The sequence below is a fragment of the Gossypium hirsutum genome, chromosome D06, assembly GCF_007990345.1.
Source record: "Gossypium hirsutum isolate 1008001.06 chromosome D06, Gossypium_hirsutum_v2.1, whole genome shotgun sequence".
Lineage (NCBI taxonomy): Eukaryota > Viridiplantae > Streptophyta > Magnoliopsida > Malvales > Malvaceae > Gossypium > Gossypium hirsutum.
In genome coordinates this window covers 29838054-29910142 of record NC_053442.1, presented here as the reverse complement: position 1 = coordinate 29910142, position 72089 = coordinate 29838054, and the positions used below count along the sequence as shown (strand labels likewise).

The 72089-nt window shown below is 33.3% G+C and overlaps 3 protein-coding genes and 2 long non-coding RNA genes across 10 annotated transcripts; 2 read left to right on the top strand and 3 right to left on the bottom strand.

Moving 5' to 3' along the window:
- The first annotated feature begins 2422 nt into the window (after positions 1-2422).
- LOC107889839 (uncharacterized) lies at positions 2423-8395 on the top strand. 2 transcript variants are annotated; one of them, XM_041095467.1, is made up of 3 exons: positions 2423-2823; positions 5187-5279; positions 5753-8395. In XM_041095467.1, exon 3 carries the CDS (start codon positions 5923-5925, stop codon positions 7837-7839), a length of 1917 nt encoding a protein of 638 aa, XP_040951401.1. In that variant the 5' UTR covers positions 2423-2823; positions 5187-5279; positions 5753-5922; the 3' UTR covers positions 7840-8395. The 2 variants fall into 2 exon arrangements, with proteins under 2 accessions (XP_040951401.1, XP_040951400.1); XM_041095466.1 differs by lacking the exon at positions 5187-5279.
- Positions 8396-16559: 8164 nt separating this feature from the next.
- Positions 16560-36806, bottom strand: LOC107889849 (4-alpha-glucanotransferase DPE2). Of its 4 annotated transcripts, none has more exons than XM_016814416.2 (23): positions 36548-36806; positions 36047-36388; positions 34110-34227; positions 33977-34032; positions 33751-33878; positions 33515-33641; positions 33224-33420; positions 32791-32869; positions 32640-32678; positions 27664-27783; positions 27448-27549; positions 27204-27287; positions 26833-27075; positions 26559-26684; positions 26378-26452; positions 25851-25919; positions 19487-19606; positions 18624-18721; positions 18338-18497; positions 18135-18233; positions 17368-17565; positions 17134-17227; positions 16560-16991 (listed from the first exon to the last, which is right to left on the bottom strand). In XM_016814416.2, the coding sequence occupies exons 2-23, from the start codon at positions 36362-36364 to the stop codon at positions 16834-16836; spliced, it is 2808 nt and encodes a 935-aa protein (XP_016669905.2). In that variant the 5' UTR covers positions 36365-36388; positions 36548-36806; the 3' UTR covers positions 16560-16833. The 4 variants fall into 4 exon arrangements, with proteins under 4 accessions (XP_016669905.2, XP_016669889.2, XP_016669897.2 ...); XM_016814400.2 differs by having other exon boundaries at positions 36047-36406; positions 36548-36778; XM_016814408.2 differs by having other exon boundaries at positions 36047-36706.
- Positions 36807-36925: 119 nt separating this feature from the next.
- LOC107889871 (uncharacterized) lies at positions 36926-38752 on the top strand. Its single transcript, XR_001681847.2, has 2 exons — positions 36926-37465; positions 38436-38752. It is a non-coding gene; the product is annotated as an uncharacterized lncRNA (long non-coding RNA).
- Positions 38753-41375: 2623 nt separating this feature from the next.
- On the bottom strand, positions 41376-45774 carry LOC107889876 (uncharacterized). Of its 2 annotated transcripts, XR_005914593.1 has the most exons (4): positions 45502-45774; positions 43162-44282; positions 42119-42194; positions 41376-41424 (listed from the first exon to the last, which is right to left on the bottom strand). It is a non-coding gene; the product is annotated as an uncharacterized lncRNA (long non-coding RNA). The 2 variants fall into 2 exon arrangements; XR_005914592.1 differs by lacking the exon at positions 45502-45774 and having other exon boundaries at positions 43162-45495.
- A 663-nt stretch (positions 45775-46437) lies between these two features.
- On the bottom strand, positions 46438-53427 carry LOC107889882 (lysine-specific demethylase JMJ30). The gene is made up of 6 exons (XM_016814430.2): positions 52693-53427; positions 50685-50894; positions 48920-49054; positions 48688-48831; positions 47495-47587; positions 46438-46783 (listed from the first exon to the last, which is right to left on the bottom strand). Exons 1-6 carry the CDS (start codon positions 53176-53178, stop codon positions 46592-46594), a joined length of 1260 nt encoding a protein of 419 aa, XP_016669919.2. The 5' UTR covers positions 53179-53427; the 3' UTR covers positions 46438-46591.
- Positions 53428-72089: the final 18662 nt, after the last annotated feature.

Here is a 72089-nt window from a genome sequence, read left to right as displayed (position 1 = left end):
TGAAGACAGGTTAGGGGTGTTACAGTTCTAACGTGATAGGTATCTCACTCATGATTTCTAGAGTTAGACAGGTTCGTTTAATAAATTACAAAGCAAACAAACCAAAGAATGTCAAGCATAGTTATCCATCAAAACAAATACACTAATATACATTTATGCTAAAAGAAAAATATAAGTGGTAAGAATTTTCAAAACCCAGTTCAATTTTCATCCATGCCGTGTATCACCTAGGTCACATAGGACATTTCGGCTTGTAACGGTCTGCAGCCTAGGTTGGTTCAAATTTCAAGAATAGGCTCGACAAAATGGGTTAAGCACAAAAATAACTTGACACATTATGTTGTTCCCAATACTCCACCAATGTCCCAGTTAAGCTCACCACCTTATATCCACTTCTCTCACCTTCCTTTTCTCTCTATTTCTTAAGACACAGTATAATATTAACGAGTACAATCATTTTAGTCTTTTGTGCTAAAAATGAGTATTTTCTTCTTCTTCTTTCTTCTTCTTTTTTTTACTTTGCTTTTATTTATTCAAGATTTTCTTGCTTGCCTTTTAGCCTTTACGAAGCTTTTCTTCCAATCGATTTTTTTCACTAAAGCACAAGCTTGCAAGAATCTTATACTCACTATACTACATTGTTCCTTATTTTTCACTCTCAATATTTTTTCTTTATTTTGAAAATTCTGCAATGTATCTACCTAACCCTTAATATCGATGGTCTAACGTTTAAGTTTGGGTCGTGACCAAGAAAAAAGATAAAAATAATATGAAATAAGTTCATGGTTTCAATTATGGTTCTTCAAGAAAATGGAGTTAGGCTCAAAATAAGGTATTAGGGGATTCATGTATCGGGTCAACCTTTTTTTAGTTCTAATGTGTCTACTAAATAATGCCTTAGGTCATCCCTAGATATTTCAATACATGGATTCAATTAACCAAGTTTATCAATTTTACAACCTATATGTTCAATAAGGACTAGTTATCAATGCAATTTGAGAAGTCCTTTCACTCTTGTGAAAGTTGATAAAAACCTTCAGTAGGAAAAGTTGAGTGGTAAAAGAATTCACTGAGTGAGTGCAACTTTAAGTCTGCAATAATGAAAAATTAGAGGGTGTACTATGAAAGAGAATCATTCTCTAAGCAAGGCCTCATAGATGTATGTAGATATTTATGACATTCCTGTTGGTAGCATTCTTTACTTGTTGCTCTTTATTAAACACATTATTCCAGCAACGCTAGTAACATCTTGTTATATTGGTTGTCAATAGACACATTTACACTGTATAACAATATTACTATAGAGCTCAAATTTTAACATAAGAAGCTAGAATATTTTAAATATAACCAAGATTTGGCATTGTGGCTAGAAGTTAACCTCGATGATGACATGCATATCAAATTTTTTTGTGTCGAGTCCAATGCCCACTTAGAAAGCAATACATTGACAGTCATTCAGGTACATTGTAACATACACTTGCAGGGCAATTTTTTAAAACTGTAATAGCAGAAAAACTGGCAAGTATGGGATTAAAGCTTTATCCATATGAGGATATTGTCAAAGATTATATGCAGCAACAAATAGATTTCCGAGAGAAAAAAAAATCTAGACCAGAGCTTTGCCTTCAAATCATTAAGTAGTTGGGGTTGTGCCTTGAGCAATGTAGAGAAGAAGTCACTATAATGGTTTAGGTGGGAAAAAATGTTAATGTAATAGGTCCAGTCAGCAATTCGTTAATGGTTTAACGTTTGAGTGATCATTTTGAACAATTTCTCTAACAACAATAACTAAATTGACAAAAAAAATTAGAGTGACCAAAATATGAATGACGTTATTTTAAAGTGATTTGCAATGTAGTTTGCCCTTTTATTATTAGTATATTAATTTTGGTTATAATTATAATTATCATTGGTCATGCAATAACTTTTTGTGAATTATTATATTTATGATTTGTAAATTTATTTCAATATCATAGATTTACCTATCAATATATAAATTGTAATAAAAAGTAGAATCCTAATAATTAATCATTATTTTATAGAAATTGAGACTAAAAAAATTTAAATGAATTAAAACTATTAAAAACATTTTCTATAACAAGGATAATTTAGTAAAAATATACTTCTAAAAATCTTAGCAAATGAATCAAATGATATAATATAACATACAACTCGTAATCGTATTACAAATCATAATACTATATTCTTTGCCCTCAAAGGGATATCTCGTTTTGATTTTAAATTTCCAAAATTCCTACATGTGATTATGCTTAATCAAGAGGTGTTTTAAATAAAAGACTAGTGTATCCTCCCTTGTTCCACTCTCATTTTTGAAAGACTATGAAAACTTCAAGAGCTTATTTCGATCACTCTTCATCGAATGAATATAGTAAAGGTTAGGACACAAGGTTACGGCTGAACACAATCTTTTTTCCTGCCAAAAATATTTTTGTCTACTCAAATAGGTGAGAGCATATTTCAAACTTTCATGATGCGAGTTATTCAAATTTTAATTTTATTTAATTATTTCAACTAATTGTCTGCCTAAAAACTTTTAATAAAATTAGAAAACTAATTAGAATGAAATAAAAACGAAAGTTTCTTTTCTTTAATGTATTAGAACGGATGTTTGGCATATTTTTATTGTTGAAATAATAATGAATTGAGTGAACAACAACACACGCACACAAAACAAAAAAGGGGAGGGGGGAACAAAATGGAGAAAGGAACAGAAATAGAAATCCTATTCGACTGAGGAGTTGAAAATAGAGAGACACAGAGAGAGAGAGAGAGAGAGAGATCTGAATTCTGAAGGAATGGAAGGTATATTCTTTCTTCTTTTCTCTTTCTTCCTCCAAATTTAAACCCTAAATTCTCTCTTTGCTGTCTCCATTCCTCGCTTTTGACTCTGTTTACTTCCACCCCCACGTTTTTTACTCTCTCTTTTTTTTTCTCTTTCATTAATTGTTTGTTTATTTATGTATATATGTTTTTAATTATCTGCTCCTTTCCCTTAACATATACTGCTTTCTTGTTAGCTTAAATATATTGAAATTTGCATTCTTTTAAAACAGAACTTTTTAAAATTTTGGTTAAAACCTTTTTAAGCGTGGAAAGGAAATTTGGGGAAAGATAAGTAACTAAGTATAACAAAAATTGAGGTGTATTCTTTGACCTCCAGTTCTTAATTTTTTGTATCTAAGTTGATTATCGATCCATTTGATATAGTTTAGCCTTTTTAAGACAAATACACTAGTTGTCCATGGTCTGTCTGGAACTGCTCTGTGGCATTAGCACCATCAGCCAAGAAGGTGATATCGATAGCTGTAACTTCTGTTTTGCTGCATTTGTCTGTGCCTTGCAATGGACTTTTTAATACAATGGCTTCTCTTACTGTATAGAGTTTCCTTAATCCAACAATAGCAGCCTTATTTTGTGCAAGGTTGTTTCTGTGTGCAATTAGATGCCACATAGGGGTTTCTCGTGTGTAGCTTTTCTTAAGGTAACATGGTAATGTGATTTTAACTCATTATGTCACTATATTAGCGTTTCAATGCTTTAGTTTCGCTTTGAAAAATGACCTAGAGGAATATATTTGGCATACAAGACTACACATGATGCATCTATTGGCCTAAAACTGTCTCACAAATACAGTGCAGAAGGCTATATAATCTCAGTTTCACATTTTGTTTCTGTTTTGTGGAAGATTTTTACTGTTCATGTTCCTTTTGTTCCTTCTCTTGAACACCATTGTTTTGGTTTCTGTGAATGTTTGAAGCCATTACATTGGTTAAACTTAGAATTTTTGCAGTATAAAGAGATCGGAGCTAAAATTTAAAACATGATGTAAGAAAAAAAGTGAAGTTACAATCCTGAGTGATGGTGGAAATTTTAGTCATAGATCAATGATAATAGAATCCTTCTTGTGGGATTTTTTCTTTCTTGAATATAGTTGTACCTGGTTCATTTGTGCATTAAGTTACAACCATAAGAATGGCTTTTGCTTTGTGTACTTCTATATGCTTTTACTTAAAGTGGTCAGCTTGAGAGGATATGATTTAGTGCAAGTATTCCAAATTCAAAGCACTCAAAATGTTATCAGAATTCTCAATCAAAAAGTCTAAATCAATAACCAAAATTTTAAAAATCCAATAAAATATCAGTATCTCAAACACATCATATTCCAAGCCTATGCATTATTAAGATAATAATAGGTATTTATAACTAAACCCTGGTAGAGATGCAAATTATAACACTTAACCCTTCATACTTGGTAAGTAAAGAAAATTAATATAAACCAACTTACTAGTCTAGATAACTTAATTCCTCAACTAGCATGTTTCCATCATTAGGAAATCTTGTGGTATTTTCTACATATGAGTTGCATAATCATTGTTTGGTAACCATTTCTTCTGAAGTTGTGCTTTTGCATTGCCATTTTCTTGCCATACAATATAACTTTCTTTCAAGATTCTGTCAATTAATATAATTGAAATGGATTTTTGTTGGTGATGTCGCTAGGTTTATTGTAAACCTATGGCTTAGGCCTTTACAAGAACTTTGTGAAGCATCTTGCTCTTCTTCCCTGATAAATGAGAGAATAAACTAATATGTATATGAATAAATAGAATAGTGAAAGCAGATAATGACTTTCATAAGCTCCCATAATGCACATTTATTACATTAATACCTTGTTTTTATTATTCTACAACATCCTGACTGTCTATCTTGGATTAAACTCTATATCAGTAGATTAACGTGACATGTTTCAAGTGAAGCAAAAATTACTGGAACTGTAATAAAGCATCTTTACAAAATATTAACAGGCAGAAAGTGGAACATTCATTGCCTTTGTCTTTCTTTTTCTTTTTCATTCTTTTCTTATTTATTTATTTTATTTTCCATATAAATTCATCTAACTTAGCAGTTGAGCCATTGTCTTGGAGGAGTACTCCTTTTGATGGTTATTAGAGGAAATGATCTTTTAATTCTGGACTTATATTATTATTTATGATATGGACTTTCTATGATATATTTGGGCTTAATTTTTATGTGAAGCTCAGTTAAATGGATATCTTTTCAGACATTTGGTTAGCTTTCAATGATTGAGATAATGAGTTTTAAGAAATGAATTTTGTGTTTTGACAATTTAAATTTCAAATAATTTCTGAAGTCTTTCTTTTAAGATTCTGCGGGGAGTGGTGCTACTTGCTCCAAAACTTTTGTTACAACTTTTTATTCCACCTGAAGCGCCAAATGTTTGTTGGACAACATCAAAGGTGACAGAAACATCTACCAAAGTGGATTAACTATTAATAATGCATGTTAAAAGTTGAAACAACAGATTTTTGCCACATCAAGTGGGGCAAATGGCTGGGATAAATTGTTGGGAGGCATGGTAAATCTTATTTTCCTCATTAGGGCTACATCAAATGGATAACCTGTAACATGGTATTTTTTTTAAAAAATTTATTAAGGACTTTCTGGTCTGGTATTGGTTGATTTCTAGAGTTTGTATCATATCATCATCTTTAGCTCAGCATGAAGTGATTTGGTTTCTCTGTGTGTATTCTGTTTATGGAGTTAGTAACTTTTTAACTAAGGGTTAAATGCAAAAGATTCTGAACCGTTAACTACACTGTATTATATCTGTAATATAAGTCTTATTCTCTTTGGTTTAAACTATTTTGGTGCCTGGTAATGTAATTTTCTTAATTGTCAGCTTATCTCAAATGCACATGATATTTGACAGGTGGGTCCCCAGACCAAGAATCAGTTGGGTCTGGTACAAAAAGGTCCAGTGTGTCCTCTGGCAGTAAATCTCGTAATCACAAGGAATTTTTATACAGACTTGTAGATTGTGAAACTTTTACTGCAAATCTTGAAGACTGGTTTCAATCATTATATGAGAAGTCAGCACAGATGAAGCCTGTCTTTGATGTACCTTTTGAGTTAATAGATCTTCAAAAATTTGACTATGCTTTGGAAGGAGTTTCGTTCCAACAGCTTATTCGGATGCCAAATGCTGTTTATGCTTCAACATCTGATTCTGCAGAAGCAACTGCATATCTTGCTGTTGAAGATTTTTTACATGCAACTGTGAAGGGCTTGTGGGAGGCATTTTGGAGTCAAGATGAGCCAATGCCTTTCTCTGTTGCCTGTCTTTACAAAGAAAATTTAAAATTTTACCAGGCAGAGAATGCGATAGCTAGTGGGAGACTTGGAAGTCTCTGTGCTTCTGGTGTATTGCTTAAGAACCCAAGACATCCTCATGGAAAGTGGGACAATCTTCTTGAACTGGCTCTTTTGAGGCCTGGTATTCAAAGCCTTGTTGGGGAAAGCGAACAACAGCCTTCTCTGCATGTCCTAGGTGAGGCTCTTTTCTATGCCTTGCGCATGCTCATATCAAGGAGCTTAAGCAGACAGAATCTTCCTCTCAGTTCAAATTCTGCCTTTGTTCTTCTTGTTGATTCTCAATATGGTGGCGTTGTTAAAGTTGAAGGAGATGTAAATAAAATGGATTTTGATGTGAATAATGTCTATAAGTGTGCTGCTGAGTGGATACAAAGGCATGCCAGAATTGCTGTATCTCCAGTTGATAGGATCTGGAACAAGCTTGGGAATGCCAACTGGGGAGATATTGGTGCTTTGCAAGTAACTTTTGCAACATTTTACTGTATTATGCAGTTTGCTGGTCTGCCTAAGCACTCCATTGAAGATTTAGCTGCCGACCATGGTTGTCGCCTCCAAACAAGGAGACTGGAGAGGCAGTTGGGGGATACCAGAGTGAATGGAAGTGGTTTATTTAGGTTCCAGCAGCATGGTGTCTCTCCCGAAATTGTTGAAGTTCAGGATGAATCTGTCAAGCTTGAGTCTGAGTCGCTGAAGCTGGAAGTAGGATCTGTATTATGGTTGGAGGATTCAAACTGGGAAAGAGGTTATCATATTAACCAAATCAGGAGTAATGGTGAGCTTCCTTATTACATTGCTTCACCAGTTGAAGACCCAGGAAAGTCTCTCTTTCTCTACGTGGGTTCTCATCCTTCTCAGCTGGAACCAGCATGGGAAGATATGAATTTGTGGTATCTAGTTCAGAGACAAACCAAGGTATTGACTATTATGAAACAGAAAGGCCTATCTGGCAAATATCTACCTCAATTGAGTGCATCTGGAAGGATTATTCATCCTGGTCAGTGCCGGAGACCCAGTTCAGGTGGAAACTGTGATCACCCTTGGTGTGGCACCCCGATTCTTGTGACCAGCCCAGTTGGTGAAACTGTTGCTGATATGGTTAGTGAAGGTCATTTTGGTGTGGATGAGGCTATCAGGTGTTGTCATGACTGTTTATCTGCCCTTTCTACTGCCTCATCAGAAGGCATTAGGCATGGAGACATTCGACCAGAAAATGTGATCTGTGTAAGATCTGGTGAAAGTCGTCCCTATTTTGTCCTTATTGGTTGGGGACATGCTATTTTAGAAGATAGGGACCGCCCTGCAATGAACCTTCATTTTTCATCTACTTATGCTTTACAGGAGGGAAAGTTGTGCTCAGCATCAGATGCTGAGAGCCTGGTTTACATGCTTTATTTTGCATGTGGAGGTGCTTTCCCTGATCTTGATTCTGTTGAAGGGGAACTACAGTGGAGAGAGACGTCATGGTCTAGGAGGTTGATTCAGCAGAAATTGGGTGATGTCTCTACTGTATTGAAAGCATTTGCCGATTATGTTGACAGCTTGTGCGGAACGCCTTATCCTATGGATTATGATATATGGTTAAGAAGGTTTAAGAGGAGTATTAGTGAGGAGGATCACGGAAAGGAAATTGCTGCATCTGTCTAGAATCATGTTTTAAAAGCCATTCTGGCCTGGATTAGCCAACTCTTGCAATCTTGCTGATTATTGCTTGCTAAGTATGATGATTTTTCTGGAAATCTCTGATTCTTGAAGGCCATTGTTGAACTCATGCGATGCTTGGACATTTATCTTCTGGGACTGGACTATTCAAAATTTTGGCAATGGCTGCAGTTCTCCCTTGACCAGGAGTTAATATATTCAGTTCTGTATGGAAGTTCTTGGTTTCTGAAAAATGAGGCCTTCTGATGAGCCGTTATCCAAAATATCTTGTGTGCTCATGTACCAGGGTTTGGAGCATTTATCTGGATTTTGTTTGGAGAGGGTTACAGACATGCTGTAGAGGAAATGGAGTATTATTTCTTGGCTTTTTGTTTTTACTTATTTTTATTTCCCTTTGTAAAGATACAAGCAATGTGGAGCCATCTCTTTTGGCCTTGTCATGGGTCTAATGTTGGAAAGTATTAAGGGGCATCTGTAAATGAACCGTGAGGTAGTTGCTACTTCGATTGTCGTAAGTATTTCTGTGTAACTCAATTTTTTACACTCCTTGGCCTATTCATCCATATTTATTACAAAATTTATGACTACTGGGGTCTTGAGCGATGCAAATCACCTCTTTTTCCTTCATATTTCGCTTCTCAAGATCACCTTTCTTTTTGAATTTACATATAATTTATGAACAGGAGGGAAAAACAAACCTTGCTTAAAGAGAGCAGAAGATTTAGATTTTTAGTCTGAGCTACCGACTGCTGCTTTATTAGGGTTAGTCCTAGTCCATTGAGCTCAACCCTAAATAATAAAAGTTCCCATAAATTTAATAGATTATAATAAAATATACATCATTTGGTATCTCAGTTTGCCCAAATTTTAATTTATCAAATATAATTTGCTGGATATGATTTAATTTGAGTTTTAGAATTGATTTGTTGAAAGTTATTTGTTAATATTATTAATTAATTATAAATTTTCATCAAATCATTTCTAAAATTTGAATTAAGCACTAAAAAGTTAGCATCCTTACTTTTAAGTACTTTATCAAATATTAAATTATGTATTAAACCTATTTTTCTAACATTTAACAAAATATACAATATATCTAAAGACTCGTGTAAAATTTTTGTTAAAGCTTTGATAAATATATATATATTAAAGCTAATAATGAATTATTTTTGGAAATAACGAACTTCCTTAAAATAAGCGTAATATATTTTATTATAATAAAAAATTTGAAACAAGATACCTTTACTTTTTAACAAAATATATTACCGTAAGATATTTTGTAAAGTTAATAACATTTTTTTTATGAAATAACAACTTATGCTACATTTTAACTAGACCGGTAGTAATCCGATTATTAATAAATTTTTATTTTGTCATGATCATAAAATTGCTATCAATTGTTTGACTTTTTCTTTTTTAGTCATCAAATTATTCAAAATTTTCTTTTTGGTCATCCGCTATTAAATTATTAATGGAAAGATAATTTAGTAGTTTTTAAAACTTGCATAATAACTTTAATCATTAACATTTATACATTGTGTTAATTTAGTCTTGAATCAAAAAAATTAACCCTCAACATTTACATATCGTGTAATTTGGTGTGTGTATTTTTGTAGTTTTATTTTTATTTTTTACATTGAGGGTTAATCGTAAAAGAATGAGAAAAGATGAAAACTATTATCTTGAATCTTTGAGTGTTTTTATTTTTGGTATATTTTCGATCAATTTTAGTTTATATATTTTTTTAACTTTTTTGGTGGAATAGTCACACAAAAAAAAAGCAAAATTGAAGAAAAAAAAGAGATCAAATTACACAATGTGTAAATGTTGAAAATTAAATTTTTAGAATCAAAACTAAATTGACACAATTTATAAATGTTAGGGTTAAAGTTGCTATTATGTCAAATTTTAAAAACTACCATGTCACCTTTTCATTAGTCATTTAACGGCTAGTGACCAAAAAAAGAAAAAGGAAATTGAATAGTTGAGAAACTATTTTATAACTTTTCATAATTGGGTGACCAAAAAAGAAACTTATAAATAATTAGGTGACTACAAATGTAATTTATCCTATTTTATAAAGTTAATAATAAAATACCTTACAAAATAACAAAATATCTTACAACTCATCTAAGATATTTGGTAAAAGCTAATAACAAAATACCATGAACTTACAAAATTCTTAGAACATACCTAAGGCATTTTGTTACCGAATTCTGTGTTTTATAACAAATATCTTACATTTGTTCTAAGAACTTTTGTTAATTCTAAGGTATTTTGTTATTATCTTTACAAAATATCTTACATAATAACAAAATATCTTTGTAAATACCAATTTTATTTATCAAAATTTTGTTTAAAAACAAAAAACAAAATTCCTTACCTTTTAACAAAATATTTTACTACTTGTGTAAGATATTTGGTAAAGCGAATAACAAACCTAAGATTTTTTGTTATAACAATATTTTATTTTATTTTTGTGATTAAAGACCTTACCTTTTAACAAAATATTTTACAACCCATGTGAGATATTTGCAACTAATAATAAAATACCTTATAAAATAACAAAATTTCTTAGAACAAACATAAGATATTTTGTTATAACCGCATTTTGTTTTTCATAACAAAATACTTTCCTCATTACCAAATATTTTATAAGAATGTGTAAGATATTTTGCTAATCTAATTACAAAATATTTTACTCAATTACAAAATTTCTTACCACCAACTTAATATATTATACTATACCAAATTTTAGTGGTTTTTTAAACCAAATATCTTGCCTCTATCAAATATTTTATAATCTTACTCAACTATAAAATTTATTACCACCAAATGTATTATACAGTGGCATATCTAGGGGCTGACAGGGGCTCGCCCTAAAATGGAAAATTGTCCATTTAGGTTATTTAGAAATTTTAAAATTTTAAATTAATAAAGATAAAATTACACTTTGGTTGTCCTTAAAAATAATAAAAAATTTGATTTAATCCTTTAAAAATTATAAAGATATAAACTATTAAAATTTAAAATTTAATTTCGGCCTTCTAAAAATATTTTCTAACTTCGCGCTGGTATTATATTATGTTATACTAAAATTTAGTGGTTTGTTAATAAAATATTTTACCTCATGGATGTAAGATATTTTGTTAAGTTAATAACAAAATATAGACACCGGATATTGTCCGGGACAGTTAAGAAAAAAAATTTTCTATTTCTTAATCAAAATCAATTGCTAGCCAAAAAAAAAATATAAAAATCAGTTTGGTGTTAATAATTTTTAACTTCTGAATTGTTGTTTTCGATCTAGTAACTTGATATGATATCACAAATTTAAATTTTAGGATTTCTTTAGAGTTTAACTTGGAAGAAATACAAGGGAAATAATTTTTCCCCTAGTGTGATTAACTCTTTTTTTTTTTAGATAAAGGAAAACTATGGATCCTTTATTTTCCTTCAAAATGTTAATATTTAAATTACCCCAAATCAAAAGGAAAGTAAACAAATTTTAGATATGTAAAATACCATTTTTACCCTCTTTACTTTTTACATAATTATATTATAAACAAAATTTATACTTATAAATAATCAATAATTATTTACTTTTTTTAATTTTCACCGACTAACCAAACAAAAACATTTTATTTTATTTTATTTTTCTTTCCGTTATTAATTTTAACAATCCAAATAAAATAATACTTAACTTTTTATTCTTTTACAATTATTAGTCCAAAGGTAATTATGAATTAATGTTGAGTTGTTTTAATAATGGAGGATTTTGATTTGTTAAGTAAACAAACTCATAATATTCATCCCACCCAACAAATTATTTAATGCATTAAACCAAAAATCCATAGGGAATTTGTTAAACAAAAAGGGCAATAGCGATCATAATAAAGATCATAAACAAACTAATAATGGGGTCCTACGCACATGTCTTTTCAAACTCAAAACTAGTCTTTATGAAAAAAGAATTATGGTAAAGGACCTTTGCGCTACCTTGGACTTCCGTATGAAACAAACAAACCCAAATTGCTCTGTAGTTATTCAATGCATTCTATAAATTATCAAGTGTATTTAAATAAATAACATTGACAATTACAATCAAACCTTTTTAAACCATCAATAGTTAATGATAGCATTTTGATTTGATGATCTTGAGTTTGACCAACTAACTTATGAAAGAAAAATGTTTTATCACATGAGTGTACAATCAAACTACCACAACTAATCTATCAACGATAGTGTAAGTGTCACGGGCCAAAGTGCAAAGCCCGTGACCATGGCACAAGATACGCCCCATGGAGGTCTATCGATTAGATGGGGCCCACGAGAACTGGCCCGATTCAAAGAACTGTTGGAGAAGCCTATCAGATTGAAGCCTGGTTGGCCCGATAATGAAGATATGACAACTTAGGCTAAATTGGTAACTAATCTTAGAAGATTGAGGGAATCATATATTGTAAAGATTAGATTTGATTTGATGTGGCATATCTTGTAAATCCTTAAAATCAGGGGATATTATTAATCTCGTCCGTCGATGTAAATGTGTCTTAACCGTCGGTTTTGGGAGAGCTCAATTATAAATAGAGAGCCTCCCCCTCATTTGTACTCATCCATTGTAAGTTAAATTCTTAAGAGTAATATAATTCTTTCAGCATTTACCCAAACACTTTGTGTGCATTCTTTCTTTGGCTTTCTGTTGTTCATTTGTAGCTTCTTTTGGCAAAATCGCTTCCGCTATACAAATCGGTGCCTTGGAGGAGTTCTAAAAGAATTCTCACTTTGGGCGTAAAGGCTGACTTAGGCGAGTTTGAAGCGAACAGATTGCCTAAGGTCACACGAATTGCGAGACGAAAGGTCTAGTCTCGTAACAAGTGGTATCAGAGCTGTTGGTTCGAACCAAGTGGTATTCGAACTGTTGGTTTGAACCAAGTGATATCTAATATATTGGTTCGAAGGCACCATTGGGATGTCGAAAGAAGTTGTTGATCAGAATGAGCCAATAGAGACCCGTGGGAGGGCCAGAAAAGTAAGTCGCTCGAGGGACATGCTGACAGCTTTGGAAAATCGAGTGGTTAATCTTGAGAAATCTGTAGAGAACATGAAAGAGACGCTTGAATTGGTCGAGGGACATACGGATGGGTTTAACTCAATGGAAGAGCAACTCAAAGATGTTGTGTTGGATTCTCTTGGTGCCAATGCAGAAAAGATGAATGAATTAGTCGATTCCACTGCGAAAAAACTGAAGGAGAAGGATGAGAATCTCAAGGATATGATGTTAGCCATGAAGAAAGAAATGGAAGAGCTCAAGAGGGAGCTCATGATTTACAAAGTTGCTTTGAGTAATGGGATGTTGTCTTCAAGGCCGAAGCAACAAGCAATGGATGTTCCCAAATCGAAGAAGTTCAAGGGTGCAAGGTTCGCAAGGGATGTGGATAACTTCTTGTGGGAAATAGAGCAATACTTTCGAGCGACGGGCATCGACGATGATGCCATTAAGGTAAACATTGCTTCAATCTATTTTACTAATGTGACTCTCTTGTAGTGGCGTCATAGGTCCACGAATGAGAAATGTGGTGGTAACGTAATTGGGACTTTGAAAGAGTTCAAAAGAGAGTTGAAGAAGCAGTTTTACCCACAGTATGTCGAGAAGGAGGTTCGGGCTAAGTTGCGTCGTCTCATGCAACAAGATACTGTTCGGGAGTATGTTTGGGCATTTAGTGAGTTGATGCTTCAAATCTCCGACTTGGGCGAGAAAGAAACGTTCTATTAGTTTGAGGATGGGTTAAAGCCGTGGGCAAAGCATGAGTTACGAAGGCAAAAAATCACCGAACTTACTGTAGCCATGGTCGAAGTAGAGTCCTTTGTTAAGATTGGTCTAACGAAAGACAAGTTCGAGTCGTCTAAGCCTAATGGAAAGGGCAATGGTGAAAGAAACCATGAGAAAGATGAAGAGGGACATAGCGATGATGGCAACAGTACCGATAGCACAAGTGGTAATAGGAAACCACGAGATGCGAAGCAGAGATTCAACAACCCAAGGGACAAGGGGAAGAGGATAAAATGCTTCCTTTGTCAAGAACCACACATGGCACGAAAATGCCTAAATAAATCGATGATTTCGACAATCAAAAAGAAAGATGAGTCAAAAAAAGAGGCGAAGCCTATTGAGGGAAAAACATCGAGGGTCAATTCGATGGTGCTCATTCTTAAGAAAAGGAATGGCGAAGAAGGGTTGATGTTTGTGGACATCAATATTGTGGGTCAAAAGCAGAGTGCTCTTATTGATACGAGAGCATCGGACTTGTTCATATAGAAAAAGGCTGGGAAGAAGCTTGGTCTGTCGATTAAGAAATCGAATAAGAAGATCAAAACAGTAAATTTCGAGGAGGCCCTAACTGTGGGAGTAGTTCACAATGTGGAGCTACAAATCAGCGAATGGAAGGTAAGGAAGACTTTGAGGTAATCCAATTAGATGATTACGATTATGTATTTGGCTTAAACTTCCTTGACAGGATTCAGACAGTTCTGTTTCCATGGGCCGATCAAATTCATATTGTCACAAGTTCGTTAACAAGAATTGTTATGCCAGTGCATCGGGATATGAAGGTTGGGGCCAAGGTGTTGTCGTCAATCCAACTAGTCGAAAATGTTTTGTATGGAAGAAATATTAACTTGTTAGAACGGAATGCTACGAAAGCCCCTTCGGAAGTGTTAATGGTGTAAAAGATCGATATGAAGCCTACAAATTCGACTGTGGAGCCGACACCTTTGGGAAAGGTGGGTTGTACATCGGGATTTGAGGGAAAAAGATCGATGCAAAAACAACCGGGATGAGTAAATGCTGCGAGTAAGGTACATTGCAAACACTCTAATAGTGTTTTGAATTCTGGCTTGTTGGCTTGGCAAAGTCGTAGGGACCCTTTCAAAGTTCTTAAGCAATGAAGTCGAAGGACTGTGGGCGGTACGAAGCCAAGATGTGAGAATCCAGGGGATTCTAATGAGAACAAGTCAAAATTAGGGCAAGTTAGAGCGAAGACTTCTTGCTAACGGGATGTACCAACGAGTGCAACGGTTCAAGTTAAGAGGGGACGAAAGTCGAGGCCAAAGTTTCGAAGGAAGGGACAACCCAATCGAAAGACAAGTCGGGAAGAAGCCAAGACAACGAGAAAGTTCTAAGGTGAATCAAGTTAGTGTTATTCAGAAATCGCAACAAGGGCGTTGCGAGAATAGGTTGGGGAGAATGTCACGGGCCAAAGTGCAAATCCCGTGACCATGGCACAAGATAACCCCATGGAGGTCTATCGATTAGATCGGGAACATTTAGCCCACGAAAACTGGTCCGATTCAATGAACTATTAGATAAGCCTATCAGATTGAAGCTTGGTTGGCCCGATAATGAAGATATGGAAACTTAGGCTAAATTGGTAACTAATCTTAGAAGATTGAGGGAATCATATCTTGTAAAGATTAGATTAAATTTGATGTGACATATCTTGTAAATCTCTAAAATCAAGGGATATTGTTAATCTCGTCCGTCGATGTAAATGTATCTTGACCGTCGATTTTTGGGAGAGCTCAATTATAAATAGAGAGCCTCCATCTCATTTGTACTCATCCATTTGTAAGTTGAATTCTTAAGAGTAATAAAATTCTTTGAGCATTTACCCAAACACTTTGTGTGCATTCTTTCTTTGGCTTTTTGTTGTTCATTTGTAGCTTCTTTTGGCACAACCGCTTCCGCTATACAAATTGGCGCCTTGGAGGAATTCTAAAAGAATCCTCACTTTTGGGCGTAAAGGCTGACTTAGGCGAGTTTGAAGTGAACGGATCGCCTAAGGCCGCACAGATTGCGAGACGAAAGGTCTAGCCCCGTGACATAAGTACAAACAATATCAATATTTTGTTATGCATAAAACATGCCAATGTTGTCAAGGACACCAAATGTTACAACCTCTTAGGCGTAAGGCACAAAAAAAAATTGATCATGATCACTCAAGTAAGTTAAGGTGCAATCATATAAATATAAATATATATTTAAAGTATACAAAAAAACATATGTAATTAATACATATAATTAATAAGTATTAATTAATTAGTAAAAGAAAGATATATTTTAATTTAATTTTATTATTGTTTCTAAAAAGCACTTTTGAGACAAAAACATAAATAAACTTTTTTTTAGAGTAAAGTGTTTGTCTCAACAAAAAATTTAGCCCAAAATTTTTTTTTCGAGAAGCTGAAAATTTAAACTTCTCTCCCAAAATTTTTTTTTTTCAAAAGTACTTTCGAAAAACTTTAGTTACGATAGGCGCCAAACCCAAGTAAAGGAAGGATGTTACACTAGGAGACTTCACGAAAGGTGCAGGAACTACAATTCTTACATATAATACGTATCTATAAGCAGCTCATTGAGGGCTTCTAGGGTGATTGAAAGGGCTTGAGCTGCTTTTGCCTTACCTTCTATTATATTCGTAAAGGGCGAAGGAGGAGCGCGTGAAGGAGCTCTTTTCAGTGTAGCAATTCACGATCTTTGAACCAAGATCCAGGTTCCCAATGCTTTTTTTTAGCCATACTCGTGTCCTTGTGTTAATAAAAACTATCATATCATTGTGTACGTGTTGTATTGAACATTTCAGTGTTCATGCTTCATAGGTCAAAGGTGAATCACCATCATTGTTTTTCATGGCTGAACTTTGCAATTTATTAAGAGGCAAGTCCTTTATTAGTACTGAATAATAATAATAATAATAATAATAATAATGTGTTTCTGACCTATCCATAATTGTAAAGCGAGCAATGGAAATACTAGGCTCTCTTCGTTTACAAGGATTACCTCCCTTGCTTGTTATTTAGTAAACTGGAATTCCAAAGTAAAGAGATTACACACGAACAACCTTCGCTTTGTAAAGGATTACCAACATGTCCTTTCTGTGAAACTCGACAACAAATTATATCTGGACCACTCACATGGTGCTACTGCTTCCCCAGAGCTAAGGCTGCTGTTTCTCGACTCAACTGCCTTTCAGCTTCTCCAATGTGAGGATATGATCGTCCACTCCCTTGTATAAGATCTTTAATGGTCGTTTTTAACTCTTTATCCTTTATCAAGGACTCCATTGTAACATGAACACCTGAGTTAGAAGCAGGATAAAGTATTTAAGTGTACCACTTTCAAGTAAAGCATCATTATCAATATCAAAACAGGGATGCTACTTGAATGAAATAATACAGACAAATATCAGACCAATTTAGGGGAGGGCAAGAGTTACATACGGTATCTCCAATAGTGCTTTGGATTTGTTGGGTCATTTATCGTTTCCTCTGTAGCAGGGCGAGTCATGTACTCTTCCTTAAGAGCTAACAAATCCTGATCATCAAACCCACTGTTTCAAACACTTGTGTAATAGATATTGTAAGGCTTACATGAAAAAGGGCACCAGCCAACAGCAGTTCCAAGACAAAATCATTGTGTTTAAGTTGATATTGCTACCAAGTTGTATCACGAACCTGAAGGGGGAAAATTGCCCACATTGATGGAGACTCTATATGTTGCCTTATGATCAAATGTGCCAAATCTGGGACACATTGACTGGGTGGTAGATCATCTGACCCAATCACAGACTTGAAAAACTGGTGTCGTCTCTCTTCATCTTCTTCCCACCAGGCACGCAGGGTGGAGCAGTCATGACATGATGGAGCACACACCTGAAACATATTGTTATAGCCAACTCCTCAATTAAGTTATTTCTTTTTATGGGAGCAACTCTAGTTAACAGTTCAGTGAAAGCTATGGATCAGGAAAACTGAGGAACAAAAACTCCATTTAATTGCCAAAGACATTACATGATTTTGGGGAAAAAAACATTACCCATCCTTCCCACGGAAAAGAAGAAAATTTTGTAACTTCTGATGCGCATTGTTTAGCCAGTAATACTAAAACAACATGCATCTCAGAGTAACAAGGACATTTATATGCTCAATGACAAGCCACACATTCAATATACAGACAATGCCCTAGTGTCCAATGTCAAGTATTTTAAGGTAAAGGCACACTGACTTTCTAATCAATGGCCAGAAACGACTTTTCAGATTAGGACAAGAAGTTTTCATTTCCACAGAAGAATCTCTGACAATGTACTAAAGACTAATTAAAATATACCAAAATTATATAAATAAATTGTCCTAGTATCTTCACCTACTACATGATGAAGCAAAAATGAAGCTGATTGACAAATGATATGTGCAATTGAAATCAATGTGATATTGGCTCTTACTGTCATGTAGCTGTACTGAGAAGGAATACCAAATTCAAGATCTGGTTCACTGGGCATACGTTGAATCCGCAAGCCAATTAGGCCAAGTTCTTGCATAACCTGCATATTTAGATGAAAGGAACAATTATGGATCATACAATATATGCTAATTGTAAGAAGAGAGGGAAGGTCAATCAGGTTTGGGAAGCTTCAAATAAACATACAGGATGAACACAAGCCGGAATAAGACCTAGATCCTCCCCACAAGCTAGCATATCTGATGAGTTTAACAGCGCAGGGAGCGTCTTCAAAGCATTTTGCTGCCACAACTTGTCTTGCCGGTGGAAATAGTAATCATAGTACAATCTTTTCAGGACATTTTTGCTACATTATGCAACAAACATTTAGAGATCCATCAATTGTTGTGTTTCAAAATCAAAAAGAAGGCTATGAACTGAATATTATGATTTTGAATTTGACATAGAATAAGAGTTAAAATTATCACACTACCTGTGATCATCCAGATCTCTAAAACTGGAAGTATCTTCCAGATTAAAACGGGGATAGAAACTTTTGTCATGTTCTGGATCTCTGATAAGAACTATGTTCTGCATAATGTGTTTGGGCAATGAAGTCTAATATTAGGGCTATGACATATTGAACGATCAAAAAAAAAAAGGAAAAGCACTCAAGTTTCCACATGCTTTTTATAAGATGACTATGAATGACTCTTTCTGACATATTAGCTTTTTACTTTAACATGCAATTTGCACGTGAACCATGATGTTTCATCTTAATTATTTAAATAAATGATAAAACTTGAAGAATCGAGATTAAAATTAGGATACAAAGTTTTTGCATGCTTTGGATCTCTTGATAACAACCACATTCAGCATTAAGAATTGATAGGACTATGAAGTCAAAGATCAGGACTGTAAAATATTGAACATTAAAAAAAATTGAAAAGAAAAAAGCTATATCAATGAATCCAACATGCTAGCTCCTACTTGGCATGCAATTTGCACATCGGCCATGATGTATTATCTTTATTATTCAAAGAAATAATATAATATACAAGTTATTCTAGTCAAATAAGCATTTTATCGACTTCAAATTTCAATAATTGTTTTCGACTAAAATTTTGTAACTAATTATTCTATAAATCTTTCTCCAAGTTAATTCCTTTTAACCAAGTAGTTTTACTAAGTTTCAGTATTTATCAGTTTGTTCAAGGTTGTTTGTTAATAAAGATTATAGAGATTACTTGTATTAATAACAAAATGACATGACTGGAATTTGATTAAAAGTTAAAGGGCAATAGTTTCACATCCTTTAAGCCACATTTATTTATAACATGGATATATATTAGCTACCTTTAGAAGATCAAATAGATCACAACGTATCTTGTCTTCGCTCTCTGGTAGCAAGGACTTCTCTGCGCATGAGTGCACCTTGGCAGCAATTTTTTTCTCTGTGTTGCACTCCTCCTTGAACTAGAATTTCAGGGAAGAAGCAATGAAATGATTCAGTGTTGATTCTAGAATACCTGATCTTTGCTTTATAAAACAGTAATGCTAACAACCCATAAAAAACAAATGGTGAAAAAAACAACTAAATTAAGGATGCCGATTCACAATTCTTTCTAGTGATAGAAATTGATGTTTCATAGCCGCAAGGAAAGAAACAGCTAAAAGCATTGGTTAATAACAATAAGAATCCAAGGGCAAACATACATAAAGCTTCCGATTAAAATTAAGAGGACAAGATAGAGGTTTTTACATAAAAATAAGCTCACATTATATTTGTCTCTTTTATATTTAAATTTTTTAAAGATCTTTTACAGGATATACACCATAGATTAATAGTACCGTAGAAATTAAATTTTATTAAGCTCATTTAAAGAATGTGAAGAGAGAAAAGGCTAAGAGAACGTATTTTTTATTTCTCGATTTTCTGCTTAACCTGCTGCTACACAGTAGATGAAGACAAAATGCGGAGACAGAATCAGTGGTTACCAGATTCTCCTTAATTTTCAATTTAATTCTTGATTTTATTATATGAATTTTTGGGATTTGGAGATCCCCTACTATTCATAATAACAACACGCCTTCTCAAGCTGGGCTGTAGATGTTGAACAAGCCAAGCTTGGAACTGAGAATCTTGAATGTGATTCTTGGAAGTGTCTTTGTTAAGATATCAGCAACCTCAGCTGATGTAGGCACATAGAGTAATTTGATCGACCTTTCTTTTATTTTCTCCTTTATAAAATAATGATTGACATCAACGTGCTTGGTCTTGTCATGTTGTAAAGGATTATTTTGCAATGTTTTACGGATGATAGATTGTCACAAAGCATCTTCATAGGACAGCTGATTTCAGCCTCTAGCCCCTTTAGTACTCTTTCAAGCCATATTCCTTCACATATACTATGTGTCATTGATCTATATTCTGCCTTGGCACTACTTCTGGAAAGCACAACATGCTTTTTGCTTCTCTAGGTGACAAAATTCCCTCATGTTGAAGTACAATATCCAAAAGTTGATTATTGATCTTTTAGTGAGCCTGCCCAGTCCACATCAATGAAACTTCAATACCTCAACTGGTATTCCTCTTGAAGTAGAGACCTTTTCCAGGAGTCGTCTTTAATTATCTTAGAATTCTATAGATTGCTTTACCGTGTTTTCGCGGAACATTCATGAATTAGCTCACACCACAACTGAGAAACCAATTTCAGGCCCTGTGTGTGACAAATATATCAAATTTCAAACAAGCCTCTGATATCTGCCTTAGTCAACTAGATTGCTTTCATTAGACTGCAATTTTTGACTTGTATCCATTGCGGTACTTGAGAGTTTACATCCAAGCATCCCTAATTCTTTTAACAGATCAACAACATACATTCTTTGAGAAACAAAGATTGCATTCCTTGAATGCGCTATTTCCATCCCTAGAAAATATCTTAGTTGTCCAAGGTCCTTGATCTCGAATTCTTTTATCAATAACTTGTTTAAACAATTCATCAGCACGATATCATTCCCTGTTATGATTATATCATCTACAAGCACAATAAGAACAAAGAGTTTTCTTTCTAACGTATGTTTAAAGAATAACGTATGATCTATTCGACTCTGAATGTATCCTTTCAATTTGAACAAGTAGATTGCTTGAGCCCATATAGAGCTCTTTTCAATTTGCATACCTTGTTTTTTGTGGAATGTTCATGTACCCTTCTCCCACTAAACCTCCATTCAAAAAAAGAATCTTAACATCAAGTTGATGTAAGGGCCAACAAGGTTTGCTGCTAAGGAGAGCAGGATTCTTACTTGTGGAAAACATTTATCTTTCGATTTATTGTATATATCTTGTAAATATCTTGTTCCTAAAAGTTTAGGGATTAGATCATTGATTTTTAGATAGATTTTATTTCTTTCCTTTTACTCACTCTTAAGGCCCTTTTGGATGGGTAGTGCATTTACCTTAGATTTTATTTCTTTCCTTTTACTCACTCTTAGGGCCCTTTTGGATGGGTAGTGCATTTACCTGTGGTTAATGTAAAAACAGCGGTGGCGATGAGATTAGATATTGTAGCGATACTGTAGCATGAGACAAAAAAAGCTAAACGCACCGCACGGGAGGTAAACGCCCATCTAAAGGAGCCCTAAGTCTATAAAATAGATGTGTAACTAAGGGAATATACAAGACAGAATTTCAGTTTTACAACATGGTCTCAGCTTAATCAATTTTCCTAAATTTTTTTGTTCTTCCTTCAAAATCCACTGCTGTGGCATCTTGCTTGAGGCCTTAATTACCTCACCTTTTCCTTATTCCATCAATTTTTTTCCTTGCGACAATAACCTTAATGTGGCCTTCATTGCCACAAACCTTTTCTTTGGCAACCAACAACAAATTGAAGGAAGAGAAGAGAGATCCAATGCTTCTTATATTGTGGTCCGCATAAGGTGCAAGACTACCCACAACGATTCAAGTTTATTGCAAACAACAAAAAAGAGGAAACGGAGCTTAAGGAGGGTAGACTATTGAAGCTTGGGTCAATGTTACTCAATTATGCTAAAGCGAGGAAGGATTGCAAGCAGAAATAGTTAATATTTGTGGACATCAAAATCACAGGCCAAAAGAGGAGTGCTCTTGTTGATACAGGAGCATCTGATTTGTTTATATTGGAGAAAGTCGCGGATAAACTTGATCTCTTAGTTAGCAAGTCGACTAAAAAGATCAAAATTGTAAATTACAAAGGGATCCCAATAGTGGGAGTAGCACAAGAAGTCAAGCTACAAATCGGTGAGTGGAAAGATAATTTATTTAGATAATTACAAACTCGTGCTTAATTCGAATTTCTTTAATCGGATTAATGCTTTATTGGTTCTTTTGCCGATTATCTATGTTTTTTGGATGCTCATCAACAATAATGCGTTGTTCTGATAAGTCGTGATAAGAAAAGCGGAACCAAAGTATTGTCAACAATCTAACGAACTAATGATGTTTATTGTGGAAAAAACATTGACTTGGTAGATTAGAGTGCTACGAAGACCCCCTTGGAAATGCTAAAGGTGCAGCAAATCGATATTAAGTCTGTTGAGTTATCAGTAAGGCTACCACCTATGAGAGGAGTTTGTGCATCAAACTCAGTGGGGGAAAATGACTATGCAAACTGAACAGTCAAGAAAAGTAAAAGCTTCGAGTGAAGTAAATCTCGAACATTTTCCTAGTGTTTTACATTATAACTTACCGTTGATTTGGTAAAGAAATAGAGATCCTTTCAGAGTTCTAAAGTGGGTAAACCAAAAAGTTTACAAACTAGAGTTGGAAGCAACACGCGAGGTTAATCCATATTCAATGTTGATATGCCTAAGCTTGTTTGTGTGGATTAAAGGGATTTCAATTGAGACAAGTCAGAATGAGGGCAAGTAAGAGCAGAGGGCACTTGAGAAAAGATGTACAAAAGAGAGAAACAGTTCAAGTTAGGCGATGGCGGAGACATAATGCAAGTCAAATGTTTCAAAGGGCAAAACTAACCAATAGAGAAATTAGTTGGAAATTAGCCAATGCATTGAAACAGTTTCGAGATGAAGCAAACCAATGTCATTTCGAGGACACGACGAAGGTGTCACAAAAATGGGTGGGGGAGGATGTCACAGGCCGCGAATCAGAACCCATGACGAATGCTAATAAAGCGTTCCATGGAGGTCAATTGATTAAATGAGTCATTTGACCCATTTGAACTAGTTCGGTCCATAGAATATGTGAAAAAACCCATCTACTAAAAGCATTGATGACCTAGTAAAACATTTAGTAAAATTAGAGTTACCAGGGTAAATATGTAAAATAATCTTAGAAGATTTTGTAATCTTAAGGGATCTTGGAAAATCCCTTAATCTAAATTTATAAATTAGTTTTAATCTCAATAGTTGATGTAATTTAAAAGGTAACGTTCGATCTAGGGAGCTCAACTATAAATAGAGGTGTTTGCTCTCATTTGTAATCATCACATTCTTGAGTAATAGAATACTTTTAGGAACAATTGCTCAAACACTTGATTTGCTATTACTTTCTTGTGGTTTTTGTTTGATTCATTCTTATGTCTTTTGAGTTTACTTACAATTTATTTCGGTGTCTTGGAAAATTTTTTTTGAGAATTCTCACTTTTTGCGAGTTAGGTTGATTTAGGCGGATTTAAAAAAAAATCACCTAAAGCCACGCAATTTGTCAAACTAAAGTTTTAGTCTCGTGACATTTGGGTATGAATCATAATTAACTCCTATATTAGCTGGATTTAAAACAATACTTGAATGGAGATTAAAAGAAGGTGTTCATGAGCTTAACACCCAAGTTCAAACAAAAGCTTAGAAAAGAAAAGGTGTCCAAATTAAACATGTCTTTTATTGACTTAAACCACCTCCTTAAGCTTATTTGAACATTTTGGACAAGCTATAAGGAATCATAGCTATTCTTAGAGTCAAGCAAATCACATTGTATTTTATAAACACTCGAGGGAAAATAAAGTTGCTAATCTAATTATTTATATGTATGACATAATTTTTACAAGTGATGACAATGCAGGTTTCAAAGCACCGAACTTGAAACCAAAAGCTTGGGCATAGTGAAAAAGTTCTTTAGGATGGAGTTCACTAGGTTTAAGAAAGGTATATTTGTCAATCAGCGCAAGCATACACCTGACTTACTTGGTGAAACAAATATGCTTGGTCACAAGGCAATTGAAACATATAGAAAGAAGATACGATAAACAAGGAAAAAATATCAAAGGCTTGTTTGGAAATTGATACATTTATATCGTGCATGCCAGAACATAGCATTTGCAATGAGCCAGGTAAGTTAGTTCATGCACAAATTGGGAAGATACCACTTTGATATTGTATATCAAATCTTGGGAAGATATATAAAGGAGACTCCCAAAAAGGGATAGTTATTATTAATTTTTCTTCTTTTTCGATAAAAGATTGTTATTTAAAAGGTCTAGACATCTAGAAGTTGGAGGCTTATACAAATTTTGACTAGGCTGGAAGTATAATTGATAGGTCAACTTCGGATTACTGCACCTTTTTTGGTGGAAATATAGTTACTTGGTGTAGCAAGAAGCAATGCAAAGGCTAAATTTAATCCCTTACTCAGGATCTGTGAGGTAATGTGGCTAAAAGACTATTTGAAGATTTGAAGCTATTAAATTCTTTACCCATAAAGCTTTATTGTGACATCAAGCAGTTATCTCTATGGCACACAATCCAGTTTTACATGATAGAATAAAACATGTACAAGTAAACAAGAATTTTATCAAGGGAAAACTCGATAGAAGACAGATTTGCACGCATGCATTCCTACGACTACTAACATTGTTGATATACTTACAAAGGGACCTCATAAGAAGCACTTTGATGGCCTAATTAGCAAGTTGTCTATGGAAGGTATCTTCAATCCAAGTTGAAAATAGATACCTTGAATGCAAGGGAATTTAATTCACTAATTTATGCTTGTAATTAGGGATTAGATTTGGGGAAATTTTAAGAGAATTTATTATTATGTAAATATTTTGTTTCCTTAATTAGCCTAGGTTGTAACCTGTAAATATGTACTATTTTCACTCATTAGAAATATATAAAAGACTTTTCTCCTTTTAGCTTTTAGTTGTCTCCTTTCAGCTTTTCTCACAAGTGATATACAACGAGTAATTAAATCTCATGCAGGAAAATCAAACTGTGCATTAAATCTTAGGGCCCCTTTGAATGGGCGTTTACCACTAGTGTGGTGCGTTTAGTTTTCTTTTTGTCTCACGCTACAATATCTAATCCACCGTTGTTTTTACACAAACCGCAGGTAAACGCACTGCCCATCCAAAGGGGCCCTTAGTATTTTGGAATACACCAAAGAAAATGCAGGTTCTAGCTACATTTGTATGCATCATTAACAAGCCTTCCATGATAAGATTTCCAAAGACAAGTTAATTGAATAGGTTACATTAATAATCTCATTTCCTTAGATCCTAATGAATTCCTTCTTCGCATTCATTTGAAAATTACTCCAAATGTATCTAGATAAATGACTCCACAATATAAAGTTACATGTCAGTTCAATAGTAGTAATTGTTAATTAGTTAAATTAGCATAGCCATCCAACATTTAAAATTGGCAAGAATTCACTAGACAGAAACTTCAGGAGTGGAATGAAATGGAAAACAAACTATAGAAAATGAAGTATGAACATCACCTCATAACGGTCTAGGTATTCCTTAAAAAAATTTGCCGCAATCAAAATCCAAGAATCTCCAAAATTTTCCTGAAATATGACAAGAAAAAAACAAAGGTAAATATGCATGAGAAAGTAATATCCACTATAGCTAGAAGGAACTTGAGTCTTAAGGGAACTTACAAATGTTAAATATTCATTTTGGAATCCAATATTTACCAAATTATTATTTCCAGGAGTTAACCTGTTATTTCATAACCACAATGTAACCTCATTTCTATCAATTTGAGGAAAATTGATTCATATCCATACATGTTGGTTACCTTCATGTGGCTACTATTAGTTGCATTATTAATAATAATCACCTATTATTCATCAATTTTTCTTCAATAGATAGAATTGAAAGGGTAGCATACTAATTTGAAAGAAAAATAGATTTTTTGAAATGAAAATTTTGATAAACATTAAATCTTAAAGCAAGTATTTAGCAGTTAGATTCAAAGAAGTCAATACTCTTCATGAGAAATCAGTAAATGACTTTCCCCTACCTGTAAAAACTCCTTTCGAACATATGGGCGAGTCAAGCGGTCAAAGTCCCAAATACCCTCTCTTTCAAGTTCTTCCTGAAATCAAAGCATTATTCAGTTACATCAAGAGCAAATTTTCATCCCCTTGATGTTATATACCAGCATATCCCTTGCATATTTCAAGGAATTTTATTTTCTATACCTGGCTTAGAGGGATAGAGGGTCGGAATTTTCCAATCAGACCCGTCATAGCATGGTCTGGTAGTTCCCAAATTCTAAAGAAGCCTAATATATGGTCTATTCTATAAGCCGTAAAGTACTTCCCCATCTGCATTAAAAACAAAGAACATTATCAAATTTTAGAACTGAAAGGGCCATGGTTTTCCTTCAAACTACTTGAACAAGCCAAACAGCTTATTACATGTAGGATGAGAATTTAAAAGAAACCTGTATAAGAAAGAATAAAATAGAAAAACCTGTGTTAGGCGAGCACGCCACCAACCATAGTTATCTTTAGACATTTCCTCCCAATTATAAGTAGGAAATCCCCAATTCTGGCCATTTTTAGCAAAATAATCTGGAGGTGCTCCAGTAGAGGTGTTCATGCGGAACAAAGTTGGATAGACCCAAGTATCAACGCTGTTCCTGTCAACGCCAATAGGTAGGTCTCCTTTCAAAACCACCCCTTTAGCTCTTGCATATTCTGCAGCTTCTGATAACTGTCCAATAAATTACCCGGAAATAAACACCAAGAGACCAATTTGTTTAACAGCAAGAAAAATCATGCACCAAAAGGCAGAGAGAATGAGCTACACAACATTTGGGAAATAAACTAATTTCTAATTACCTGCAAATGTAAGTGGAACTGGTTGTAATAATGAAAGCAAATCGTATCATAGTGCAAAGCATCTTTAGAGACAAGTTTCTCAAGCTGTAAGAAAAGGAGAGTGAACATTTTTGTTAAGACGAAGAAGCTTATCTATGCAATAAAACCTAGGGCAAAACAGATATATAAAAGAGAGGACAAAATAACTATATTCAACAACCTAACTCAACTTGGAGGTTCAAGTAAAAGTAGGAAGGATCAGTACCTTGTCCTTAGAATAATTAGAAAAACAACCCCACTGACTATGATCTGATGTTTCAAAAAAGTCCCGCAAAAAACAGAAAGCCGCATATGGTTTTAACCAATCCTTTTAACATTTAAAAGTACTGTCAGAAAAGTAGTCATGTATCGTAAAACAAAATATTAGAAAGAGAGATGGATATTTAACCATTATATGGAAGAAATGAAAATTTTAGAAGACCTCATTCTCAGAAAAAAAATTATGGAAGGAACTTGAGTTAAGTATTAAATCCTTTTCTTGCATGAAGACTTTCTTGGCAATTGAAAGTTTGGTAGCCATTGTAGCCTCATAATCAACATCCTGGACATACCAAAAACATGTCATTATAACCCTTATAATCATAAATATTAAGATAGGATACAAGAAATGCATATGCTAAAACTTACATCATCACTGAAGATATTGGCTTTCATATGTACTCAACTTAAAGTTCTTTTCTCATTTTCTAACTTTCAATGTCTAGAGTTGGGTTTCATAAAACTAATACGTTTTGAAAAATTAAGAGATTAAATTATCAAGGATTCTATTTTGAAAAATTACGTTATATGTGTTGACAAAAACAGAATCTGACAGCCAAATTAGTGATTTGGCAATGTTAACTAAATCATAATCTAACAGCCAAATTAGTAATTTGCAGGCTGATATGTTTGCTAATTGACAGTTTTTTTAGCTTGATTTTAGAATATCCTATTCATTGTAGTTTCCTAACTTAGGCTCATATGGTATATATAAGTACCCATGTAAATTGTTATTCTCAACACACAATAGAAGCAATTTCTTCTCTATTTCATGATTCTATTCTTTCTACAAAGCATCAAAGCCATAAATCTAGATTTACAGTTCACTTTCTCTTTTTTCCCCAATTTTGGCAAACCCTAGAAACCAAAATTTGATACTTACCCCCTATGAAGCACGAATACGAGCACATAATACAAGTACAATATGACTCAAACACGACACATTAATTTTGAAAATTTGATGACTTGGACATTGCATGACACAACAATAAAATAATTCTTTTATATATATTTATTTGTATTAATATTTAATAAATATATAAAATATTAATATTTTGGTAAACTACACCCAAGGTTATTAAACTATTAGTAAGTTTACATTTTGGTCGCTCAACTTCAAAAAGTTACAAAAATAATCATTGAACTATTTGAAAATTTTTATTTAAATCATTGGCCTATTAAATCATTGCTATATGACCTTCTCTGTTCGCATTGCCTACACCAATCAAAAGCTCTCATTTCCCTTTCTTTTACAATTCAGTTTTTTTTTTCATAAAACAGCTTTAAACGTCACAGATGAGCGAACCAAAACCGAAACAGCTTTCTTCTCCGATCTTTGACACTAACCTATGAGTTGGATTAGTCCAATACTCTTTCTCCTATGGCCAAACTATCTTTTGTTTGTCTATTTATTTCGTTACCTAGTTCAAGGAGTTGGCCCCCACACCAGTTAGTTATCAAGAATGTCTTTTTTTCGTGGATACAAGAAAGAATGTCTTTCTTCATATAAAAAAGAATGTCTTTCTTCAAAGAAGAGGTATATATGGAGCAACCACCTAAGTTTGTTGCTCAAGAGGAGTATGGGCAGGTATGTCATCTGAAGAAATCTCTAAATAGGTTGAAGCAAAGTCCTCATACTTGGTTTGGCAAGTTCAATGATGTGGTTCAAGAATTTGGATTGAAAAGCGTAATTGTGACCAGTCATTTTCTATACACAATAGAAATTTGTATCATCCTTTTTGTGGTGTATGTAGATGATATTATTATTACAGGAGAAGATAATGTGGGAGTCTCTTCTTTTAAGTCCTCCTTGCACACCAAATTTCGCAAAAAAGAGTTGGGGCAATTGAAGTACTTCTTAAGGGTAGAAGTAACAAGGAGCAAGAAGGGTACTTTTATATGAAGAAAAGTCACGAACGAACAGAAATGCTCTAGCAAATTATTAGCAATTTAATGGGTTGATTATTTCCTTGTAAATTGTTGTAACATTTGTATATATTTTCATACAAATCAATAGCAAAGACAGATGTAAATTCTTCTAATTCTCCACTATTATGTAACAAAATGCAAGTTACCTTTTAACCGAGTTGAGTTATATTATGTAACATACTCGATACTTGTTGGGTTCTCCATGGATGACATTCCTGCCAAAACCAAAATTCTCGATCTTTGCTCAGTTACTCAATCTCAAGGAGATGATTTACTCCTTTTACCATCCGCACTAGAAGCTAAGTCTGTTACCTTGATGGGAGCAGATTATGGCAAGTACCTGCAGAATCAAGCATTGAAAACAATCTTCTTCCTCCAGAGCTTCAGTTGCACAACCTGGTAATTCCTTTGCTTGCCTAACAAAGTCTTCCTCAAATGGTACTTGGATATTTGATTCAATTGCTTCAAATCATATTTCTAGTAATAAACACATTTTCTCTACCCTCTCTTTTCCAATTACTTCTTCCACAGTCACATTAGCCAATGGTCCTCAAACTGTTGTTAAAGGAGTTGGAGAAATCCATCTTCTTCCATGCATTCCATTAAAGTCAACATTATATGCCCCAAAATGTTCAGACAATTTAATATCCATTAGTAAACTTTCTCGCCAATTAAATTGTAACGTCATTTTTTATTCCCATTGTGTTTGTGCAAGATCAAAGTACGAGGAATATGATTGGTGAAGGGTGTGAGTCACACGGATTATACTACCTCTACTGTGTTGCTCCAACCGCTTTGTCTTTTGATACCTCTGTTGATCTTCTTCATTGTCGCTTAAGGCGTCTTAGTCTCTCCAAACTCAAAAGAATAGTTCCTGGTTTTTCTGAGCTCTCATCATTAGAATACAAGTCTTGTCAACTTGGGAAACACACTCGTACTTCTTTTCCAAAACATTTGAATAATAAAACTTCTTTGTTTAATCTTGTTCACTCCGACATATGGGGTCCGAGTTGTGTTGACTCAACTTTGGGAATTTATTATTTTGTTACTTATGTTGATGACTATTCCTATTACACTTGGTTATTTTTAATGAAAAATAAGTCTAAATTGTTTGAAATTTTCAAAAAATTATACTGAGATCCTTAATCAGTTTGGTATTTCTTTTCAAATTTTGCGAAGTGTATAAAATATCTCAACCTCTAAAGGGATTATTCATCACACTTCATGCTCTTATACCCCTCAACAAAATGGAGTAACCGAGCGCAAAAATAGCCACCTTATAGAAATTGCTCACACAATGCTCATTCATAACAAAATAGCTCTTCGTTTTTAGAGGGATGTTCTTACTGCATGTTATTTAATTAACTGAAAGCCTTCTTTTGTCCTACAAAACCAAAGCCCTCATTTCATTGTCTTCCCTAGTTAGTCTTCTTATCCTCTTCCTTTTCGGGTGCACATGTTTTGTTCATAACCACACACCAGGAAACGATAAACTTCTTCCCAAATCCATTAAATGCATCTTTTTGGGGTACTCTCAGCATCAAAAGAGGTACAAATGCTATGATCCTTGCACTTAAAAATATTTTATTTCTGCAGAAGCCGATTTTTTCCAAGAGCTTGGTTTGGATGATTCAGTGTTGTTATTCAACAATTTGGGATGAAACAGAGTGAAACAAATCACTCAATCTTTTATCGTCATAACAACCATGACAAGTGTATCTATCTGATTGTCTATGTGGATGACATTGCTATCACCAGAGATGATCATGAGGGGATGGTGCAACTCAAGCAACATATTTTCAGTCTTTCAAATAAAGACTTGGGAAAACTGAAATATTTTTTGGGCATTGAGGTGGCACAGTCAAATACAGGCATTGTCATTTTTCAAAGGAAGTATGTGTTGGATATCTTGAAAGAAACAGGGATGCTGGATCGTAAACCTATCAATATGCCTATGAACCCTAATGTTAAACTTGTTCCAGGACAAGGGGAGTCGTTAAGCGATCCCAGTCAATATCGAAGGTTGGTTGGAAAATTAATCTTCCTATCACCCGATCAGACATCTATTTTCCAGTGAGTGTAATAAGTCAATTTATTCAAAATCCTTGTGACAATCATTGGGATGCAGTAATGCATATCCTTCAAAACATTAAGGGTACACCTGGACAAGGTCTGTTATACGAAGATGAAGGCAATACACAGATTGTTGGATGTTCTGATGCTGGTTGGGCAGAATCTCCTTCTGATAGAAGATTTCAGGATCTTGTGTTTTCTTTGGAGGGAATCTAATATCATGGAAAAATAAAAAGCAAGATGTTGTAGCAAGGTCAAGCGCAGAAGCAGACTATCGAGCCATGGCCTTAGTCACTTGCAAACTTATCTGGTTGAAACAACTTCTTTAGGAATTAAAGAGTGAGATTGACAGTCCAATGCAATTGATATGTGATAATCAAGAAGTCTTACATATTGCAACAATCCGATGTTCCATGAGAGGATGAAACATATAGAGATTGATTGTCATTTGTTAGACAGAAGATTGAGGCATAGTGTATTGCAACTAGATTTATTAATTCTAATGATCAGTTAGCAGATATCCTCACTAAAGCTCTCAGGAAACCTCGGATTGGATATAAATATACAAGCTAGGAGCATATGATCTATACACTGTAGCTTGAGGGGGAGTGTCAAGATATGTATAAATCTTACACAATAATTTAGGGGATCACAATAGACTGAAATTTAGGAAATTAGAAAATTATCTTTCCTTTTTATGTATAGTTTCACTTGTATATATTTTCCCTATGTTTGATGATAATGAGAGGCACACAGATTTGAATATTTTCTCTTTTTTCTCCCTCTTTTTTTCCAACAGCAGCAGCCACCTATGTTCTACCATTTCTTTCTTCTCAAATTAACAAAGAAAATGTGTAGTTTTTCCACAATTCAAAAATGGGTATCAATAACAATAGAATGAGGAAAGGTCACATGATTGATGTCGTAAGAATAACTCAATAGCTGCAAAATAAACTTTTTTGAGTTTGACATTAGTTCGCACTAACTATTACCATTGAGACGGCTAATGACCTCTAACATCCATCATCCTATTTCCATAATTCTTTTTCCAGCAATCTAATTGTACGATTAATGCAACCAATATATCAACAAAAATATCTTACTAGCAATAAAACATTAGAAAATTGGAGAATCTACCTTTCCATCTAGGCGTTCTTTGGCATTTCTAATCTCACTCTGAAAGGAAAAAGGATTAACAAGATGATTAAATTTTTTTTTAAAAAGGCCTATCAGAAACATGAAATCAAAAAATAAGTAAAATTTAAGGTTGAACAGGCTATCAACCTACCTTGACATCCTCTGGCAAATTTTTCGAAAGGGCTTGCAGTCTCAGGTATAGTGGATGCAATGCAAATACGGACAATGAGCTGCCAAAAATAAGAGAGCACTATTAAAATTCAGCATTACAACTTTAAGTTTATGCATGTTGTATTCAATAATAAGCACTCTTAAAGGGGAATCTTAATGGTGTCAAATATTAGATAGCATACTTCCTTCTATTAGATAGTAAACAAAATCAGAAAAAAACTGTAACATGAAAATGCAGACATGCTGCAGCCAACAAGAGCTCTGGAAGGGGAGAAAACAAACAGCAGTCCATGAGTTCAAAATTGAAAACATCAGCTCCACCTTCCATAGAGTGAAGACAAACAGGTGGGGATAACTTTTAATGATGACATAATTTGAGCCATTTTATCTACTATCTTATTTATGGGCGTTACCTGTACGGATATGAATCCCACCACATCCTATGTACAGATGTATCATTGATTGGTAGAAGCTGAACTAAATGGAATCCAGACTCCACAGCCCAATCTACAAGTAGCTTTAGGTCAAGGAATTCACCAACACCAATATCATCTTCCGATCGCACAGAGAACATGGGAACAGCAACACCACAACCTCGCCAGGGCATTTCCTACAAACCCAGTTGACATATTAGTACCATGATCACTACACATAATGCACATTATACTATTCACTTAACTATTAAGAAATCTTCAGTGTTGTACCCTCAACATGCCATCTGAAAGGAAAATATATTGTGATTGACTTTTAGAGGAATTGACAGAGAGCTCCCTTGTTGAACCAACTTCCAAAGAGAAACATCCATTCTTGCCATATTTACAGTACTTATATGTGAAACAATTGTTAAGGAAGAGGAAAGAGATAGATAGCAATGAAATAAACAAACTCCAGATGAAAAAGTATATTTTTGAATTACAGAAACATATATAAGAAAGGATATCTTATTGGAAAATCACCCCTTGGAATTACACAGTATGCTTCCCAGATATATTCACCAGTATAATGTAGCTTAAGCCCATCCTGAACCTTCCAATTCCCCAACTTTGTAGAGCTACCAATCACATACACCTGCGTTGGTCAAACATCATAAATAGATGGAACATCCAGTGAACTTCTAAAATACCAATTAATGCACCGTAAAACTCCTTTGGGATAGGGAAGCCTACCGATGTGCCTTCTTGTACATTTGGACAACAGATTTTGAAACGTACAAGGATTGACTCTGTATCAATTCAAATTTCATGAACAGTAATTAATTAGCTAAACTTTTTTTTTTAAAAGGACAAATGGTGAAATTACCTTGCTGAACCAATTCATCATGAAGTATTGCTTCAGGCCTATCAATGTTAAAGGTAGAATTTTTGCAAAATATGACATCTTTAAAGGCACTTCGGAAAAGAAGAGCATCAGCACCAGTCTGGATTTTAACAGAAAAATTTAGGTTCAGTTTCAAATGTCAATGTCAAGAAACTAGCACGCTTTACAATGGCCAAATATCACTCAACCACCAATCCAGCATCAATCACAAAGCTGAAAAAGCATCCATTTAAGAAAACCAGTTCTTTAAAGAATACCAACATTGTTCTAGAAACACCTTGAAGAAACTTGTTGACAGCAGATTTGGTAAGCCAGACACCCTAACTGAACCTTTTTGATACCTAACATTAGGATGAAGAAAGTAGGACCTGGAGGACAGGTAGGCTGATAGCAAAATATCAGAAGATGTGAAAGTTGATTCGTGAAAGTAGTTCAGCCGGGATGCTATAAAGCAGTATTTATTTGCAAAATGTGCCTACATTACTTCTGAGCATTGACGTTAGCAATGGTTTGCCAGGCAGCTAGGAAATGCCAAATGATCAAGAATTATGAAAACAAACAAGTAATTATAACTGGCCATTGGCAAATAGATTTTGTAATAAGTTTCATCTAACCTACGAGTCCTTCGCAGTTGTCTCAGAACTAATATGTCCATAGGAATTTGAACCATTAAAATCTTAAAGAATTTAAGCAGATTTGCTCATTTTAACCTTGCCAACAACAGTCAGAGACTAGTGTTGATAACCCCAACCCCTTTCCAGAAGAATCTAAAGAATAGGTGGATAAAATGAATGCTTTGTGGCTTAACTTTTCAGTATTCAAATTCAGGGGAGAAAAGCAATAATTTTCATCTGGAATGGATAAAAGATGCAAGGCTGTCAATTATGTAGGTAGATGATGGAAAAAAAATACAGAATTGCACAAGAAATACTGCATTGAAGAGAATAGTTTTACTATTAGTTCAACAAGAAAGTCAAGAGTAAGTTGCAAATTTTTTTTGGCAAAAGCATCAACAAAAAGAACTCCACTCTGATTACTACAAGTTGTATCATTTAATTGTTCCCAGTTACCATATTCATTTCACAAGATACAGAGCAGTGCATGTTAATTGTAGAAGGAAAGGTTAATGCAGACTACTTTTTTCTCGTCTTAGATCCATTGATAAATAGCCATCAATGAAGATATTAGAAGTCCATCACAGCAAACAGAGTAAAAATGTAGAATTATGGAATAAAATACCATTGACCTTAGTTAAAAAATAGATATATCATTGACTTGAATAATTAACACGGTCCAATTCATAAGGAACTTGGAGCTGTCAATTAGTGATTTGGAGCTAGTTTAGTAAATTTTTTTTTTTTGTTATGTAAAGATTAATAAAGAGATCCCTTGAATCAAGGACCTATCAATTAAGGGAACTTCATACCATATTTAGTGGTATGCATTCTCTATAAATTATATTGAATTTACAGAATGTAGTACGCAGAAAATTAGTCTTTTGTTCCAAGTTTTTGCTTAGTTTTGCAAGAAGCAGCAAAGCAAATAGGAGGCTAACAGGAAAGTTGCCATTGAAATTAACTTCTGATGTCAAATTACAGATTAATTATTTGCTTCCTAAAGACTTCCAGACACGCACAAGTGCAGAACAGAAGACAACTTAATACAGTATAAACGTAAGAGGTCATATCAATCTGCACTAGAAGAACGAGAATAAGCTTATCTGTCTATTGCTCAGCAGATCTAGAACTCAACAACAAAAATAAGAACAACAATAATAAACTATTATTCATATAGATACGGTAATATACGTACTTCCACAACAATGGGAGCAAAAACCGTGCTTAAGAAGAATATTGATCTGAAAAGCAATTGAATGAACCAAAAAAAAAAAGGATGGACGAATCAACTGAAAGTAGCACCTGCCAAAGATCATGAAGCTCGAGAGTATGACCCTCCGGAAGCAGGTGAGGTATTGACAACCGACGCTCGTTTCCCATCTCCCATCTCAGTACATTTTTGGCATCATCCACCACATAATAACGGTAGCCGCAACTGAATTGACATGGCACTGAAATGGTTGCAGTCCATATGAGTTGATCATCTTGATGAACAGGGCTCAGCAACAACCCTTTCTTAACGTTCCATGAACCAAGCGTTGGTTCGGAGCCGCATAACAGCAGGCTTTGGCCCCATTCCGTGAAATACGGTATTCTAAACTTGAGTTTCACAGATTTCATAGACTTCGCCGCTGAGAACAATCCCTGATTCGCCATTTATTACTAAAACAGATTACAACCAGAATCCAAAATCAGACGTTATTTCTGAAATTTAGGAATTGAAGAAATTCAACAACACGGGTTAAACTGAGACGTGGCCAATTGCAAATTCACACAATTGGGGGCAAACAGAAAGAGAGTCACCTTTACTTAGATTGAAAGTTGAAAGCTATCTATTCGGCCAGTATCCTCTTAAAGGAACGGTGAAGTTGTGTGTGTATATATAATTTTTATTTTATAAAAGAGAAACAAACGAAAGAAGGCTGCGAAAGGAGTGGGTCTGTCCGCTTCTATCGTCTCCATGTGTAGCAAAAAATCTATTTTATCATTTTCTATAGATATTTTTATTTCGAACCAGAAGAAATAAAATCTGAAAAGACGGGTGTTATTTTTTTAGTATTTTTCATTTCTATAGACTTTTTGTTTAAAAAAATATATACGGGTGTTAGTCATTTTTTTCCCTTTTTGCCTATATGAAAGTGTTGTCGGAAAGAGTGTGATGCAAACCTGAAAACTTCAAATCACGTTCAGCCGCACAGCTGGCTTGAAAGCTATTTAGTAATTATTTTATCTTTATTTCATAAAAGAGAAACAAACAAAAGAATGCTTACCGATGATTTTTTAAATTCCATTTCTTAAATGTTTATAAGATTGGACATGAGTTGACATTAACCATAAATGCCTGCACCGACTGTACCCTCGCTTATTTCAATTATTTGTTAGCATTTTTGCTTGGATGTATTAGTCCTTATTCAATGGGCTAATCATAAACAATTGTCGAATGGAATAAGTCTCTATTGCGGCATGGCGTGTAATAACAATTTAAGGACTTAGGGTCTAAATTAGCTATTCAATATCACCCGTAATTATATTTTTTCCTTTTTGGATCAAAATATCTTGGCTTCTCACCTACATTGTTTTCACTCTTCACTTCAAACCATTTCATTCTTCCTCGACTTTCTTTCCCAAAGTGAACCCTAGAAATTAGCATATTAATCGACGACAAATCAAGCATTCACTCACCATCTTCATCTTCCTTCCAGTTGAACCTCCTTATTTATGGTAAGTGATGGTCTAATTTGGGTACTTAGAAGTATGAAATTGACCTGAACAAGCATAATCAATACTATTCTTTTCTTTCTTTTGCTTCCCTTTTCTTAAGCTCCACCATGAAATTTGTTTCTGCCTCAACAAAATCTCTCCTTTTCCTTTTTACTTCTTATAGGGTTTTATTTTATTTATTTTTCCTTAAATTATATTTTGTTGAGATCGCATATCCTTCAATTTATTAACAACAATGAATCTTCGATTAATAAATAACAAAAGAAGCAAAAAGAACGAAAGTGATTAAAAAAACCTCTAATAAGAAGAAAAGAGACGATTAGATTAGTAGAGTTAATAGTTATGAGATGAGAAAGCGTCGTTGAAAATACGTTTGGTCCAATCGTACTACAACTCTTGTGTATAAACACCAATTCTTGTTTCAAAAGCTTGATTGTGTGCTTTGAAGATATAATTTTGCTCTGTAATTTTTGTAAGTTTATCATCTGGACATGTTGCATTCTTATGGTTTGTAATTTGTGCAAGGATTTTTGTTTATTCTTTTTAACTTTGCATTGTGTGCTTTGAAGATATAATTTTCCTTTATGTTATGGTTAGTCTTGTTATAAAGATTGGATATTGTAATGAATTATAGGGTAGTTAGGGGTATTTGGTTAGTGCAAGATAGTGACTAAGACTGCGTTTAAGAGTTGCTTAAAAATGATGTTTAGCACAATTCTGGGGATTTTATTGCCTATTATGTCATGAAATTGAATAGGAAAAGTTACTGATCAAATATATGCATCACATTCTTATGTTGTTTATTTCTCTTCCTTAATGGTTAGTTAACTATATGGTTACATTTTTTCATTTCTTTATAATATTGGTAATGACTAATGAAAACTTATGCATCCTGAAGAATTCCTCTGTCAAGTCTAGATGTCATCTTGCCTTACCTATACTAACTAATGCTTTATAAATGATTATGTAGGTTCTGATTGGGGGTGTTTTCAAGGTAATGAGCATGCCATTCGTATTTTTCATGGAAATTAATTTGATTATAAATTATTAAGTTATTTGAATTAAGAAAACAGGATCATTTTTAGGTGATACATGTTTTATGTTTTGTGAGCTCGAAATTGTTAGTAATTATAATTTATTTTATACATGGTAGGTGTTTTTCTTCATTTATCTATGTCATCTATTGTATCAATGAATTTTGCATCATTTACCATATGTGTTGCAGTTTAGATGCTTCTTCAATTGTTACTATTTGAAATGGTAATAAATTAAGTTTTGCAATCATCATTCTTATCTGCCTCATTGAAATAGTTGTCCCATGTCCAGATATATATCATATCTTCCTTTGGCACACATTTATGAACAAGGTTATCAGGTTGCTTTAGCATATTTCGGAGTTGTAATTGGATTCTACCAGGGGGTATGAGAGTAAACCTAAACACCTTCCCTCTTATATAAGATCTTTGGTTAGTTCTATGTTTTTCCTTAAATTGTTTTTGATCCACTTTTGAATTGCATACTTCAAGCTGCCAAGTAAATGAAATCCTATACTTCTTGCTTAATATAAATTCTAGAAGTAAAAACTTTATCTACGATCTTTTAGATGTTCATCATTAATTTTGTGAATCCTACTTTTTCTTGTTGGGAACTTTAAACTGGATGGGGGTCAACTTCTATTTAAGGGCTAACTAGTCTTAATAGAATCTATTGAAGCTTTTTCTTATTTCTTTTGTTGAAGATGTTATGTTGTTTATAAATCCACATTACTTTTACTATTTTAATTTATCTAAGAACTTCATCTTATCAAGGGCATCAATCATACCATTTTTCTCCTCTCTTCTTCTTTGGCTGAATTTTTTTTATAGAGCACCCATTTTTCTCTTTGGTTGAAGTGCAATAAATTTTGAACTTAGAGGATTAAGACATATTGCAGTCAATACATTTTATTTATTTGTAGTCATGGAAGTAAAAAAGCGAAAATGGGGAGCTTGGATGAATTGATGTTGGATTATACAAAACATACACTAGTTAATAGTTAAAAATCAGTAACTCTTTGTTGACATTTTTCTTTTCAGAGTCGAGGCTATGAACTTTTGGGTATTTAAGCTATGCCAACTTAATCTAGTTTTTTTTTCTTTTAAGGGGTTATCTTGCTTATTTTTTGTAATGTGCAATGACCATTTTGATTATTTTTCAAATAGAAGGATTGTAATGCAATTTAAGATATAAGACAATGACTTGTATAATATTTTTACCATTGGTAATTCATTTTACAACTAGTGGGATTAATTTATTAATAATTATATGGTAATTCTCTGAGCATATATTTTGTGAAAGAAATATTAATTTACATTTAGCTTGTCTTTTTTCTCCTTTTTATATAGTAATACGTTTCTTAGTTGCTAAGTTTTAAATCTTAAATAAAAATTGAATCTTTTAATTGGCCCCAAAATCGAAGGCCATCCTCGGTGTTGATAATGAACGTAACCCAATCAATTTCATGGGCTATTGGAACGTTGAATATTATAGTTTTTGGTTATTTTAATTTTATTTATTTACATTATCTTTAAATATTTTAAAATAATTTAGTTATCTTTAAATATCATTTTTAAAACAACTATAATTTTTGTTCAAGACATTGTTATTTGCTAAATAAAGAGCCTGTTTTGTTGAATGAAATTTTATAAAGAAATAAATTTCAGGTTTTTTACTTGCAAAGAAAGTTGTAATTTCTATTTTGTGCTTTGCAAAGACTCTTAATATGTATTGTTCATTTTTCTTTGTCAGTGTGTTATTGCTTTCTCTTCTTCTTTGGCTTGCTTGATTGCTTCCTCCACCCACACCTAAGCCTCTTGTATTCACTGAATCATTGTAAGTTCTTTTGCAATTAAATTCTTTGATTTTGTTTTATTGTTATTGAGAGTAGTATTGAAGAAATGCGACCATTTTCCTATGATTTGAAGATATGTAACACTTACAGTAATGACTTGTCTGCCTTTAATAGTACAAAGTGAGAGGTGTAAATGTAATACCCCTAACCCAAATCCATCGCCAGAACAGGGTTACGGAGCATTACCAGAGTTTACAGATCAAATAAATAAACATTTTATATCAGATAATATTCATGTCAGAAACCAATCAAAATCAAACATATTGTTCCTTATGCGAGCCCTCGAGGCCCAAAATGCGCATTAGAAACAAGTCGGGACTAAATCGAATACTCAAAGAATTTTTCAAAAAATATTAAAAATTTTCAGTACTGCAAGGGTCACACGGTCGTGTGACTAGGCCGTGTGGAGACACACTCGTGTCTTAGACTGTGTGGACATTTGAAATAAGGACACACACCCGTGTGCTAGGCCATGTGAGTATACTGACTTGCACCATTAAGAAGATATAGGGGACACACAGCTGTGTCACCTGACCGTGTGTTACACATGGCTGAGACACACATCCGTGTGGACGAAAATAGGTTATTTTTCAAGCCATATTTTTCATCCAATTTGACACCAACCTAAAACATTTTTGCACATCAACAAGCCATAACAAGGCATTCAAACAAGTCAAAATCAAATCTTAAACATGAAATATCACCACATACAACTAATATGCCCTTAGGCACTTCGAATGACAACTTAAACACATGTCAACCAAGTATTCAAACTTACCTAAATTACCAAATACATATATGCATTTTCAAACCACATTTTACTTTCTTTCATTCTACCATATCAAACACACATCAAATATGATAAGGCATCATATATACACATCAAAATATACCAAACACAAGCCATATAAGTGGCTAATCTCAACAAAACAATTATATGCCAACATTGGCAAAATTAACCTATACATGCCATTATAATCGGAATTAATTAACCAAAAGTACCAAAAGAGCCGATGGATAGTGTGATATAGCTCCGACAAGCTTCCAACTCGTACGAGCTTCCAAATTACTATAAAACATGGAAAATAACACAGAGTAAGCATTTAAGCTTAGTAAGTTCGTATAAAACAGAATTTAAATTACCATATATCCATAAAATAGGTAAGTAAACAAAGTATATCTCAACCAATTTGGCCAAAAGCCTAAACACATGATCACCAACATATTAGCCATGAAAATCACATATAAGATCCAACACACATGGTTGAATTCATCAAATAATCATATTTCATGTATTTCATGTAAATACTAGTAATAGTTCATATCGAACTCATATAATCTCATAACAGAACTGTACCCGTTGAACCATTTAGAATATCGTTGGATACAGGGGTAGTACACATGAAGTGTACTTAACTGTAATTCGTCAATTCATGTACATGTATACTCATACGAGCTGTAAATAGTAAGCTCCTCCGAGCTGTATAATGGGAAGCTCATGCGAGCTGAATAACGGGAAGCTCATGCGAGCTGAGTAACGGGAAGCTCATGCGAGCTATGGTGTGTCCGCAACACACGCATGACCCCAACCAAATCGGTAACCCTAATGACAAGTCATTTGTATCCTACGAATTCCTAAAATTCAAACGGGACTCGGTAATTGTCGGATATGTGATTGGTATTTATACATAGTAATTATACAAATCACATACATATGATTCAATTAAAACGCATAAATACTCAATTTAATTACACGAACTTACCTCAATAAGTGTACGTAAATACGGAGGCGTCTAATCAGATATTTTCTCTTTGCCTCGATCTAACTCTGTACGAAGTCTGACAGGATTTATATGAATGAATTTAACTCATTTCAATATAATTCTCATTCAATTTAATTCAACATGGAACTTTTGGAAAAATTACCATTTTGCCCTATACTTTTAAATTCCTTTGTAATTTAGTCACTAGGCTCGAAAATTTTTTTTATGCAATTTAATCCTTACTCAAGCCTAGCCAATTTTTACACATATTAATAGCAGCCCATATATTTCACAATTTCACAAAATTTACCATAAATTTATCACCTTTTTAATTTAGTCTCTAATTAATGATTTCATCAAAATTCTCTTTACAAAAGTTGTTTATGTAACAACAACCATTAATTTTCTATTATCAAACTTCAAAATTCAAGCATATTCATCAATGGCAAAACCCTAACACTTTAACAGTTTTGCAAATTAATCCTCGAGCTAGCTAGATTAAGCTACTACAATATCGGAAACATAGAAATCATAAAAAACGGGACAAGAATACATACCTAATTAAGCAAAATAAGCTTGCCTAAATTTTCAAACTTCCATGGCTAGGTTTCTTTTCTTTTCTTTTTTTTTTGGTGAAAGATGATGATGATAGTCTTTCTTTTTTATCTTAACTTTAATCACTAATTTCCAAAATTAACCTTAATAATTCATTCAATTTTAATGATGACTATTCATGCTTAACCATTAATCAACCTTAATGGATAATTATCATATAAGACCTCCAATTTAAAATTTTATAGCTATTTAATCCCTTTAGGTATTAGAACTTAACTTTTGCACTTTATGCAATTTAGTCCTTTTTATCAAATTAGGCATGTAAACGGTAAAATTTCTTAACGAAATTTTTATACGAAATTTTTATCATACTGTAGACCATAAAATAATAAAATAAATTTTTTTCTCCAACTTCAGATTTGTGGTCTCGAAACCACTGTTCTGATTTCATTGAAAACGGGCTGTTACAGTAAAAGAATTGATCTTACATTGACAGTATGGTTGCAAATGTGTACAGTTGCGAGTTGCTTCTTAGTTACATTAGGTGTCGTCCATAGCCTACATACTTATAGACCAATGATTAGATAATATATTTTAGATTTTTATGCAAAATGAGATTATGTGAAAAGACTTGTATATGCTAGTGATAAGAACAAGTTAGGATGAATAGAATTACTTTTTTAAACTATGTGAGATGTTTCAGACTTGTGTATGCCATTAGTACTGTTTATCTATTTATTTTCTATTTAATTTATTTATTTTTATATTTTTAATTACAAAGTAATAGAATTTTTTTTGAATTCATATATGTTCTTTTTGAGAAGACAATGTTTAAAACTATATATAGTCTCTCTCCAACCTATAAATAAGAGGATAATGAGATTCAATACACTCGAACCCATGTCCTCCTATATTGCTATAAAATTAAATAAAATAAATTAAGATAAACTACCTAGTTGGTTACCCAACTTTTTAAGTGCTTTCATTTTAATCCCTCAAATAAAAAAAAACTTGTAATTTAGTCACTACCGTTAGAAAATTCTTTTTGAGAAGACAATGTTTAAAACTATACATAGTCCCTCTCCATAAATAAGATGATAATGAGATTCAGTACACTCGAACCCATGTCCTCCTATATTGCTATAAAATTAAATAAAATAAATTAAGATAAACTACCTAGTTGATTACCCAACTTTTTAAGCCCTTTCATTTTGATCCCTCAAATAAAAAAAAAGTAATTTAGTCACTACCGTTAGAAAATTCTCACTAACCTAACTCCTTTCACCAATAAAAAATTTCTCTTTCTTTTTTTTTTCCTTCTCTTTTGTCATATTTCATTCTTCTTCTTCCCCAACCCGACCCAACTTTGTTTCCCTCCCATGCTCCTACTTCCAACACCTGACTTGATCATATCATCCCACACCAACTTCTGAGAACCAAAGATGCCTTCCCCTGCTTCAGAACTACCCTCTGTTGTTATATGCATTTCATAGCTATCTTGATTATCTCTTTGAGGTTGTGTTGGTACTAGTGTAATTCCCATTTTTGGTCCCTGTTCTTGCTTGGAACTTTCATGGTAAACAATCTAATCGTATTCTCCAATCAAAACCTAAAATATAGGTCATCTGTTAATAGTTTGCAATGTTAATAATCCCACCTTGCTAACAAATATTAAATTCTTTACAATTTGGATAATTGAGTGTGTAGCCCATTAGTTAAGTGGGCTTACCTATTAGACTTTATGTACATATTTACAGGTCAAATGGTAGATTCTTGGGCTTTATGTACATATAGTTATTATTTTTTATTTTCGAAATAATCATAACAATTATTTTATTTGCGTTGAATAAATATATTTGAATACCAAACTTTCAGAAAATACATTAAATGAAAAAAACATAGCTTTCTGAAAAGTTACAATGTTAGAGAAAAACGTAACTTGTACCACAGGTTACGTAATAAGTGTCTATATGAAGCAAATTAAAGCCAAGTCAATGAATCACACTTCAAGCCTATTTGTTTCTTTCCTTAATTTTTCTTTCTTACTTCATAAGTTTCTTTTGCGTACCACCTTTTCTAACATCATAAGGACAACAAATTATTGTACAACACAAAGCCCCAAGAACTCAATCCAAGGTGTAAATAATTTCAGTGGTGATCGTAGCCAAATACGCAAACGCTCATGAATAAGCAATCAAAGTAAAAGCGGAATCAGTAGCTACATACTCAACAGTACCACCCAAAATGATCAAAAGAGACATAAATGTGAGCTTTGAAGGACAAGGTTTGCCTCCTAAAGGTTGTATCAGCCAAGGCAACCCAAAAAGGGTGTCAGTGATCTAAACACTATGGAAGTATCCACATTCGCATGGTTCATGATGTAAAAATCCAAATTTTCCCAAAACCCAGACCCCTAAAGCAGAAGTTAAGGAATGTAATGCAGTCAATAAACCTAGGTAATTGAATTTGGTTATAACAGCAAGTACGCTTGAACAAAGTGCATAACCAACTACTAAACTGCCAGTAGCATATTATTTTTTAGTGGATTCAAAGCTAATAGATAACATTTTGGAAACCCAAAAAGATTATAAATTTATTCTCAAAAAAATAACAAACACCCCAAATTTAAAACAACAGATCTTAAACGAAATTGACAATGTCAGATACATTAATGGGAATTATAAGAGGATGTGGATAGTGAAGAAATTTATATGATTTGACAAGAAAATAAATACTTTGATTATGACAGAAAAAGAAAAAAGAAACAACAAATTTAAAAGTATAATGATGAAATTAAAAGAGAGATATAATAGAAACAGAGTAGTTACCGATATGGAAACAGAGATCCCAAATGAATGGCTGTGGGAAGAGCTGAAACGAGATTTTATGGAGAGATGAAAGATATGGGGTTGGCCATTGAGGCATAAAGGGTGTGTTCTATAAGCAAAATCAGCGTGTTTGATTCGATAATACCGGTAAAAGGGACAGTTCCCCAAGTCCTACATCTCTTGCTAGGGAAGAATGATGAAATATGACCAAAAGAAAAAAATGAAAGAAAAATTCAATTGGCGAAAAAGTTATATTAGATTGGGATTTGCTGTGCCAAGACAGATGTCCTTTTATGGGATTACTGAGAGACTTAAATAAAAAATTTCTAATGATAGTTGACTAAATTATAAATTTTTTAAATTTGAGTAATTAAAATAAAAACGTCTAAAAAGTTAGATGATTAATTAAGTAATTTACCCAATAGATTATTAATAAAAATTGCATACTTAAATAGTGAAAAATAATTAATTTAAAATTTAATTAAATTTATAAAAAATATTTATCATTTTCAATATAAATTAATATCTCTACTTTTAATTTTTATTAATTTAAATTTAACTGAAATAATAAAGTTACATATTTAAATAAATAAAATTATTAATTTTAAAATTTTAACAATTTATGCTAATTGAATCTTAACTTGATTGGCATCGACATTATTACCAACGCAAAGGGCATAAATTTGAACACACCGGAACATGCTTATCATTCTATTTAAGAGTTCAAGAATGGACTATTTAAGAGTTGAAGAATGGATACGAGTAGTTTTAAATATTATATAAAAAAATTAACAAATTATATAAAAAAAAAGATGATATGGATAATAAATCATATTTTTGTGTGGGAGAGACAGAGAGCTTGCTTGGAAAGATGTTCGATATCAAACCTATCCGGTAAACTAGGGCGAGTTCAAAGATACAGTCAAAAACTCCCCATACACGCATAAATACACTATTATCATTGTTTCTCTTTCAGGCTGGCTGCACGTAAATTTTGCTAGCAAAGGTTTTGATATACATGAAGTCCACTTCTCTTCCAAAAAGAATTTTACAACATAGACATAGAAAGAATACTAAATGTTTACATATTCTAAGACACCATTGAACTTCCAGAATCAGTACTCCACCAATAGCTGACTGAAAAACTTGTCGTTAATGATCTCACATAATGCCACCATTTCGGTGGGATATAAAGCATTTCACCTTCCTCTAAAATGCAGTCTATGAATTCTAAGTCACGCAACTTTGGAAACTCTACCTCATCTATGTTGTCCAGATCAACCTTCATAACATACATCTTTGGTCAGTGTTTGTTGCTAAAGCTTTTCATATTAACTGATAAAAGACGCATAACAAAATAAACAGCTCTTATAAAAAACATCTCTATATGAAATTCATAAGTAGTTCAATGTTTTCTTTTTGTCCCAACACATCAGGTTTTACCGCCCAACAGTTGGGAGAAATTTAATTTTTTTCTTAAGAAACAAACAATGTAGCACACCAATGAACAAAAATCTATTAAAGCAAGTGTTCCTTTAAAATCAATACAAGACATGCTGCTCCTTGCCTAACCAAACTCTGCTCAGCTGTAAATTAACAGAGCAAAACATATACTACAGCTAGAAGAAATCTAAAAAAGTACCAACCTTGCTGAAAATGGTTATAAATCAAACTAAAAATCATGAACAAGCCCTTAAATGAAAAAGTGGTCAATCTAATGCTAGATGTGCACATTGGATTCGCCAGGACAATAGAAAAAAAGGTGTTTCAATGTCCAAGTGAGTGTCTTTTTGTTCATGTCTTAAGAGTATACATGGATGGAACACTGTAATGCAAATTTTATCATGAAAAGTATTCAGGCAAGTCATTTACTTGTCCAAGTGAGAGAATGTGCATGCCTTAAAGAGTCTCCACGGATGAAACACTACAATATCAGTTTTATCTCTTACACAAAGTTCATCAATCCAAGAGAGGGGATCAACTAAGTGGATACCTGGCTGGAATTGTAGAGCATGGTTTCGCTGTATGGGTAAAGCTCCTCAGAATATGTAGCAGAGTAGAGTCTCACATACTTCTTACCAACAACCTAAAATAAGGAGCAGAATATCCATTGAGTTAAATCCATGCAGAATTAAACTGGACCTGCTACCCACCAACAAGCGTTCATAGATAATGCAGCATAAGGGAAAAGAAAATTGCCTGAAAACCATTTCAAAAGCTTAAAAAAAAGTTTATACAAGAGTCATTGTAATTGAGCTGTTGAAAAGTGTAGAGCTAAAATAGCTAGTTGAACAATACTCATGAAGAGAAGCATAGGTCAACAATCATCAATGAAGAATTGATGCTCTTGAAAAACATAGCTCAAGAAATGCTACATGCTAACCTAACACTCACTATTACCCTTTTCCTACCGGAGATGCTTGACTGAAGGCCACTTATCATTGTATGTAAGAAATATGACCCTAGAGATGATTCGGTGCTTACCAGAAAGCACATTATGTTAAAACTTTGAAATTTATTCAAAAAGAAAAGTAGATGATTTAAAAGATTAGAACATTTCAAATTTCATGCAAACCATTCGAAGAAAATGCCATGGTTTTTATCCAATGACCCCAAATAATCTTTTAAACTAGTAGTCTGGATGTCTAATTTTGCACAAATCTGAAGCAAAAATAAAATGCATGATGACCTAAATGTATCAAAGAGCATAATGAAATATGCAACAATGTTGATTAAGATGTTTTCCCTGATTAAAGAATCCCCTTCATACAATTCATTTCAAGGAGCCCTTGCATGCTGCTACTCATAATTTACTAAAAATAAGAAATTCTCTTTTGTGAACTAGTAGGATGGTAAATTACTCATTTACAAATCTAAACCAGTTGGACATATACCGATTTGGAGCCTACTTTAAACATGAGTCCATAATACTAAAATAATAGCACAAGATAGCATGTCAATAATGTAATGCAGCATGGGGAACATGAGTCAAGCTACCACTACTTTATGATCTAAGCTCCAAAACTGAAAACAAACCTACCATCTCAAGACTCATGAGCGAGTATATTATGGTGTGGATCATGGTCCAAAGGAATTTGTCTAAGACTCATGAGATATGAAAAAAATTTCATCGGAGACCATGATTCACCTTACCATTTGTTAGGATTAATCAATGCATGACAGTACCTGAGCAAGGATATTATGGTGTGGATCATGGTGCAAAGGTGTAACCGTCCCAGCTGGACCAAACCATGCATTGAGAGATCTCAGCTCCCCACCACCAGCACAACAATAGTCTGGAATAGAAATGTCTTTCCGCAAATCATTTATCTGCATTATTGTAGTAGCATTAATGCAGCTTCAGTACATAACAGTGAAATTAAATCTCACAAAGAATAAAATAAGAGGATAATACTACCTGATCAAACAATTGGTGTTGTGCCAAATATGTAGGGGCCTTACTACTGCAGCCTGTAGATTGAACCCTCTCAAGAAACTCGGAAAATGTAACAAGCTCTTGCTTCCACTCTGAACACAAGTAGTTTTTTCCTACCTGAAAAGCATTCCAAGCTTTACCAGCTTTCAGTTTAATTATCTTCATAGTAATAACTTGCCAAAAATAAATAAAGGAAATAGAATTAAATAGCTTTCAATAATACAATCTCCATCCATAATAGCAATTCTTAGTGACAATAACTAGGTAGTTAAGTGAAGAATAACTTTACAATTTTGAAGACTTCAGCAAACCATTTTATTTCCGCTCCTAAGTCCAAAAGTGGGTGGCTGAACCATCTAGACCAATCCTTAAGTTCCTTCAGTTAACCATTTTTAGTATTGGGGCAGGTTAACCAATCATTTCTTACAGCAAGAATATTATGAAAAGATTCTAACTAGATTATGGCATTACCCATGATGTGGGTGGAACAAAAACTTATATAACAAATGTATTTATAAAAGAATTGATAAAAAAAATAACTGAGACTTTGGTTGAAATAGTGAAGTTAAGTTATTAAAGTCTGATGTTTTAGGTTCAAACCTTATTTTGTGCATTTCTCTAGATTTTACATAAAACATAAAAATGACAAAAATAGTCATATTAATGTTTGTTATTTTATTAAAGGAACAGGTTTCCGGTAATTTCCCAATCGAGTTGGGACTGGGTTAATGGGTGACACTGACCCAATCAGCCCTTTAAATAATAGTGTACGTACAAGAATTCCTTTTTGTTTTGTTGCTGAACAAATGATGAAAGCTTGTTTAATTCACCAAACACCCAACTACAACGTTCCCTGAAAGATTCATCCGTCAAAGGAAAGATCTGAAGCTTTTTTCCATTATGATCATTAAGAATCCTATTACCTGGAGAAGGATTCCATTGCTCAACTAAATTGCCTGAGAACTACACATGATCACATAATCATTAGTCAAGCAAAACAAAGTAAGCAAAACGATATGATAACTGACGGATTAAGAAGGGTTGGGTTTAGTGGAAAGCTTAAATATTTGCAAATACTGGGTGTGAGCCCACTTGATTGTCTGATTGTAACAAGGTAAGTACATTAATCTAGATGTAGAAGGATATCTGGGTTCAATTTTGGCAATAATGGCTCCATCCGCTAAGGAATAATAATTAGTTGGGATACACTAGAAGATCAACCATTTAGTAACCTTACAATCAAGAAAACACTCAGGTACGTGACTCTTTGCAAGTGCCTCAAGATTGAGTAAATTCATTACAATGCCCACAAAAAAAACTAAAGCATAAGGATCTTTAACCTAGCAATCGCTCATTGAGCATATGAAGACACAAATTGCCTTCGGAACCAAACTAAAACCATCAGGATCTATGTAAGAATACAAAAAAAGATGAGCCACAAACCCACATTAGATTATCAAGATCCACACAAGAATGCGCCTTAGCTTAAATGCTGTGAGAAAATAATTAAGATCGGTAACAGAGAAATATTCCCAGTTAAGTGACTTAATATGTAGAAAAGATCAAATAAATATGTTTAAAAGATCAAATTATGTAGAAAAGATCAGATAAATTACTGTTTAAAAGAGAAAATAGTATATATGCAGGTAGGAGAACATATGTCAGGAAGAGATAATGTACCAAAGCATTTGTTACAGATTTGATCTCTACTGAATTTTGAAAAAAAAAAAACAGGAAGATTAATCACCTCAACTGGGACAGTACGATCACCAGCAATCCTTCTTAAATAATCCATATCATTCCACCTTGTCCTAGCTGGCCAGTGAGCCATACAATCAGTAATTATAACTGGAGAACCTGAGAGGAAATATTCACATAGAAATGCCTCCAAAGATAGGGCGGACCTCTTCCCCACAATCTTGGAAGACAATGACCTTATTGGTAAAATTTGTAGCACCTATAGGATCAGAACGAAACAGAAACAGAGATTAAACTCAGATATCATGCTACCATACCAATTTCTCTTTATCAGAAATATTCAACCATCCTATTCAAAAAATAATAAATTACAGGAAAAAGGAGCTAGCCAATATGATAAAATGATGTAAACTATTATTTATGTATGTAAGTATATAAAAGAACTAAAGAAATGATAAATGGACAAGTTACCCTGTTTTTACTTTGAAGAATAAAATAATACACAAAGCTACAACTTCTGAAAGTAGCATATCACGGTTATACCCCCTTTTCCTTGTGAGCATGTGTCTGTATGTCATGGTTATTGTTCATTTTTAACAAAATAAAAATAAGAAACACCGTTGTTAAACTACCTGGTGGATCCTTGTACTATAATTTTAGGAGCTAATATGTAAAATTATAAACGACAGTAAAGTTATGGTGTTAAAAGATGCTGACTTGTCATGTCTAAAGTAAGCAAAATTTAGTCCTTGTGGCGTTTTGAAAATGCTGGATTTTAGTTTTATATATTTTTCCAGATCACTTTAAAATACAAGTCAGAATTTTTTTTAACATTCAAGGTTACCTCATTGTTTCAGAATTAAATAGACCAGGACCAAAAAAAAAAAAAAAAAAAAAAAAGAGAGAAGAGAGAAAGACCAAGACAATATTACTCAGTTTTATAATAGAGAGCCTATTTACACTTCAATCTATAATCCAGGGACTTGTGGGGTAGTTTAACCAATAGAATCCACATAACAAGTTAGCGATAGATGGAAACCATGGTATTTATATTGTAAGCATCAAATCAAACTTAACCACAAAGAGAAGAAAAAGTAAAATTCTATTGATAATATCCTCAATGTTTTATTCATTTAAGGCACAAGCATAGATGAAGCAAGAATCAAACCATCAATACATACTCGGAAAAGAAAAATAAAATTGTTATAAATAGTATTTATTTATACTATATAGAATGTGTCTAATTGAGCTAGTGTCACTAGTTAAAAGCACAAACTCGGTAAGAAAAGTACAAAAGAAGACCAAAAATTATGTTATAATAACAAAATGGAATTAGAGGAATTTAGGTCCTCTAACTTTAAAAAAGATGTCTACCCACTCTGTTTTTATAATTATACAACAAATCAGATGGACGCTGAACTCTCATAAGCATAAGAAACTCAAAGGGATTCTGCATTTGAGCATTTTCTTTTTCTTCCAATAATCTGATGAAGTAAAAGTTTGTTCTAACACATCCACAAGGGAATCAAACAACAGACACTATAATCAATTCACAGAAGAGAAAAACTAAAACTTCATATAGTTTTTGAGTTTTTATTGACATTAAATTTGTTCTGAAGTTGATAAAAAGCAAAAGAAACTAGTAAAACTCATAATCTCATTCAATTAGAAAAATGTAACCCAAATTCATGTATAAGTATATCTTATTATTAAATACTTAAAGATCAAAAAACTTTCATTGTCAACTATTAAAAAGTATATTCTAGCACGCATCCAAACATGCTTTTGGCTTCAATATCAAAAGCAATCTCCACACGGAAACTACAATAAACCCTAAATTTAACCAATTAACATTATAACTATGTTTATACTATCATAAACATTATTACTAATCATGATTAGTTAAGATAATATTACAACAATTGGTTTTTCATTCCAAGGAAGAAGAACATTTTCAATGCATTTTTCTATCTATAAGTACAGTCTGTCTTTAACAATATCCAATTTCATTAGAACAAGCAAAAGATTTTTTTTTAAATGTAGAAAACGAACCTTACCTCGGACTTATCGAACTCCTGTGGAGAAACCAGCAATCGGGACCCTGCCTCTCCGTGACCTTCTTTATCATCATCAGCTACTCCGTTATGATAGTGCCTGGACTTGGCGGCCAAAACGACTTCGATTGCGGAGTCCAAATCTTTCCTAAGCAAAGGACCGCCCATTATGATGCCCATGTCCAAAGACCTAAGAGCATCTCTGAACTCACCATTGGAGAAATGGAATTTGGCCACATGTAGGCAGGCCATGGAGTAAGCGTCACGCCAGACGGGGAGAACAGAGTGCCAAGGACCGGAGTGAAGTTGCTCCCAGGCCATCTCACATGCGGCCTCGGCAGCGCGTTGGTCGCCGGCAGCGGCTAAAGTGGCCATGCGGGTAAAAGCGTAGCCTCCATGGGAGGTGATGGATTGGAGGAGGGCAGGAGACTCGGAGTCTAGAGTTGGGGTTGAAATGGCGGTGGCGATGTTGGCGGCGGGGGAGGACATGGGTGAAGGATGGCAGTTAAAGTGTTGCAGTGGTATTTTTGGGGAAGATAGTTGGTGGTGAAGGACAGGTAGGTGCGGCAATGCCCTTTTTAATGATTAGTTAAGACTTTTGGGGCTTTGGAGGAAGATATTTGATGAGATATTTACTCAATCCTTTTTTTAAGTCTACAATTTTCCTTTTCTTTCCTTCTAGAAGCTACGGTTTCTCTTTTAACATTGAAAACAAAATGCAAGTAAATTATAGTATTACTAAATTTTATCATGCCTACAATAATTATTATAGGTTTTGATAAGAATTTTTCATGTGCCTTTTAATTATTTTTATGACATTAACTAAGTCATTTATTTTGTACTTTTTCTCTCTACCTTATGAATTTTTAAAAATAAAATCTCGATTAAGAATCTTAAATTAAAATTATAAATCAATTTAATTTGTTATAGAAAAAAAATCAATAAAAGAAATTAAAAGAACTCTTCTCATCCTATTCTTCTAAAAACCAACGTAAACTAATAACAACAAAGAAATTGATTCTTTAAAATATGTTTGAATCAAGAATTTAATATGTAGTCTTGAAGAGAATATCAAGTTGAGAGAAAATTAAGAGGATTTTAGAGTGTGAAAAAAAAAGTGATTCATGGAAATGAGAAAAACAACTTCCTCCAACTAATACTTCAAAATGAGAATTTTGCTAAAATAGACTTAGTCTAATTGAAAACAACCTCTAACTCTTAAAATTATATTTTTAATATTCACACATTAACACCACTAATTTTGCTAACTTTATAATCTAGTCCATAAGTCTTAACTATTAGGCTTTCTACTCAAACCCTTAATAAATCTAATTAATGCCTACACAGTAATCAATGAATCTCCATTAACTTATTGAATACATCTTGAAATATTCTCAGTTTAACTTCCCAAAATGACTCAGTTTAAGATATTCGATCCAAAATTGAAATTTTTGACACCAACAAAATCGAGTCATTACAGTTTTTCTTTATAGAGTTTCAATTCAATACTTGTATTTGTTTGTGGAACAAAGTCTATTCATCATTTGATTCATGAGCTAGAGGATAGTGGAGAAGATTTGATCGGTTGAAAATAAAGTTGAAGTTATGTGAGAGTCCAAAACCAATCTTGTAGGATTCCACTAGGTAAACTTCGAATGAACTTTTGGATATGCTCCATCTAGCTTTTGGGGTGATTCTCTAAATCCTAGAGCTTCAAGTTCTCTTTAAAATGATTTTTGAATCACTTGATTTTGTGGCTTGTAGACCATGTTATGATCATTTTCATAAAGGAGTGCAATTAAATGTGGGAAGTTCGAGATTACTCTATGGGTTTTACAATGGAAACATTGAATTGACTTTTCGAGACCTTTCAACTACCTTTTTGGGCTATTCTTCTGCCCAAACAATAGATCTTTGAGTCATGTTTGAACCAGTTTTTGAATCACCTGATTTTGAGGTTTGTAGCCCGTGATATGGTTGTTTACATAAAAGAATGTAGTTCATTATGGCTAGTTCGAGTTCAATCGCAAAACAAATTATACAACTTATTATTTATAGTGACTTTGTTTAGTTGCCTGTAATCAATATACAACCTAAATGACCCATCTTTCTTTTTCACTAATAGAACTAGTGCACCCCAAGGTGACACACTTGACCGTATGAAACCTCTACCAATCAACTCTTGCAACTGTGTTTTAAGTTATTTTAATTCTATTGGTGCCATTTTGTATGGTGTAATAGATATTAGAGCAGGCCTTGGAATTAAATCAATCACAAATTCAACTTCCCATTTTGGAGATAACCTAGGCAACTCTTCTGGAAACACATCCATAAATTCATTAACAGTCGATACCTGATCAATATTCAATTCCAATTCTCGAGTATCAAGAATGTAAGCCAAAAATGCTTCACAACCCTTTCTGAATAATTTCTAAATAGAGATATTTGTAGCACAATCAGGTCTATTAGACTCGACAATAATCAACTCACCATTCTGACATCTTAAATCAAATTGTTTCAGCCTACAATTTGCCACAGCATCATGTAAAGTTCACCAGTCCATACCCAGGATAACATCAAATTCGTGAAATGGCAATAACATCAAATTAGCAAGAAAGTCACAACATTGAATTCTTAGTGGACACTTTTTACATATTAGATTGACTATAACACTTTGACCTAGACGATTTGTAACTCTAACATCAAATCTAGTTGTCTCAACAAGTATGTTCTTATCTGTTACTGATGCAGTGCAAATATATGAATATGTTTGCCTAAGATCAATTAGTGCATATATAGTAACATTAAAGAAAAAGAAGGTACCAACAATAACATTGGGTGAAGAAGGTTCTTTTCTAGCTCGAGTAGCATACGCTCGGGTAAGCACCCTAGCTTTAGACTTGACTATCGTATCTTTGGTTACACTACGATTTCCCCCAGGTGACACTGGTTTACTGTTCTGATCATTAGTAACACCAATCTTCCTCAGGTAGTTTCTCAAAAAATGCTTTGTTGAACCACATCGGAAACAGACATATGTTTTAATTCTGCATTCACTAGCATGTGATTTCCCGCAGTGCTCACAAATAGGTCTAGAAACATTACGAACATTGCCAACATTGTCCACTGGAGTAGTCTGAAATATCAAATCACTCGACCTCGTCTTATTTTCCCTAAGAACCCTAATGGTGACGTGAGGCGACTAAAGGTTTCCCTCGATTTCTTTGGTGGTGGGGCTAAAAATAGTCTAAATACAGTCCGTTTACTAGAGCCCCAAAATCTCATTTCTATTTGTCTCTTCTCATTACAAATTTCTTCCATCTTTTGAGCTCTTTTCGATAAAACTACAAATTCTCGTAGCTCCAGTGCCCCGACTAACATTAAAATTTTGTCATTCAACCCAAATTCAAAATGAACACATATTTCACTCTTTGTCGATACGATTTCACGAGCATATTTACTTAGCTGCACAAATTCTCGTTCATATTCGAACACAAATCGATTTCCCTGCTTTAGTTCGAAGAATTCTTTCTTTTTCTTGTTTAAGTACCGCTTGCTAATATATTTCTTTCAAAATTTAGATTGAAAAAAGTCCCAGTTAATTCTCTCCTTTGGTACCATAATTGTCAATGTCGACCACTAATGATAAGCCTCATCTTTTAACAGTGATACAACACACCTCAAATAATCGTCTAGTGAACATGCCACCTCGTCGAAAACTTTCTAATTATTTTTAAGCCAATATTTAGCCCTAGTTGGATCGTTATCTGTTTTACCTCTGAACTCTTCGGCCCCACATTTCTGAATCTTGTCTATTGGAGGTCTATGAACATGTATGTGAATTTAACTTTGAGGACCAAGAGGTGCTGGGAAGAGCACAGTAGGGGTGGAGGTTGTGAAGCCATAGGATTGACCCAGATAAACTCAGAGAACCATTGACTCATCATGCTGAAGAAAACATTTTTCCCATCATTTTTGGACATTTACAGAACCGAAAAATGGTGACTCGCTTCCTGTTCAGAAGTCGGTACATTACTGGCTACCTCGTTAGTGACAACACGATTAAACTCTATTGACATCTTTAATTCTATAAGAAAACAAGGTTAGATCAAATCAAATAGCACCATACTATCACATGTTAATATGGCATGTATTTTCTAAACTCAATACACGTTACATTTAGTCCTAGAATCGACTAAACTGTAGCTTTGATACCATTAAACGTAACACCTCTCACCCGGTCCGGTCACTAGACTCAAGCTATAGGATGCTACAATAGTTAACGAAGCAAATCACATACAATTCCAACTTTAAACATTCAATTAAACAATAAAAACAGTTCATAATCCATGCATAATATGATTTACAAACAAATCTAAGTCTCAATCGGGCTTACGAAAGCTCTTAAGTAGACCCTAGTATAAATAAGGACTAAATTGAAAATTTTTCAATAAGTAGGGAAATTTTTCAAAACTGGGTCACACGGCTGTATGCCTAGACCGTGTTACAAACAGTGGTAATATAGAATTGGAGCCATACGACCGTGTAACTCATTGAGCCATGTGGACCTAAATGCAAAATTTCATCAATAGTTACACGGTCGTGTGGCTAAGTCGTGTAACAAATTGAGACCATGTGAAAAATTAAATGGTCAAATCTGTAGTACTCACACAGGCGTGTGGCCAGCATGTGTGCCAGTCAGAAACCGTGTGATACAAAAGCTTCCTAATTACCGATGAGCACACGACTGTGTCACTTACTTGTGTGTGACATATGGTCATGTGTTAGCTCATGTGGTGCAAAAATGTGCCTTTTAATGCAAGCTACCAAAACCAATCTCTCAAATAGGCCGTGCATATACAACTAACCACTTTTAGACTTGTCTAAATTGTATAGTACCATTTCAAAGCATATCACAAATCAACATTATTAGCATCTAAGCAATATGTCTTAATGGCACTATCACACAACATGAATCAACTTAAATAATTAATCCCATCTCATGCCAATTTAGATTATGACCACATATATGCCTTATATGCAATCAAAACACCAATTTACAACCACCTGTAAATGTCCATATTACCAAAATTAATAATGTACAAGTTTGGCACCAAAACCATTCCATGTATCATGCGTATATCATCCAAATTAATCACCAAAATTACTATGTCTTATTTATCACTAAGACATAACCTATTTGTACATATCATGACACATTCAAAAATACCATTAACTCATATTGGTCCATTATATTTCCATATTAAATAACCACAAAATACCCATATATAAGTTTGGTTAACCACATTCAAAAGTTACCATTTAAAATTATAAGTTAACAAACCAACTTGCCAACAAACACACATTGTATATTTCACCAATCAACATTCAGCTTCCAACAAAACATATATAGTTACATGCCATATAACCGAGTTTGAACTATTAAATTTCTACCAAGATTGAAGCGGAATAGTGTGAGCTCTGGGGTGATATGATAGACGCGTTCCACAAAATGTCAACTATAGAAAATAGAAAATGAAACAGAGTAAGATTTAAATAAGCTTAGTAAGTTCACAAGTTTTAAAACATTAAAACTCACCTCCTATCATAGTAAGATATAAATTATCTAATATACAGATTCCTACCAACATATTTCACATATAGAAGGTGAGTGTATCATATTCAATAATATAACATTTGAATTCGTTTCATACCATGAAATTCCATTTCATTCCATAATACATCTATGTTATATCACATTACATCTATTACCATTCAATCAACAGTTCATTTACAAAAACCATTTAGCCCAATGAACTGTAATAAATAGATGCGGATGCATGAGTAACCACCCAAAACACACATGATTGCTCAAACGAGCTATACCACCAATACACACCTAGGCACTGAGTGCCAAGCCCATAGGCTACCACTCCAAAACACACCTGATCTTCGTCAAGATAATAAGTAACAGTGGTCTCCGTGGAGATAGTATCGATAATCTACAATAAATGTTAGATTTCGGTACAACCAGTGTATTCTTAGACCTCAATCATATCTCATATATAATCTCATACAACACACAAATAACCCTATTGGCATGCCAATTGTATCCTATCCTATGTACATCCAGGCTCAGTACACATATCAATATGACTGTTTACAAATCCGTCTCTTTTCCTCACCTTTTATACCAATTTGTAAACAATTTAAAATATTTTTATTTTACAAATCAACCATAAACATTACATAAATATACAAAAATATACCGTATGAACTTACTAGGTACAAATAGCAATAGTAGAAGTGTCAGGGACTAATATGTGATTTTTCATTTTTCTCGATTATCTACTGGTTGATTCGATTCTTGATCTATACGGTAATTCATTTCAAATTATCAGTCCTAAATACCTTATAACATTTTATTTAATACATATGATATCCTATTATCACTTTACGCAATTTCCCTAAAATTTTGCAATTTATTCAATTTAGTCTCTAAAACTAAAACAAGCACATCTTTCACATTTAAACCCAAATTTTCAATTTGATTTCAATATCATCCCTATACATCTCTCAAGCATATATATTTATAGAAATTTCATGCTAATTTTGACATATTTTCAATTTAGCCCCTAAATTAAAAACTAACAAATTTCACTTCACAAAATAGTCCTATTCCATATCAAAGCTTCAAACTCTAACATTTAACATCCAAAAAGCTGCAAAAACAACAATGGTAACTTTTAAAATCTTTGACAATTTTACAATTTAGCACCTGAGTTAGCTAGATTTAGCTACAATGATCTAAAAAATATAAAATTTACGAAAGACAGACTTAAAATCAACTTACATGCAAGGGCTGAATGGTTTGAGCATTCAACAATGGTGGTTTGGTTATTTTCCCTTTAGAAATTTTGGTGGAAGAGAAACAAAAGAAGATGATGACTATTTCATCCTTATTTTTATGTTTTATCATATTTACCTTAATAAAATAACATAGTTTGTAATACTTAATTCATTAAAATCAATTACTAATTGTCCACAAATATGGAAAAATGTCTATTTGACATTTTAACCTTTTAAAAAAATTACTAATTAAACATTTTAGCTAATAAAATTCAATAGGGATTAACTCTTACAATTTTTATGATTTAGTCATTGTACTCTAATTAACCATCCAATCACTAAAATTACCGAACCAGAATTGAATATAACTCTATTATAGACTTGTAAATACTAATATTTAATATTTAATGACTCAATTATTGGAAAATGGGGTTTTAAATCCACTATTTTTATACCAAGAAAATGGGCTGTTACAACTCCCCCTAATAAAATTTCATCCTCAAAATTTCTTACCTGAAAATAGGTTCGAATCTTGAGGTTTCATCAACTCTTCTATTTCCCACGTAACTTCTTTAATACTATGACGGTGTGACAGAACTTTCATTAACCATACTCTTCTTGTTACGAAGTTCTTTTACCTCTCGTGCTAAAATCTTTACCGACTCTTCTGAATACGATAGATCAAACTGTAATTCAATCTCATTGAGAGTAATTATATGAGAAGGGTCCGATCTATACCGTATTAGCATCAAAAATGGAAAAAACTTATGAATCTTTTCAAGATTTAGAGGTACTGCCAGGCTATAATCTATTGGATCAATTCTTTCGATAATTTCATACAGCCCAATAAATCTCAGACTAAGTTTCCCTTTTTTACCGAACCGTAACAATTTGTTCCACGAGGATACTTTTATAAATACCTTGTTGCCAGTCTGAAATTCAATATCTTTTCTTTTTAGATCAACATATGATTTCTGACATTTTGAAGCTATTTTTAGACAATCTCGGATCATACGGACTTTGTCTTCTATTTCTCTAATCAAGTTTGTCCTGACTAGCTTTGTTTCGCTCAATTATAACTAGTATAATGAAGTTCTACATTTATGTCCATATAAAGCTTCAAAATGTGCCATTTTAATACTGGACTGATAGTTGTTATTATAGGTGAACTCGATTAATGGTAGATATTTTTCCCAGCTCCATGAAACTTGATAACACATCATCATAACATGTCTTCCAGGATTTGAATTACGCATTTTGATTGTCCGTCTATCTATGGATGGGAAGCTGTACTGAATTTAAGTTTAGTACCCAGGGCATCATGTAGTTTACCCCAAAACTTGGAGGTAAATCTCGTATCTCAAACAAAAATGATGGATAGTGGCACACCAAGTAGTCTGGCAATCTCGGAGATGTACAACTCAGCTAGTCTCTCGAGTGAGTAGTCAGTCTTGAAAGGAATAAAATGTGTTGATTTTGTTAGACTGCCAATAATTACCCAAACATAATCTTGCTTTCTTAGTGTCAGAGGCAAACTCGATACGAAATCCATCGTAACTCATTCCTTTTTCCACTCTGGAATCATAACATGTTGTAAGAAACTTGACAGAACTTGATATTCGGCTTTCACTTGTTGACATACTAAACACCTCGATACAAATTTTGAGATCTCACATTTTATTCCTGGGCACCAATACATTTTTTTCAGTCATAAAACATTTTAGCACTACCCGAATGAATTAAGTAAGTACTACAATGAGCCTCAGATAGAATGTCTCATTTCAATCCTGAATCATTCATACACACATTCAATTTTGAAAATATAGACAATCGTCATTACCAACACTGAATTTAGTGGTCTGACGATTCTGGATCTATTCTAGTTTAACTAACAAATTTGGATCGTCTTTTTGCAGCTCTCAAATTTTCTTACGGAATAATGGTTTAGCCCTCAACTTGGCTAAAATGATACCTTCTTTTCCAAACTCAAATGGGCATTCATCGACCTCAACGCGAACAGAGAGTTAGGGCTTAAGGTATCGACTAGAACATGAACTTTATTCGAATGATAATCAATTACATGCTTGTTCAAAAATAGGCATTAAACTCAACCCAATATTATTTAAACTCGAATTAAAGCCCGAAACTCATAATTTCCCATAATAATATCGTCCAAAAATTTTGCTCAGATAGCCTTTAGTAAAATGGTCATAACTTGAGCTTCTAGACTCGAAACTGAGTGATTCAAAGTGAATTTCAAAGCTAAGAGATAGATCTTCAAATTATATGTAGACATCTCAGCCTAAAATTGCTTAGATCCATCCAAAATTGATCACAAGTCAATTGATCTTCCAAACTTTAGAATTGATAGCTTGGTTGAATTAACTTTAATAAATTTCACTCAATCTGTGCATGTATCAGTGTTGTTCATAGATGTGTGAAAAAAGTTAAATTTCCTCTGTGCACACCCACTACATTTTCCCCACAATAAAAATAGACTTCTAAAGATTGTTTCAAACTACCTTAGGCAATTTGAAGATAATATAGTCAAGTTTCCTTGATATGTTTATATCCAAAGAAATAGAAAGTATAATTAAACTCTTAAAAAGGATTTCTCAATTAAATTTAAAGGACCAAAGTTTAGTCATAGCCAAAGACATCATAAAAAAGGTAAAGGACCAAAGTTTAGTCATAGTCTTATAAATATTTTGATATTATAGTCAATCAAATTTTTTTAAAGATTTTTCTTTGATGAATTTCTAGAACTAAGATAGTTAAAGTGCTTATTTGTGCAATGAAGGCATTTTCCTTTATATTAACTAACTTCATGAATAAACTACAGTTATAGTTCTATTGAGTTTCCATAGTAATGATAGTTGAAAACTTTAATTGGTGTTAATAAAAAGTTTTCATCCATTGATAAATGGTTTACATTTTAATAGCGTAGTAAATGGCTTAAAAGATTTTTAAAGATAGATAATGACTAATGCCATAGTTTGAAATTATGGATCAATGTTTAAATATTATATTTAAATGATGTATTTTGTTAATTCTTGTCATTTCTTAGTATATGGTATATTTAGTGCTTGTGTGAGAACCACTGAGCTTTGAGGAAAGCTCATTGTGTGTAATGTTTACTTTCAGGGTGTAGGTAGTTGATTACTGATAAGGAAGAGTTATACTGAAATTGCATCATTGTTCAAGGATTCATTTCCTTTTGTAATACTTATCCTACCTTGAAAATTAATAGTGACATATATAGGATGTTTATTAGTGTATATTTTGGAAACATGATTGATTCTGTATTAATGGGGCAATAATGGCCATTGGTTTTGGGTTTGTATATATATTTGGCCTTGTTGCTCAAGACTCTTATTTTGGTCCTATAGTTATGGTGAGTGTTCATAGGTTTAAAGTTTAAGTATTTGACATTTTGGAATGGCTTGTTACTTACCCTTTTCAAATGGTCATTATGGTAGAAATTGTGTAGATGTGTTGGTAGTGCTTGATGCTAAAGTTAGGTTCATAGGAAAATGGTTTAGGTTTGACCTTGAAATAAGACTTTGATGTCTATTTGTTTGTTTAAGATAAATGTTAGCAATTGATACTAGTTGAACCCTTAAAAAGGGGCCATATAAGTTATAGGAACCTTAGAAACAAAGTTAGAGCAGTATCTATGGCATTATAAGCCTTTCTTGCAAGCAAAGAAACCTTAAGATGGTCTTTCTTGTACTATTACTATAACACCCCCTTACTCGGTTTGGCGACAGTCTTTTGGTTAGGTGGCGTTACATTTGATGCTTGGAGTTATGCTCTATTCAATTATGTACTTTTTTTTATTCTGCCTTTTGTATCAATGGCATGTATATCACATATAAGCATCATTCCTATGCACATCACATAATTAAACATTAATTCTATCATACCTCAACTTGTTTATAAATAATATGCCAACCAATGAGTCCCTTATGGATATTTATCAATAAAACAAAGTCATTTAGGAATATTCAATAATACTGTCTAAAACATTCATTTAAAATTTACGGTTAACAAATAGTACCTTTATAAGCATATTAAATGTTATGCAATTCAATTTCCCTTAAGCATGGACAATTATAGAGCTCATTTTAGCAATAATTTTGGACATATGTTAAAACTGAGTTCGATCACTTAGCAAATATCATTAAATAATATTCTCACAGATTTTTGCAATGTTCAATGACAACTTTTAACATTCTATTAATACCCTATTAAATTTTCACGTTCTTAACTATTTCTATTGAGTAACCAATGTCATGATCAATCCTTCAATTATCAAGACTTGACTTAACTTCTTTCAAACTTTATTTAGCAACAATGTTTCTTATAAATCATATTTCATTACATTTTCATACCTCACTTAGTTCTATATGTCATTACCATGTCACCTTTAACGAACCTTATACTCTAACTTATCAATCGAATAATTTAATTATTCAAATCTAATTTCTTCTTTGTTATCAATGTTACGTTATTTCATTTATATGTTTCTTGTTTATGTCACATAAATCATGCTTCCTTACTAATCCCATTTTACACTAGTAATTTATGCATATACTTACAATAATTTTAATATTATTCAATACATGAACACACACACTACAATAATAAAGATTTTTGGTGACGATATAATGGTGACAATAAAGAATTTTGTTAGAAATAGTTGATTATTTGTAAAAATTTTTGTATGTGATTCATTAATACTTGGTTACTATTTTAACAATAGTTATGATGGTTTAAATTGTATCACAGGCTTTTTAACAATAGTTGTGATGGTTTAAATTGTATCACAAGTATTTTAAGAATAGTTGTGATGGTTTAAATTGTATCGCAAGTAAATTGTCACTATAGATGTATAATTATTACCAAATCCATTAATCATTGCCAATTCTTCACTAAAGAAATGCTAAAAATCAATGTGAAGTTTTCTTTCCTTGGGAATGATGTAATAGTGGCAACATCTATATTAGACACTATTATTAATTATTATTGTGATAAAATTTTTTTGTCACTAGAAAATTTAGTTTTATAATCATGTTATTATGATGATTTAAATTATGTCATAAGTAAATTGTCATTATAAGTGTACACTTTTGACCAAAGCCATTTGCCATTGCCAATTTATCATTGATGAAATGCTGAAATTGCCTCCAAATTCTTTTTTTTGTCTTCGAGAATGATGTGATAGTGACAACATATCTAATAATCACTAGTAATGTGACCATGAAAATTTTGTCACTATATAATTTTACTTTTTTATAATGATGTCACTGTAACGATTTAAATTACCTCTCAAGTAAATCACAACTATAAGTGTATAAATGTGATAAAATCCATTTGACAGTTACTAATAAAATGCTCAAATTAGCGTTGAGTTCTTTTCTAGGGAAATGATGTAATAGTGACAACATTAAATATAGTAGCTATTATCATTCATTATTGTGATGCTAAAATCAATTTCACTATATATTTTACTTTTAGTTACAAATATTTTGTCACCATTAAACATTACAATTTGATGTCAATTACATGTAATCCCAATTGCGAGTGTACTGTTATGACAACTGAAACAATTATGAAAATTATAATGATTAAAAACTAATTTGTCTTCTAACATAGTAAAGAAACTAATTTGTTACTCTTTATACGAGAAATCAATAAATTGTCATTTATAGCAATGATAATTTATATATGAACAAATTATTGTGTTTTCAATATAAATTATTTTTGTAAAATTTTTATTAATATTTAAAATATTGAGAACTCATCAAAGTATTCATAGAAAATTTCTAATTGAAATGTATAATAATTACACTATTTTCACCAGGGTAATTTTGTTGTATGATGTTTGTTAACACACTAAAATTATCTAAGTCACATTTGTTGGGGCCTTATTTGTTATTGTATCTGAAGTTTCTCCTCAAATTTGAACAGTTCCTTAAATGATATGTTCTGTATCCCTTGTTCGAGTAATAGTATGGACATGACTTTATGACAACTAAATGCAATATAAAGTTGGCATTTTTTCCTTTGATTTTCATGATGTGGTACACTATCAGAAAATAATCCTCAAGCCATGTTTTATTATATCTTGTTTTTTGTTGATTGAAATTGGGAAGAGTATAAGGAGGATGGATCAAAATTCCATGTTAAAGCTTTATCCTTATCTGAAGTCTTATCCTTTTACTTGGTGACTAAGCTAGTTGTTTTTCTTAGAGATGAAGGAAATTTATGGGATAATTATTAAAGATAGTTCAAGAGATAAATTTAAATTTTAACTAAGAGTTTTATCTGATCAAAAGTTACTTGGAGAAGCTATCATTCTTGGAATATAAATAGGTTGAATTGTTGCATATGTGGGTGTTCTTGTTGGAATGCTTTTGGCTGGTTATTTGTGTATCTTATACTTAGTATTTTTCACACTATTTTGTTATGCTTTTCTTGGAGAGTAAAATTTGTTGTAAGTGAGGTTGTTTGAGGTGAGTAATTTGTAACAATTGCAAGTCACTGTTGCGGTTGCAATAGCTTCTTTGTTTTAAGGTAGATTGGGCTTTAGCCAATAGGTGATCCAAATGATTGTTGAATGAAATCTTTCTTTGAGTGAGGATTCAAAGAGTAAGATTGGCGAATCCTAACTTTGTTAACAAGTATCACATGTTGATACGTAATTTCAAACATTTGTCCAAACAGTAGTTGGGACATCAATTTGAGTAGAAATTAAATTGATGTGTGCTCTTTCAATTGGTATTAGAGCAAACTTTGAAAGTTGTTTGAAGGTGATTCTGTGTTTGGTTTGCTACTATAGAATCCATGAAGAAAGGTAGCTCAATTACTTGACCCCCGTTGGTATTTGGTACAAAAATGATGCATATTGGAAGGCTCGTAAAGGACTTTCATCATGTCTAGGAGTAAAACTGCTTAGGTAGCTATTGAAGAAATGTGGACTTTGTTGGGTTTGGTTCCTTAATTGTAGTATATTCATTTGTAAACTAGTAATTTTTTCAAACAAATTGATTAATAGAATAATTCATGGATTACATTAATATACTTTGTATAATTTCCTCATGTGGTTTTTGCATGCAAAACAAAATAAAAGCAAATATTATTTCACTGTTTCTGTAATATTTAAACTAATACTAAGTGATATTAAATGGTTTGATCGTAATATAGAAAGACAACTTATATTAGTAGATGAACCAAAACATGTCCTTAGTCTAATCGGAAATAAGCAAACCGATTGAAGATTGATATACCGTCTATCAAGTCTAATTGGGGAGATTCTGTCTTAGGCATCGAAGTAAATGACTCCCAGAAGATAGAGAGATGTGACTGACTAGACTAATATTGTTCCCTATTCGCCCCCAATTTAATTGTAAAGCTTACCTCTTTATTTATGCTTCACTCACCTTTCTTATCTCTCCAAAGATTTAAAAGATACTGTTTGACATTGATGCATACAAAAATCTATCAAACACTAACAAATTATGAATCGAAAGATTTGCTTTTAAGCTCGAATTTGATTTTTCCTTTGAGATATTTTTTTGACATGTTTCATTCTTTCACTCACAATGCTTTTAACTCATATTATTTTATTTCTTGATTTTTCATTTAATTTCACTTAGAAAGAGTCTATATACACTATATCAAACAACCTCTTCTCTTTTCTCTCAAGAACAAAATGAAGCCACCAAAATGTCTTTACCTACCCTCAATATCCATTGCTCGACATCCATTTCATAATGCGTTTAATGATTAGGGATAGAGAAGGGTTGAGTTTTTAACTCAATTTAGGCTCAAGGCTTCAAAAATAAGGCTTATTAAGAAAGGGATACTTAAGGCTTGAATTATGGGAACTAGGGGTTAATAGCATAAAGGTAAGTCTTTTTGACTCTAGGCTATTCAAACAATGCCTTAGGTCATTCTCGAAAAATTCTACAAGACACATTTCCTATCATGCATACATTTATTTGAATGAAAAAAAATAATTTCAAGCTTCATTTATCTACAAGTATCCACACAATTCATTTATCCTATGACACCATTTGCACATTTTTATTACAAGTATTTGCCTCTAGTTTATTAAGCAAATTACTTATTGAACTAATTAGTTTATTTCTAAGAATACCAAATTATCTAACATTAGTCAAATTTTATATTCTCAGTAGTCCAAAACACTTATTCAATATCTACATCCTGTTACCTATTTCTTAATTGTAAGCCAAACACCATGCAAACACGAGAAAATCAAAGAAACAAAATAAACATTTTTTTGATAAATTTTGAAATTTTTTGAAAAAATTATCTTAAAAGTTAAAAACATGCAATTAAACACACAAGAATAAAGAAAACAAATAAAACTAAAATGATGTACATCCCCCACACTTAAACTACACACCTCAATGTGTACTCGATAAAAAAATAAAAAAGTGAGTGGGCTTCCTTGAATGGTGTGATAGTTCGTGATCTTATGCTAGTGTTATCCACCTTTATGTTTTCACTTGGTATTGTAGTGTAGTCACTGAGGGAGTGGCTTCACAGAAAAACAAACAAAAATACACAAGAAAAGCAAAAGAAAATAATAAAAGAAAAGAAAAAAAAATAACAAACAAGCAAGTCCAAATCCGTCCCCAAAAAAATAAATTCAATAGTTTATAGTTACATGCTGTAGAAAAAAATAAAAGAAAAGTATGCAAAGGCATGCACTAGTCATCATCTCCAGATTGGGGCTTTGGTTTTGCCCTCTCGTTTCCTTTGCTCTTTATGACCGGCCTCTTGTAGCACTGATGAATAGGCCGGCTGTTGAGGCTTCGGAAGACTACCCCTTTAGTGGAGGGGCATTGGGTGTAAACACTTTCCCGTAGTCATCTATATAAGGTGTGGGGGCTTCATTTTCTGTTTCCTCATTGTCTTCTTCTTCTTCTTCTTCTTGTATTTCCTCTTCTTGCTCTTCTTCACCTTTTACGGATGCACCTTCGGGCCTGTCGGGCCACTTTAGGTTGACCAACCTAAATTTTGGTCTTGTAATCTAACATATGACTTTATTGTTTCGAGTAGTTGGGTGTTATAGCACACCTCATCTAACACCTCGAGTTGCCATTGTCACACCCTTATTTGGCGAGCTAGTACTGTTCGAGGGACCACATGGTGAAGACAGCCTAAGCCGCGAGGCTTAGACGGGATAAGGTTGGTAACTTCGTGGCGAAGTACTTCATAAAAGTACGCCGATACAATGGAGTTCTACTTCGCGGATTGACGAGTTCTTTGTTGTGGCAAGAACCTTATTAGGCAGATTTTCTCGCTAAGAAGTTCGCCACCTATGTTTTTTTGTCGCTAATAATGTAAGTGTAGTAGTTAGTGGGACACGTTTTAGTCATTTAGCATCCTAGTAGAGGTAACATGTTAGGAAATAGGACACTTGGAGACTTCGTAAGATGTGAATAATTAGTGAAAGCGTGTTATAATATTACTAATTGAATTTAACCTTGAGTGGGATTTGGATATGAGTTATCTATAAATAGGATAACCTAGTAGTAGTGAGAAGACTTCTATTTCATCTTCTCTGCTAGTCTTTGTTATCATCAAAGAAAACCAGAACAATTATTCATCGTTAATGAATTTGCTGTCTGTGAAGCTTAAAGAGCTTCTATCTTAAGCTGTTTGTTGGTAAACTCTTAAACCTTTTAAGTTTTACTAGATGGAAAGAAGTTGTTTTAGAGAGGTTTAGTAGGATTTTCGTTTGTACTAGATAGGGAGGACACTTCTATCCATAAAATATTTGCATGGCTATAGATTTATGTTATTTTATAAAGTTTTGGTTGTTTTTGATGCTTAAAAAATTCCTTTTATTATTTTAGCCAAATAAACGAGAGAAGGTCCTAGTACTAAAGGGAAGGAACCCATAGAGTAGATAAAGCTCTAAGTACAAAATTCTGACGAGTTCCTTCGTACTTTAAGTCTGTTATCTATGCTATTTTGTTTAAAATTTTATAACTGTATAGCTAGGTAAGTCTTTGTCTTTTGGTTCTAATACTTGTGTCTCAAGAAATGTGTTTGAGGAGTCGATGCATGCAATGGTATAAACGACTAAGAAGACAGAAAAGTTTGGTATGTTCATGGTTTAAATACTCCTTCGTTGTTGCACAAGCTCCGTATCCAGATTGGTGTAAGGAGGTAGTAGAGTGATGTTGCGTATGAAAATGAAAAAAAGACACATGATAATATGTTTTGCCTTTAGTATGGCATTTTGGTGTAAACCATGACTGATGAAAACTCGGCCTTGCGGGGGAACACCTACGTGTTCTATTACAAGGAAGGATGTTGGGGGTATGGAGGTTATGACTAGTAAATAGCTTTGATGAGTGGTATAAAGATACATGCAAAATGGTTCGTTGGAACTAGGATTAGAAGCTAGCACAAGGAAGGGAGTATGTGGGTAAAATGGTGCATGTGTGTAAAATAAGGAGTGCACGTTGCATGAAATATAAGTACTATATCTGACAGTTATATCCGGGTAGTCGAAAAAAGTGGCGTGCCTGCAGAGCATTTGTGCCCGTGTCTGTCATATGTGAGTTTCCAAAAACAGATGGTGTCCGTTAGTAGGCTAAGTTTGATAGTGGGAGTATTCGCCAATGGATACTTAAGATAAAGAAGAATTGCATCCGTCAAATATGGTGTGCTAGTTGTCAATTTGAGTCTAATCTCTTTTGTGGGATTTTATTTCTCGGGAATTCACTAAGTTTTCTTGAACTTACCTAGTTTCTTCTTATATCCAAGTTGTTAGGTTGAACGTCGTGATACCAGGGAATCAACCAGATTAATGGCCCATTTGTAAGCCTTCTTTGTTTTTCTTCGTGTGACATGTATTTGCTGGGGGAATTAGGATGATTGTTAGATGCCACCATTTGAAAGTTAGTAACTTGTATATTGAGAAATGGTATTTTCTATTTACGAATGTTTATTTGTAGCCTTGTTGGCTTATTATTAAACATGGTTTATGGTGTTATCAGATTAAAATAAGTTGAGTTTTTAAATTATTGTTCTAGAGATAACTCGATAGGAAATTTTATTCGAGCTTGTGAATATTTTCTAAGCTTCTAGAAAACACAATTTACTTGAGTTTTTAATCTTTTGGAGTAGCGTGGTACTATTTTTAATTTGCTTTCAACCATATATATATTTTCAAAATAAAGGGACACCACCAATTTGGAAAGTTGGTTTTAAAAAGGTATGGTTATTTCAATGATTTTGGCTCATGACGCTCCATACCCGGATCTGAGGGTTGGGTCAGATGTGGGGTGTTACTATTTTTTTTCTAACAGAGCTTTAATTTAGACAATTCTCAGAAACCATCGTTAGTTAGAAACCCTGCAATGCATTTTACATAAACCTGGTTTGGCCCCTCATTGTATTGCTAACTAAGTTTGTGTTTTGTACCAAAGGAATAAAGAAGAATGTCGATAAATTCTAGGAATGTTGAAGGAGAGGAGATAGAAAGCAATGGCCTTCCATCAGTTAGCAACCTTGTGCCTTCTGCGAGACAGGGAGTGTTGGGGACTGAGGCTAAGGAGGCCTTCATAGAAATGATGGGCCATGCCATAAGAGAATGGTTTGATAGGTGCATTAGAGCTGCACCAACCTCCCCCTATAGGCGATGTGATGAAATAGTGAGACCTGAGGAGACTATGAGGATGGCAAAATTTACACCAACAATGAAACCTACAACTCTAGTCCCAGTTGTAATAGTGTCAAAAAGGGACCCGTAGACGCCATTCATAAGCGAGGTGCAAATACTTCAGAGGTAGTAAAGTAGAAGATCCAATTGTGATAGAAAATTGGCTTTCCCGAGTCTGTCCGATAATAGAGGAGCTGCAGTGCTCCCCAATCAAGAGTTTAGGATACGCCATCTCCCTGCTTAAAGATGAAGCGTATCAATGGTGAACCACTATATCCAGCATGGTCCCTAGAGAGCAAGTAAGCTATGATTCTTCGTAATAAAGTTTCGAGAGAAATTCATCAATAGTCTTCATCGAGTAGATGAAAAAATAATTTTTGAAGCTCAAGCAAGAAAGTATGACAATATTTCAATACCAGAAGGAGTTTACCAAGTTAAGTAAGTACGCCAAGGACTTGGTTCCAGACGAAGAAGGCCTGTGTATTAGGTTCGAAGGAGGATTGAATGAGGAACTTAGGGTGTTGTTGTCTGCCCTTTAGATAAGGGATTTTTTTGCACTTTCAGCGAGGAATCAAAGAATGGAGGCAGCCATTCAAGAGAGAAATAAGGTCTGGGGTAGGGAATAGAGCAAGCGCAGAGCTACCGGCACGATTTCTAACACTAGGTTTGAAAGACATAGAGACATTAAAGGTTACCTTGCTGTTCCAGCGAGGGAGTCATAGACTGCGGGTTTCCAACGAGAGCGAAAGGGGTGCCAAGACACTTCCATAGCCAACACGAAGGATCCGAATAATAAAGGTTCCTATTTATAATAGTTGTAGGAAAAATCATACTGGTAACT

Excerpts from the sequence above, each read along its gene's own strand:
- LOC107889849 (XM_016814400.2), bottom strand. The coding sequence starts at position 36,400 with ATGGCGAATCAGGGATTGTTCTCAGCGGCGAAGTCTATGAAATCTGTG. Across the intron at positions 33,879-33,976 it reads ATGTACAAGAAGGCACATCG|GTGTATGTGATTGGTAGCTC; the intron begins GTAGGCTTCCCT and ends TGACCAACGCAG. Across the intron at positions 18,234-18,337 it reads TTCCGGCTTGTGTTCATCCT|GTTATGCAAGAACTTGGCCT; the intron begins GTATGTTTATTT and ends CTAAATATGCAG.
- LOC107889882 (XM_016814430.2), bottom strand. The coding sequence starts at position 53,178 with ATGTCCTCCCCCGCCGCCAACATCGCCACCGCCATTTCAACCCCAACT. Across the intron at positions 50,895-52,692 it reads AGGAGTTCGATAAGTCCGAG|GTGCTACAAATTTTACCAAT; the intron begins GTAAGGTTCGTT and ends CTGATCCTATAG. Across the intron at positions 47,588-48,687 it reads ACCATAATATCCTTGCTCAG|GTTGTTGGTAAGAAGTATGT; the intron begins GTACTGTCATGC and ends TCCTTATTTTAG.